General features: G+C 45.0%; 4 protein-coding genes, 1 long non-coding RNA gene, 1 other non-coding gene and 2 pseudogenes across 8 annotated transcripts in view; 6 read left to right on the top strand and 2 right to left on the bottom strand.

The window, feature by feature from the left end:
* Positions 1–13,238: 13,238 nt before the first annotated feature.
* On the top strand, positions 13,239–17,996 carry LOC124685281 (transcription termination factor MTEF1, chloroplastic-like). Of its 2 annotated transcripts, XM_047219617.1 has the most exons (2): positions 13,239–14,351; positions 14,467–17,996. In XM_047219617.1, exons 1-2 carry the CDS (start codon positions 13,339–13,341, stop codon positions 14,618–14,620), a joined length of 1,167 nt encoding a protein of 388 aa, XP_047075573.1. In that variant the 5' UTR covers positions 13,239–13,338; the 3' UTR covers positions 14,621–17,996. The 2 variants fall into 2 exon arrangements, with proteins under 2 accessions (XP_047075573.1, XP_047075572.1); XM_047219616.1 differs by having other exon boundaries at positions 13,239–14,615.
* Positions 17,997–26,116: 8,120 nt separating this feature from the next.
* LOC124672377 lies at positions 26,117–28,781 on the bottom strand. The gene is made up of 2 exons (XR_006992701.1): positions 27,871–28,781; positions 26,117–26,825 (listed from the first exon to the last, which is right to left on the bottom strand). It is a non-coding gene; the product is annotated as an uncharacterized LOC124672377 (long non-coding RNA).
* A 5,319-nt stretch (positions 28,782–34,100) lies between these two features.
* LOC124672366 (transcription termination factor MTERF8, chloroplastic-like) lies at positions 34,101–35,442 on the top strand. The gene has a single exon (XM_047208608.1). It carries the CDS (start codon positions 34,101–34,103, stop codon positions 35,253–35,255), a length of 1,155 nt encoding a protein of 384 aa, XP_047064564.1. The 3' UTR covers positions 35,256–35,442.
* An 11,345-nt stretch (positions 35,443–46,787) lies between these two features.
* On the top strand, positions 46,788–48,023 carry LOC124707479 (annotated as a pseudogene).
* Positions 48,024–49,394: 1,371 nt separating this feature from the next.
* On the top strand, positions 49,395–49,466 carry TRNAW-CCA. The gene has a single exon. It is a non-coding gene; the product is annotated as a tRNA-Trp (tRNA).
* Positions 49,467–51,274: 1,808 nt separating this feature from the next.
* LOC124672355 lies at positions 51,275–58,300 on the top strand (annotated as a pseudogene).
* Positions 58,301–61,021: 2,721 nt separating this feature from the next.
* Positions 61,022–63,239, top strand: LOC124672339 (protein DETOXIFICATION 16-like). Of its 2 annotated transcripts, XM_047208590.1 has the most exons (8): positions 61,022–61,279; positions 61,366–61,916; positions 62,020–62,106; positions 62,202–62,258; positions 62,365–62,603; positions 62,697–62,815; positions 62,897–62,983; positions 63,065–63,239. In XM_047208590.1, exons 1-8 carry the CDS (start codon positions 61,022–61,024, stop codon positions 63,110–63,112), a joined length of 1,446 nt encoding a protein of 481 aa, XP_047064546.1. In that variant the 3' UTR covers positions 63,113–63,239. The 2 variants fall into 2 exon arrangements, with proteins under 2 accessions (XP_047064546.1, XP_047064541.1); XM_047208585.1 differs by having other exon boundaries at positions 62,897–63,239.
* Positions 63,240–70,249: 7,010 nt separating this feature from the next.
* Positions 70,250–71,411, bottom strand: part of LOC124685280 (membrane-anchored ubiquitin-fold protein 3-like) — a 3,901-nt gene continuing 2,739 nt past the window's right edge. Inside the window, exon 3 of the mRNA XM_047219615.1 lies at positions 70,250–71,089. Within this exon, the coding sequence (XP_047075571.1) occupies positions 71,034–71,089 (56 nt within the window). The 3' untranslated portion in view covers positions 70,250–71,033. The remainder of the gene's footprint in view (positions 71,090–71,411) is intronic.

The raw sequence follows: 71,411 nt of genomic DNA, 5'->3' as shown, positions 1-71,411 counted from the left end.
TATAGCAGAAATACAAACACCGCCAACTGCACTCGCGCCCAACACCTAGATAGCTTCTCCTCGCCGGCAACCAGGGGAGAAGGCCAGCTGAGACCACCTCCAGGCTCCTCCTTGCCGACATGCCGCCGCCCGCCTTGCTCATGCTCGCCAAGAGCCTTCACCTGCCGTCATGCTCCTGCTCGTCGAGCCGGTCGCCGGCCTCCGTGCTCCTACTACCCGAGAGCTTGAGAGGCCATAGTGCTCCTGTTTGGCGAGAGCATTCGCTCGTCGTCGCGCTCCTGCTCGCTGAGCAGGTTGCCGGCCACCGTGCTCCTACTCGCCGAGAGCTTTGGAACCTGTTGTGGTCCTGCTCGGCGAGAGCCTTCACCTGCCGTCCTGTTCCTGCTTTCCGAGCACGTTGCCGCCACCCATGCTCCTGCTTACCGAGAGCCTTTTCCGGCCGTCATGCTCCTGGTCGTCGAGAGCATCGCCGGCCGCCATGCTCCTTGCCAAAGCGCGTCGCCCGCCGCCGTGCTTGTACTCGCCGAGAGCCTTCGCCGGCCGTCGTGCTCCTGGTCGCCGGGAGCATCAAGAAAGTAAACATGAACAAGATTGATAAGTATTACTGACCTCACACTTGCAAAGAAAAAGAACATGTGGTCTTATTTGAGTCCCAATAAAAAGTTCATGGTGAAGTGTTAGATACATGGAGTTCAGAGTGTAAAGAATTCAACAATCACCAACAGCTAACTATCCAAGTGCAGGATCATACAGCAATTAGCCGCAACCTTTTATAATATTGTTGCAAACAACCTGCATCGGCATGCTGTAACTTAATGGCTTTCGTTGGCAGGCAGCATCCCATTTTACTGAAACCTAACAATGTGCTTCCGTAGCAGAAGATAATACTAACTAATCCATCACAAAACATACAGTAGGCTTCAGGTTTACTCTAAATTCTAAAACCAAAACCTTTTTTGGAACTAGACAAAACAAAAGGGGCAAAGATCAAGTGCGTTAATATGCAAGTTCTTTCAGTTAACTCGAATTCATTTACTTGTTGCATAAAGGACTTGAATCTAAATGGAACCATGTCACTCAAATCAATGCCCTGAAGATAAGCGACGTGTTCTAAGCACTCAATATTACTAATGCATTTTATGCTCACATCAGATTGAAATTAGCGAGCAATATTTTTCACAAGATCGCCTGATGACACGCCAAAATAGCAGCCTGATTGAATTAATGTCGCACAGACATCTGAACTAATTGTCTATTCATAGTATAATTCCACACATTACAATGAGTCTTATAATCACAAGGTAGTCTAGTATTTGGGTTCAGGCATCACTAAAAAATTCACACTCTCAACCTTCAGCAATGACAACGGCTTTTAACTATGTCACATCTCAACCTTGAGCAATAACACAAAACTAAGCAGGCACAAAATTAGCAAAGTAGCATCCATGTATTATAGATCAGAAGACAAGAACGAATGCTATGGTTGGCAATTAATCACACGGATCAATACTAGCTCCAGAGAAAAGTTGCTACGACTAGAGGTAAGTATTAATTATGTCTAGATAGTAACTCGTCTGCTCAAGTTCTTGAGCTAAAGAAACGAGCGAGATCCGGAAGAACTTTGTGGATTTGTAGCAATCTGGAGCTATACCTGAGAAACGAGCAGATCTGGAGCACAATCGATGAAGGAGATAACCTTTGTAGGATAACTCGGACGGAGATCTTGGAAGAGCTCAGACGGAGGTCTTGGACGAGCTCGGCCGGAGATGACGAAGGCGAGCGGAGGAGAGCCTGGATGAAGGCGAGCGGCGGAGAGCCCGGAAGGAGGAGGAGATCTTGGACGGCAGAGGACGGAGGAGGAGATCTTCTATGACGGGGGACGGCGGAAGTTGGAGACGGCGGAGGGCGGTCGCCGGAGGAAGGAGATCACGAGCGTTGGTGTCGTCGCCTCCCTGTCGCCAGACCAAGTCGCGGATCTCGTTCCCCATGTCTCGACTAGTGGAATTCGCTCCCGGGGACGAACGCGGAAAGAACGCGGAAACAAGGCCTCGCGGACATCCAAATGCACAGGTGGGCCAATCCAGGGAAATTACACCCAGGGAATAATGGGCCGGGGAAAACGCCGGGAACCCCCCGGGAAGGGATGTAACCAAACGAGCCCTAAGAGGTCGTTTGGTATCCATCATTTGGGCCTGGAATCCTGGAATTCATTTTGGAATTCTATAGGTGGGCTGTTTGGTTGCCACAGAATTAGACCATCATTTCATTTATGAATTCCAGCAAAATGACTCCATGGGTAAACACGATTCCAAGCTGAGACCTGTCATTTGGCGATTCTCTATGGAAGCCTCTACAAATTCAATATTGAATTCTGTTGTCATTTGCAATTTCTGTGGCAACCAAACAAGTGTCTATTTCTGAAATTACAATGTAAATGAAATGAATACATGTATTCATTTCAAAATTCTACAAACGAAATGAAAGTTTGGCTTCCAAACGACTTCTAAATTTTATCATTTGCTACTTTCCCTTGTATCTAGTTTTGGTAGGTCTGAGCCTCGTGAGCTCCATCTTCTTCCTCCTCACAGAATTATCGTCAGTAGTCCATCGGGGCTCTGACACGGTGGTATCAGAGCGAGGTCTCAACGCGCTCGATTCCCTCCCTCCCTCCCTTCTACTCTGCCACCAGCCAAAGGCTACCAGATCACCGGATCCGGCGCCCCCCCCCCCCCTCCGCTACCATGCCTTCCAGCACGCGCTCCGTCAAGTCGACGCCGGTCACGACAGAGGATGACGGCGACGAAGAGACCCTGCGCGCTCGCCTGCCGCGTGACGTCCGCAACATCAGTCGCCGCCTCGACCGCCATCAAGCGGAAGCAACGGCCGCGCTCGCTCGCCATCAAGCGGATTCCGCTGCCGCCCTCGCCAAACTCCAAGGTGATATGCTCAACCTCACTGTGATGATGTCTACCATGGCCACTAGTATCTCCCGCATCGCACCTGCAGACACCTCCACTTCCGCTGAACCACCTCCAGCCACCCAAAGTCGCCCCTTTTCCACACCTCCTCCACTCTCAAGCCAACCCCTTTCACCCATCAGTGAGGTCACCACACCAATCCAAACACAACTCACATCACCGCCACCATTCCCACCGCAATTCGGCAATTTGAAGCCGGATCAGTTACCACACCCGCCAAGTACTCGACAGATTGGGCACATCATCACCAACACACCACCCATCGTCACCACACATCACCCTTCTTCCTCCAACCAGAACTTCTCCCAACACACAAATCCGAATACACAACCTCAATACTACACAAACAACAACCACCCATACATACCACCAAATTCTCCACCTTTTCCATACAATCCTTACAGCCCATACCTTCCACCTTACCCACCATATTATCCACCACCATACCAACACCCATGCCCATACCAACCACAACCACACCACACAACCTCACCCTATGAACATTCCAACCACATTCAGCACCACAACACAAACTCTGAACCACAATTGAGAACACCACATGTCGAGCTGCCTACATTCTCGGGCACACACCCTAGAGCTTGGATTCTCGAATGGCCGACTCACTATCAGGAACATTGCCTGACGAGAAGAGCAACAGAAACATCTTCAGTAAACAATGACAGGGTCGTCATCTTCAGTTAGCCTAAGTAGAGTTATTTTTGTTAAGTAATCTGTCTCAGAGTGTAATAATCAAACCTGGATTAGCTTGGCCCGTTCTTGCGTTATAAAAGGACGGGAGTGGGAGGCTGGGAGGCAAGCTAATAAAAATCCCTAAGGCACCGTTTGGATGTTTGTATTGGGGCTTGGTATTGGGCATTGGGGCATTCGGGCCCCGAATACCTCAAGTCAGGCCGTTTGGATGTGCTAGGCATTGACCCAAGGTATTCGGGCTGAATATTGGCTTGGGCTCTTTGGCCTACCGAGACCCCCTCCCGAATCTCCACCCCTTGGCCTCGACATCTGCTTGGCATTGACGCTGAGGCGAGCGGTTCTTCCCCACGCGTCCGCCGACCTAGCCTCAGACGCCTACCCAACCAAATCAAGGGGCGATTCTTTGCCTCTCCTCCCGATCCGCCGTTGTTCGCCGGCGGCTGCACACTCCAACTCGCCCCACCCTTCCCCCCTCCCTTTCTGCCGTCTCACAACTCGTTATTGTGGCTCTAGCCGGGCTAACTCCACCACCGAGCTGGACCAGGGCGAGCTCCAGCCTACCCAGCGCAGGTATGACTCTTCCCGCCCCTCCGTCTGCCAATGGTCGCCGACGTCCGCCCTCCCTCTCCCATGTTCATCCACATCTCTGTCTTAATATTTTTTCTTTTTAATTACTGCAGCACGAGGATCCTGTGAATGTCCGCCCTCCCTCTCCCCATGAGACTTGATGGATTATGCAAGACACTAATTACTATGTTTTTACTCTCATATTTTGAAGAATTGGACTGCTCCTATTAACTTATATTCACTGCATTTTGCATTTTGTTTCAAGTTATAAGATAATGTGAAAATTTATATGATATTTTATTTTCATTTTATTAATTATTATGTCATGTAATCAAATATAATCGAAACTTACACAAGAAATTGTTTACAAACATGTATGGTGATTATAATCTCATACAAATGCAATACATCACTATGACCATCCAAACATGATTTGACATTCAAGTAGGGTAACAATTCTAGGTACCAAATATCTATACATCAAAACAGAAATATTAGTATTGATGTCAATGCAAATATCCCAGCATATTGATATTGCAGCGAATGCAATGCCAAGCCTTCCAATACAAACATCCAAACAGAGCCTAAATTTTATCATTTGCTACTTTCCCTTGTATCTAGTTTTGGTAGGTCTGAGCCTCGTGAGCTCCATCTTCTTCCGTGCTCAGGGGCATTGGACGGCATCTTCCGTGCTCGACACCGGTACCCACTGATTCCAACCACATCTGAGCTTACCCTCTGCCTCCTCCGAAGGCTCCTCTTAATTTCTATCAAGATAGGATAATTAGATCTTAGATCAAACATGTGCGGCTGGTGGTTCTTTCCAAGGAGGCTTGTTAATTCCTGGAATATTTTCATATATAAAGCGGCAAGACTCCATCTGATAAAGCGAGGTGGGACTATCACAAAGAAAATATCAGAGGTGGCTGCCTTTGGACGGAACAGAAGATGGCTTGCGGTCCATTGATATGTTCCAGGCCGTGCAACCCAGCCCAGCGCGGTCGGGGACCGTTCAGAGCGATCTCCTCTTTCCCGATCACACACGAAATAGCAAAGAAGGTGACAAAGATGACACGAACCGGTATAATGGCAAATCTGGTGTATTATGGGATTTGGTGGAAGGGTAAAACGGTCCTAAAAAAAGCATTGACGAAACTTTTTGGCAGAAACCTTAGCTCCTTTATTATTATATATATATATATATATATATATATATATATAGGTATAGATATAGATAGATATAGATATAGATAGGGGGACTAATACGGAACGGCTTCAGCCGCCGCCTCCACAGAAAAAGCCCTAGCCACCTCCACTTCAGCCTCCTCCATAGATCGGTTCCCCCTCCTCCGGCCGGCTTCGCCGGCGTCAGGAGGAGTGGGGAACCCGATCTATGCGTACAGTTTTTAATAAAAGTAGTTTTTTCAGTAGTTTATGTTAGGGTTTTGGTCGTCGTTTTCTTGTTGGTTTCCCCGCAATGGAGATGGCATCGTCTACAATAAGTGATCTTCGGCCTTTCGTTCGACGACGAGATCTCCTTCCCGGCGTCAATGGTGGTGTTGAAAGATTACAATTATCTAGGTATGGGTGTTCAGATCTTGCTTCGCCAGATCGATCTTGGATCTTTTCTCATGGTTGCCGCGAGGAGGATTATCCTCGCAGTTTTTGTCCCGGTTGGTACGTCCTCGACAATGGTGATTCGTACTTTCGGCTCTCCATCAATGTCGACAAGGCATATCGGTTTTTATTCCCTGACATACTGGTGTTGGTACTCTTGCCGATGTTGATTGACTACTTTAATGGTTGCGCGCGTGCACGTAGCCTTGGCATTGCAGCTCAAATTTAAATTATGCGAGAACCTTCGTTGGTATTTACAGGTCTATGGTTTGTTGTCTATCATTGGCTGCCTTCAGGAAAGTACAAGATTATGTCTTGGAAGAAGAAAGAGTTTGAAGACCTCGAAGATTTGCTAGTATCTTTTAGATTTTATTTTGTAATTGCTGGAGACAGCTCGTGTATCTCTACCATGTACTATTTATTATTATGAATATATGTGGTATTGATTGTAAAAAAAAGGTATTATCAGGCTTCAGGCTTTTGTTTTGTTTAATATTGTAGTTGATGTCTAATAGATTTCAGGCTTCTGATTTTTCAAAATGTTGGGGCATCTCAAATGTGTTATCATTGAGTCTAGAGGTGCCGCCGCCTCAGTTGTCCACAAAAGGTCCGCATACTAATACATAACATAATGAAGCTATAGATCGATCTACCAAGTGAAAGTAGGAAAACATATAACATGATCCCTCGACGTGGTTGCACTAACAGTGACAGCCATCGGCCACACAAACCTAAAAACGAGTGTGAGCAGCGTCGCCATGATAGCGATTTCGTGATCTGTGTAGCTACTCTTTGTGCACCTGCCTCCCCGATGACCTTTGGATCTTCATGGTAATCATCTTGTGGCGCTCCAGCGACGATAGAGGTGGCTCTCTTCTCGTGACGATTTCCTAGAGCCAGAGGAGGAGTACGCCTGCTTTCATGTGTAAGGCGGTGGTCCCACGCGGAAGTAGTGGCGGATGTTAGTGTTGCTAGCCATGGTGTCTGTGCACTCGCTCCCCAAAGAAATGGGGAGATGAAATTAATTTTAAAAGATGAGATAAAATAAACCCTCAATTTTGTATGACAGGTATGGTGTAGTGTTTTTTTTTTTTTGCTAGACTGGATCAAGGTTCATGCTAAATGGTCAATCTTATTACTACTATCTCCGTCTAAAAATAGGTGTCTTAACCTTTTTCAGATGCGGATATATCTATAACTAAAAATATTTCTACATACATTCGTATCTAGACAAAACTGAGACATCTATTTTAGATGAAGGAAGTATTATATCATAATTAAATCTTCAAGATCTTTTCACTCCATTAATTTCGGAACTGATGTATGGCTAACAAATGATGCAACTTTTTTCTCATCCACACTCACCAACGCACATGCCACCAAATCATGACACTCGTACAGAATAGAAGAGCTGCACCATTTTTTTTCTGGCACCAAATTCTAGCACCGCTCTAACGGGTGCTCCTTTATATCGCTTTAAGCGGGAGCAAGCCTGGCTCCGCTTAAAGGAATCCGAGCTGGGCCAGGCCCATTTATTCAGCTGGTGTTTTCTCTTTCTATTTTCGTGAGTGACAGCATAAGTTGCACAATTGTTCTGGTTTTTAAAATCTCTACAAATTCAAAACGAAACAAAATTGGAAATCTATACCAATTCAAAACGAAATTCAAAATCGAACAATTTTCAAAATCGAACAACTTTCAAAAACGAACAATTTTTCAAAATTGAACAATTTTTAAAAACGAACAATTTTCAAAATCGAACAATTTTCAAAAACGAACAATTTTAAAAATCGAACAACTTTCAAAAACGAACAATTTTCAAAATTGAACAATTTTCAAAAACGAACAATTTTAAAAATCGAACAATTTTCAACATTAAAAAAGTTCAAATTTAAATATGTTCAAATATAAAAAAGTTCCAAATTGAAACATGTTTTAGATTAAAAAATTATTCAAATTTCAAAAAATATCAAATCTGAAAATAGTTCAAACTCAAAATATGTTCAGATTTAAAAATGTTCAAAATTTAAAACGTTCAAACTTCAAAATTGTTCAAATCTGAAAATTTTCAAATTTTAAAAAGTTCGAACTTAAAAAAGTTTAAATTTGAAAAGTTGAGAAAAAAACGATCGGTAAAACCAAGAAAAACGGGAGGAAAACCCCAGCAGAACCAGAGAAAATAATCAAAAAAACGAGAAAACTGAAGAAAAATACAAGAGGGGACCCTGCCCGCGCTAATGGGCCGGCCCAGGCCGATCCCGCTCTGAGCGGAGCGCGAGATAGCGCCCGCTATGAGCGGGGAATAGGTTTCGCCCGCTCTAACACTGTGTGTCCACGCGGCCGTCGAAATGCTGGACCTACACAACTCGACCAAGCAGGCCCGGGTCCATGGGAGTGCGGCCCGTGCGGCCGCACAGGGCCCATAAAATTTTGGGGTCCTAAAATATTGGAGTTTTTCTTCATATACCATAAATACGGAAGCTGAACACAAAAAAAGATCAGCCTAGTCGGTTCCCACCGTAAGAACCTTTGTTGGTTCACCAAATACAGCTGAGCCTGTACTCTAGTTTAGTTTCTTCAGTTTTTTTTTTTTTTGCTAATTCTGATTGATGCGTATAATCCAAAACTGCACTTCGCAAAAATATCTTAAATTCTCTTATTCACATTAAATAATAATAAATGCCATTTTAATTTATAGAGGGCGAGGTAAATTTGATATATAGTGTTATTCTATTGATTTAATGGGGATAGTTCTTATAATGGATTTAGCTACGTACATGTACTTATTGGAATAACCTTACATGCTATAAGCTTTTGAAATTCTGAGAGTTTCCTTTTCTGTTTTTAAAACCCAAATAGTTCAAATGTATCAAAATCATTAGATGTACTACTTCTATCTATAAATAAATGTATGAGATTTGTCTAAATCTAGATGTATCTAGACACTATTTAGTGTCTAAATCTGGAGTAGGTTATTTTTTATCAGATCGTTGGTCCGAATGGTTTTGAAAACTATATGTTCCTCTTAAAATAGATATTAAGATGATTCTCTACAAGTTTGGAATCTAGACATTAGCTTTTCAATTTAAACGTCTTTAAAAGACATACATACAAACTATATAGTTAGTTCTATTTTTCTAGATATATAGGGGCCTATATTAAAGTTCCGCACAGGATCCCGATTTTTCCCGGCCCGGCCCTGGACCAAGTCAACATCCACGGGAAAACACCCCTTTCTACCCATACCGATGGGCGGAAAAATCCCATTTCTCTCAATACAGATCGGCCTCCTATCTCAAAATTTCTCCCCGATTCGACATTCTCTTCTTCAGATCCATGTCAGCCCGTGACCCGCAATTCCTTCTAATGGTCTTCGTCGGAAGGAGTTCTTGGGAGGAGCGTAGACCCATCTATATGGTGCGCCGACCGGAAGAGGCTTGGGCGGAGCAGAGGTGAGGTGTTGGGCGAGTTATACTAAGCAAGACCGAGATACTGTGTCCAGCTTGGTCCTGTGCGGAGGAGTACATCGTGGAGCTTCGGAGCGGAGCTGGGGAGCGTTCACCGGATCTCGCGTGCATCGTTACACATATTCGTAGTCGCGGATCTCCATTCCAGCATCAGGATTCATTCGCTTGATTCTTTTTTTTTTGAGACGTAACCGCAGTTCATTAAACTATAACAGCAAACTTACATAGGCCACACACGCGGATACACCGAGAACCCTCGAGAAAGGACACGCATCCAAGTACAATTGCAGAAAAAACCTCCAAACAAAGAAAATTTACAAATGAAGATCCGGAGGACCGGATCCTGCAATCACCATCTTCTCCACCTCGCCGGATCTGATCCAGCATCCTCGCCATCATCGGCTTTGTGAGTCGCAAGAGAAGCTCCCCACAGGCAGAGGAGACAAATCCCTTGTGCTGCATCGACCGGGAACCATCCCGATGCTGAAGATCAGATCCCAGGGCCGCTGATCTGGAAACGGCAGACCTGCCACCATCGGACCACCTCCCTGTACCTGAAGCAAAATCCTTGCACGACGATCCGCGCCGCCACCCGAAGCGACGGCCAGCACGTCCAGAAGCAGCCCTCCCTTCTCCCTCTCCCTCGCCGCCACGGCCGTCCAAGAAGAAGAAGACATAACCACAAACGGAGGCGCACACCTCCTTATTATTGAGAAAGCTTCGGCCACCTCCGTCCCTGCAGTTAATCCACCATGGATCGAAGCCACAGAGAAGGAACGGCCTGGTTCCGGCGTAGGAGATCACCGGAAACCAGCTATGGAGGAGAGCAAAACACCGGGCATCCGCCACGAGCGCAGATCTAGCACATAAGTAAACAACAAAGAGAAAACCTAGACTACTAGCTACCCTATACACTCCGGCACCTCGCCTCAGCTCCTCCCCGTCGGCATCGCCGTCGAGGAAGGCCTCGGGTCGGCCCGGTTCACCGGGATGGACTCTCAAGTCTCAACTACTGTAGATGACTGAGAGAGGAGAAGAAAGGGAATCTCGTAATCATCACGATCATTTTCGCTTGATTCTTAGCAAGGACACCGGTGGCGGCGGGGTGCTAGCATCCCTTTGGTGCGGCGGTTGCTCTGCGCGAGGGCGGACCGTGCGGCCATGGAGGCGGTTAGTGGGGAGCCCGAGGGAAAGTTAGCCAGAGTGCGAAAGAGAAGCAAAAAACGTTTCGCGGTGTTGTTCTGACTTGGCGGTGGCAGAACAAATTAATATTTCAGACCGGGTAAAGTCGGAAACAAAATTAGCGGACGACAGAACCCTTTTTACTTTATTATTATATAGGTATAGCCACCTTTTCATAGTCTACTAGAGGATTGGGTTTCACTCTCGAAATTCTTCGCTCTACTCTCCGTAAAATTGCCTTTTGAGAGCCAAATATTAGGACTTCGGTCGAGATAAACTAGAGCGCAACCATTTTATAAGGAAAAATAACTTAGAGCAAATACAATAGAGTGATATAAGCAGGCAATATGGATTAGCAAGTACTTCCTCCATTCACTGATGTAAAACCTTTTTGCAGATTCACTGATTTTGTTTCATATCTGGTCTACTTTCAGTGTGTAAGTTCACTCTTTTTTGTAGTATTTAGTTTAATTTAAAACATCTTATGTTAATCAATAGAGGAATTACAATATCTTTTGCCTAAGGCCGGTGCCACCGCGGGCGGTAGTGGAGGCGGTACCGCCCGCGGCGGGGCGGGAGGCGGGCGGGAGGCAGGCGGGACGGGAGCGGGAGGCGGGGGCGGGCTCGCCCGGCGGTAGCGGGCGCTACCGCCCGGCTACCGCCCGCATTGGCGGCGGCAGGGAGGCGGGAGGGGGGCGGGAGGCGGGGCGTCGCGTTGGCGGGCCGGGGCGGTAGGCGGGCGGGCGAGAGGGCGGGCGGGAGTGGGCGGTAGCGGGCGGTAGTGGGGCGGGAGCGGGCGGTAGCGGGCGGGAGGCGGGCGGGCGGGAGAGGGGCGGTAGTGGCTGAGGTGGCGCGATCTGATTCGTCCACCTCCGCCTAGCCGTTGGGGTAGCCGTTGGTAGTTCAAAAACCCTAAAATTTCAGCCCCCTCTATAAATACCTCCATCCGGTTTCACTCACTCCACACCCATTTCACTCACTCCACACCCATATCATCTCCCCTCTCAACGCCATGTCTTCGTCCGGCAGCTCGAGCGACGGAATGGAGGGTGAGCTGATCGCCGCATTCCGGGCGGAGTACGAGGAGGAGATGCTCGAACGAGGAGGAGGAGGAGGAGCCAAGACGGCCGCGACGCCGCCGAGAGGTCATCGGACGTGATCGTCTTGGTGCCCACGATCGGCTGCTCGAGGACTACTTCGCCGACGACCGCAACTACCCTCCGAGCTTCTTTCGCCGAAGGTATCGGATGAGGCGATCCCTTTTCCGCGCATTGTGGATAGATTGGGTGAATACTCTCCGTATTTCACCCAAAGACATGATGCTCTCGGTCGTCCTGGTCATTCTCCCCTACAAAAGTGTACTGCGGCTTTGTGTCTGTTAGCTTATGGAGCCTCTGCAGATACAATAGATGAGTGGCTTAAGTTAGCTAGGCAAACTACATCAGATTGTCTAGATAGATTCTGTGAAGGCATCATTGCTCGTTACGGGGAGACGTTTTGTCGTCGACCAACCGTCGAGGATACTCGGCGTACGTTAGCGAAAGCCGAGGAGCGTGGCTTTCCGGCATGTTAGGGAGCATCGATTGCATGCATTGGCGATGGAGGAACTGCCCAGTGGCTTATGCTGGTCAATTCACAAGGGGAGACATCAAACACCCTACCATAATCTTAGAAGCCGTTGCGTCGTATGATCGTTGGATCTGGCATGCTTTTTTCGGAGTGGCCGGGTCGAACAACGACCTCAATGTACTCAACCAGTCGCCGTTGTTCACGGATGTGCTTAGGGGAGAAGCACCCGAAGTGAACTTCACGGTGAATGGACACGAGTACAACTATGGTTACTACCTTGCCGACGGCATCTACCCCTCCCGGCCGGTGTTCATGAAAGGTGTTACTCTTCCACAAAGTGAAAAGCGACGAATGTTCACCGTCTGCTCAATCAGCTTGGCGCAAAGATGTGGAGTGTGCCTTTGGAGTGCCGAAGGCTAGGTTCAACATTCTAGCGCTCCGGGCCGCTCCTTCTCGAGGCGTACTCTTGGGTTGATCATGCGTGCATGTGTCATTCTCGCACAACATGATTATCCACGATGAGCGTGGTACAAATTTGGAGCACAACTATGAGACCGTTGAGTCCAATGTCGGCCCCGCAATACACCACCATGCACCACCAAGCCTAGCGAGCGAGGATTCGGATGGACAACGAAATGAGGGACTCACCGGTGTATACACAGCTCCAAGCAAGATTTGATTGAGCATGTGTGGGCTCATAATGCCTAGATTATGTATTTTTTCCAATTTTTTATGTAATTTTTTCAAATTTTTATGTAATTTCTTTTTATGATGTAATCGGTAACAATTGTAGTTCAATAAAATAATTTCCTTGCATTATTTTCTATGTTATAATCTGAAAAAGAATTGGTAATGGTGAGGAGAGAGAAAAGCTGATGTGGAGGAGAGAGAAGTGAGAGGGCTCACTATAGCCCATGCATTGGCAAGGTGGGGTGAGAGTGGTGTGAGAGTGGGGCTAGAGTGGGCAAAAAGCTGACGTGGCGAGGCTAGAGTGGGGCGGTGCATTGGCACCAGCCTAAGTCGAGAGGAGATAGGAGAAGAGAGAAAAAAAAAGCTCTCATACAAAAGGTAGCTACGACAGATCAGGTTTTGGGAGTTGAAGTTTCAGAGATCTCCTCGAGGCCTAGCGATGCTGGAAGAGGACATTTCCCTCCCAAAATCGAAAACGAAGATAAGATTTTTACACGCCCTACATTATCCCCAAGCCGCCGGGAAACCATCCGCCGGCCGGCCGCCGCCGGAACGCCATGATCCATCTCCGAGCGCGCATCATCTCTTTCCTCGTACACTCCCCGTCCCGTCACCCCGCCTCCCGCTTCTCTCCCATCTTCGCCCTTCACCGCAACCTCTCCGCCACCACCACATCCACTACAGCAACCCCTTTCGCCGCCGAGGACTACCTCGTCGCCACCTGCGGCGTCACCCGCGCCCAGGCCCTCAAGGCATCCAAGAAGATCTCCCACCTCAAATCCTCCTCCAAGCCCGACGCCGTCCTCGCCTTCCTCTCCGACCTCGGGGTCCCCCGCTCCGACATCACCACCCTCGTCGCCGTCGACCCGCGCTTCCTCTGCGCCAGCGTGGAGAGGACCCTGGCGCCCCGCGTCACCGAGCTCAGCGAGCTCGGCCTCTCGCGCTCCCAGATCGCGCGCCTCGTCCCGCTCGCCCTCTGCTCCTTCCGCAGCAGCTCCCTCAGCCGCAACCTCGACTTCTGGCTCTCGGTCTTCGGCTCCTACGACAAGCTCCTCAAGGCACTCAGGATGAACTCCGGCCTCCTCGCCGCCGACCTCGACAAGGTGGCCAAGCCAAACCTGGCCCTCCTCCAGCAGTGCGGGCTAAACCCCTCTCTCTTCTCCGAGCCCTTCATTTCCCGGGTGCTCGTCAGGACCCCTCAGCAGGTCCAGGACGCTCTGGCGCACATTGACAAGTTCGGCGTGTCGCAGAACTCGCGGATGTTCCTCTACGCGCTCGTGGCGTTCACCGTGCAGAGTCCCGAGAAGCTCACCGACAAGATCCAGGTCCTCGAGACGCTTGGCTGGTCACATGATGATGTGCTGCTGGCCGTGAAGAAGATGCCGGGTATCCTGACCGTGTCCGAGGATAGGCTGCAGAGGAATATGCATTTCCTGACTAAGGTTGCTGGACTGGAGATATCCTACATCGCTCAAAGACCGGTGCTGCTCAAGTACAGCCTCGAGCGCCGTCTGTTTCCTCGGTACCGCTTGCTTAAGTTACTCAACGAGAAGGGGCTGCTGGATCTCCGGTTCGATTACTATGCTGCCTCGCTATCCGAGAAGAAGTTTCTTGCCAAGTTCGTGCATCCTTACAAGGAGAGTTTACCAGGCCTCGCTGATGTTTATGCTTCTACCTGTGCTCAGAAAATACCCATGGAATTGCTACCAAAGAAGGAGAACTAGACAATGTGCCATGGCTGTCATGGGTGTATTGCTGTGTTGGGCGGGAGAGTTTAAGGTTTGTCATCTCCCCTTGATTCACTGTTATAAATTTGGAGTACAATTTTTCTCTAGATGATCCTCTCTAGTGTTATTATCCGATGAAAAAGCAGCTACCGACTATGATTATCATCTTGCCAGAAATGGACCGTGTAATGAGAATTCTGGGAAATGTGACTTGACATCTGTATATCTGATTGTAAATGGTTGGAGTATTTAAATTTCGGCTTCCTCGAAAACATACATTTGAATGTTTAAAATTTTATAGAGGGTTACCACTTCAGCTATTTGAAGTTTTTTTTTTTTGGAAGTGGCAAAATTGAAAATTCTGTGCTGTGTGCAAACCAAGTTGAACAAGTTGAAATCAGTTAGATCCTACATCACAAAGCATAATATGGAAATCACAGATTTAACATTTTACAATACGACTGGATAATTTTTTAAGATGGTGTGAAGTTGTAATTATCTAGTTTGTAAGCCCAATATAGCTTGCTGTGTGATGCCTTGCATGGATATTCAGTAATGAAATTAACATCAGGTGAATTGCCATATTAGTCAATCTATATTTGTATCACGAAATGTATTTCCAGATTGAATCTACAGTACTGATTGCTAAGAGTTTCTTGTAAAGCGAACAAATATCTGTAAGTTAAGCTAGCAGCTACAAATAATCATGTAGGTGCTCAGTTATTCTGGTGGAATCCAGGACTTCATCAACTCGGTATTAAGGTTTAAAACTTAAACCACACGGTGGCATGGTGTGGATGCTAGATTATCCGTCGTTAAAAGGGATGAGCCTCTTCATTTCCGTGCAATCTCAGTCTCTAATGTATCATGCCTTAATTTGTTTTTTGAGGTAATGTATCATGCCTTTTTATTGCTAGAAAAAACCGATGTAACTGTAGTACATTATCTTGAGTCAGGTTTATAAAAGAACGTCTCAGAAAGGATTTACTCAAAAGGACAGTAGAGCAGAACAGAACTAAAAAGTCTCTGTAATGATTTAGCAACTTCCAAAAAACCAATGTATTACACCCAATCCACATCACCCTTCCCTTACCTCCATAATCCTAGAGTTGCCTCTACCCTAGGGGATGGGAAGAAGATGGAGCTTTGTTGTAGGTAAATATTTGTTTCTTCATGGCAAACTCTGGTCAGTTTTCCTATACCATTCGTTTCATCTTTAACTATTTATTTTCTTGACTTAATGTATGGAGAATTTTGGAACGAACATGTTATTCAAATAGAGCTACAGTGCACTTTTATTTGGTCTAGTGGACCTCAGTCTATCAGTGGATTGTTGATGCCATTTCCACTTCACAAATCATTTGTGCTGCAATATATATTGAGCAAGGAGCTACGATGCACAATGTGCCGTGGTCACACTTATGTGCACACTAAAGGTATCAAATATGGATGTTAACTTTTCCATGTGCAAACATGGATGCATCATTGAACCACGGAATTGACCTTCTGTAGTTGATGTATACTTTGTTGGTATATTCTGTTGTACCCTTTTATGTATTTATAGGATGATATATCTGTATTTGAATAGTTATTGGATATTTAGGTCATATGTGAGTTCTTTATTATTTATGTAACTAGAAGTTTGCTAGCGCATGGCTGCAACTGATGTTACTGATATATTTCACATGTAACCAAATATATGTCATTGCAGCTTTCAGATTCTGTCTCCACAAACAAGTCTTGATATCATTTTGAGGTAACATTTTACAATGCATCTACATGAATGTTAACTTTACACTACTCATATGAAATTTATTCTTTTCAACCAACTTGAATTGCCAATGTCATCTGTTATTAGTTGTTGAGATGGATGTGGCCAAATCTGTTGGTAGCTCATGCATACTTAGGAGCAAATGCATATGCATATGAAATATTCTTTTCAACCAACTTGAATTGCCAATGTCATCTGTTATTAGTTGTTGAGATGGATGTGGCCAAATCTGTTGGTAGCTCATGCATACTTAGGAGCAAATGCATATGCATATGAAAGTTAAATGTATCCATACTCGTTAGTCATTTGCACTTGGGTTGCTAGCGTGGCATGTACCTTGAAACGGAGGTGGTAGAACTTAAGCAACTTGTATGCAAACAATGCAACGCCAGAAAATAAGCATATTAAATCTGTTCTCATATGCTGAGATATTTGGCGGTGCATCTTTGATTAAACTGCCGTTCACTCGTTCGTCTCTTTGTGACATTGAAGTATTGTACTGACAATTTTGATTATGACCAAATAGCAGAAATGATGAGGATGAGCAATGATTATTACCAAAGAGGAAAATAATGAAATTAAACTACTCCCTCCGATCCATAATAATTATGGATCAGCACTTTTATGGATCGGAGAGAGTAGCATTTTTTTATTATTTAGCTTCTTCGTGATTAAATTGACAATTTTCAGGACGATTATATTCAGCCAACAGTCAATTAGTCATATTGATTCACTGTCCATTGTGTTTCTACCTTCATACTGGTTCTCCAAATCTGGGTTACATGGACCTTGGCTGGTTATTGATTTAGTAAACATCCATTTAACTTTTTGAGTCCAAATTCAACTCGTGTTGAACGAACTGCGAAGGTAAAATATTTTGACATGCCTTATTTCAAAGGAATTCAATGCTTGGCCACCTGATTAGATTATGTAGTATTTGTCTTTTGTGTTTCATCAGTATAAAACTTCTTTTTTGTATCCATGGCCACCGACTGATTGCATGTGCAGCGTTGGCCGCACGAATCACAGATGGATCAGCCACGGTCGTGTGTTCCACAACGTCTTCTCAATTTACGTCTATTTTGCGGCTGTGAAACACCTGATCACATGTTGCAACCATTAGCGGCTCTCCTCGTGCGGTTCATTGAAGGGTTGCAGGGAGTGGGCAATCGGCGTTGGTGGCGGGTGATGGTGGCTAAGGGATCTCCTTCTCCATCAGCGACAACGTCTTCTTGTCTCAGCTTCATATCAGGATATACATGGCTATGGTGCCTATCAGGCTCCTCATTACGAGGTCAAACCGTCAAAGTGACACATATGAAGTCCTTGGCTGTAAAACGATTCCTAGCTCCTTACAAGCCTAGCAGCTCATTTATAAAAAACAACATCCCTGCTCTCCAAATATATGGACGTCCGTTCATCATCACCATACTAACCGAGAATAGGAAGCTTACGATGGACCATGTTTATATGCAGGTCATTGTTGCCATGAAGGTGCTTCACTGCATCCCATTCATCGGTTTGTGTTCTTCAATTTCAGCACATGGGTTACTTTTCTAGTCAGTTCAGATCTGCCATCAAACTGACATCACAACTTGCTGCCTGATGCCTCACATGAGCAATGACAGTAACTAGCTTCTTTAGTCATGCAATGTGCAGTCGAGTTCTTTTTTCCTTTTTGGATTCTTCTTTTGTAAAACAGATGATTCACCATGAAGATACCGATGCTCTCAACATTTGTGCACGTGGTTTTTGGCTGGAATGTGCCCTTTTTTGAGGAAAGATCCTCATGCATGGGCTGATGGACACGGCCTATACTGAAGGATGTTCAACATTTGCTACAAAGATAGTACAAAAGGGCTGATCGGGGGACATCAGATTGGCAAAAGGAAATCCCTTGCATCTGTAGACCAGGATACTGACACTTTACTGTCAAGGCCTCGACACAGGCATCATCAGATACAAATTGCGCGCAGGAGAAGGAGGAGCTGCCACTGGAGGTATTCGCCATTGTAACCACTAGGCGGAAGAACGCCCCTCTGGTGGCGGAGGCTCTGCAGGGGGATGCGTGGATAGATGACATACCAGGGGAGATGACGGAGGAGCTCTGGAGGCAATGCCTAGTCCTGTGGGAGGCGGTGGAGAATGTCGAGAGAGACGGCTCCACACCAGACCGCATTCTTTGGAAAGGTGCGGAGTCAGGAACATACTCGGCAAAATGCACGTATGAGATGCTATGCCAAGGAAGTGTGAGATGGAGTATGAGTAGACCGGTTTGGGGCTCCTTTTCACCTATGAAATGCAAGATCTTCGCATGGTTGGCTCTGAGATACCGCTTGTGGACATCGGATAGGAGGGCGAGACATGGGTTGCAAGAGCACCTGGACGCATGTTACATATGCCTGCAGGAGGAGGACAATGTGGACCACATTCTAGCCCTATGCCCCTATGCGAGACAGGTGTGGTGCAGGGTGCTGCACAATGCAGGACTAAAGATGGCAGACCCAGGGTTCACGGGGAACCTACAGAGATGGTGCACGGAGGCCCGCAAGCGAGTGAGGAGGTTTGACAGGAAGCGGTTCGACTCCATGGTCATCAACACGGCATGGACGATCTGGAAGCAGCGAAATGCGAGGGCTTTCGGAAACGACAGGGAGCAGAAGACGGTAGACCAAATGGTCACCCAGATTAGGGATGATTTCCACCTGTGGGAGAGGGCCAGGAAAGGAGGGAGGTTAGATATAGCGAGAGAGTAGGCCTAGGCGGAGGGAGGGTGGCGTGTGTGTGTTCTCAGCACCTCGGTGCTGTTCTTGTAAGTTGTTTTGCTTTCCCTTCTATAAAGATAAGGCACGCTTTGCACGTGCTTTCGAAAAAAAAAACTATAGCATAGATATCTAAAAGCTTCAGATGGCGCGGGGGTTGAGCTTAAGCATGCAGCTAGACGTGACAACTCTGTGTAGCGGGTAAAACCAGCTTCATTCCTGGTGTGGTTAGCCACATAGACCAAGCAACTGTTGTGAAATGTATATGTGGATTGCCTAGCCCTTTCCATTAGTTCGGACTTTTGGTTCAAGTGGCTAGTGCATGAAGCTTAACATGGTATCAGAGCCTCAGGTCTCGAGTTCAAATCCTGGCTTTCACATGGTTTTCGCAATTAAGCCTAAAAATTGTTGTTGTCTCTCTCTTTAGCCACCGCTGATGCCCTGTTTCGGTGTGCTCTTCTTCTTTCACGTGTTGACTTTCTCTTCTCCCGTCACACGCGAGTGGGGGTGTTGTGAAATGTATGTGTGGATGACCTAGCCCTTTCCATTAGTTCGGACTTTTGGTTCAAGTGGCTAGTGCATGAAGCTTAACAAAGAACAACAACCATTACAAACAAATGTTCGATTTATACCCCAAGGCCCGAGGCAGGTGAGGATGTTTTCCAAACAATAGTTCAAGAAATTTACACTCTAAACTTGTCTCAAAGTTCAGATTACAACCCTCAACTTTATTTTGGTTCAATCTTCAACCCTGAATTCTATAAACCGTTCGGAATTGGACCATCTACCCTTTTTTGACGCATGTATTGAACCGGTTTTTCTCGCCAGTTAGCGGGTTTTCTTCCTATATACTGTGCCAACTCATCAACATACAATATACGCAGTACAAGAAAAAAACCAATTTACCTCCCTAAACTTGTCTCAAAGTTCAGCTTACCCTGAACTTTACTTTGGTTCAACTTTCAACCCTGAATTCTAAAAACGGTTCAGAATCACCCCTTGCATTGTCTTAAGCCGGTTTTTCTTCTCACCTAATATATTGTATTGGTAAAATAGTGCGTACATGTATTCTATGTCATTAACTCTTCATCTTTAAATCTATGCTTCATCTTCAACTCTTCACCCGCCGGAATAGAAATGCCCCCCCCCCCCCCCGTGGCTCGATGCGCTGCGTGGTGCTTGCCCCGTGCTGGCGAAAGGCTGGGCACGACATGTGATGTAGAGGGCAGACGCTGGGTGTTATTGTCCGATGGAGGCACCCCTCTGTGGTCGCCATGGCTTCATTCCAGGGAGGAAGACGATCATGATGAGGCATGAGGCGATCGTGCGATATGGAGAGAGAGGAAGTATATGTACCGTGTATGTTGTATGTTGATAAGTTGGCACGGTATATAGGGAGAAAAACCCGGTTCAAAACTTGTCAAAAAGGGTAGAAGGTTCAATTCCGAACGGTTTATAGAATTCAGGGTTGAAGATTAAGTAAAGTTGAGGGTTGTAATCTAAACTATGAGACGAGTTTAGGGGGGTAAATTGGATTTCTCTCTTAATACAATGTAAGGGGTGATTTTGAACCGTTTCTAGAATTTAGGGTTGAAAGTTGAACCAAATTAAAGTTGCGGGTTGTAAGCTGAACTTTGATACAAGTTTAGGAGGGTAAATTGGACTTCTCTCAAGATAAAACCCCATATCGTAGGTGAGGATGTTTTCCAGACAATAGTCAGACTGCTAAAATTTTCATACATTCTTTTTCATCTTCTTTGCCACAAAACTTAAATAGAAGCTATTATTCTTTCATTTGAAATGCGGAATATGTTGGGAAGTATCGCGGTCCTCGGAAATTTGAAACCATTCTAGTTTGACCACTAGTACAAATAAATTTTAAATAGATACAAAACTGTAATTGATATAGTAAATGTTGAGTTAAATTTCAACTTCAGATCCAATTCTTGTGAGTTGGAAAGGTAGAATACTTTGACATGCCTTATTTCAAATAGAATTCATGTTCAGCCGAACGAGATTAGTCACTATGACAGAATCATACCTTTGATTGGCTCTAAAATTTTGTTTTGTTTGTTTTGCTTCAATTTTTGATGGTATAGATGTCTTTTTACAACTCGGTTTTATAGATGGTCATTGAGTTAACTAGAACATGCCTAGAGGGACCTTATTATACTAAAGCAAAAATATGTGAAAGAAAACAACAAAGGAAGAGTACTTTGGTTTTCTTGATTATTGATAGTGATACTAACTCCATTCCAATGAATAAGATTTATATTTTTTCTAAAAAAACAAACTATGCAAGATTTGATCAAGTTTTTAGAATAAATTATGAACATGTAAAATGCAAAACTAATAGCAGTAGATATATCATGAAATATATTTTCATATTCTATCTATATAATTTTAAAGTTATCAATATTTTTTCTAAAACTTTGTCAAATTACTTAGTTTAAACTTTTTTAAAAAATATATGCCTTACATTCATTAAAAGGGAGTACATTTTTAACAAATTCTGGACATGGGTCAGGGCGGGCCTCTTTATATCGGGCCCAAATACCAAATATGGGGCCAGCCAGCAGCCATTGAGTAGCCCTAAAACCAAATTCTGACATTCCGCCGCCGCTCGCCGCTGACCTTCTCCGCCCCGCTCACCGCCGCCGTGGCGCCATGATTCGCCACCTCCGGACGCGCGTCCTTCCTCTCTTCCCCAGCTACAAACCATCCCATGCCCCCGCCGCCCACCTCGTTCCTTTCCACTGCCTCCTCTCCACCACCGCATCCATCTTCCTCAAATCCTTCTCCGTCAAGAAATTCCTCGTCACAGACTGCGGCCTCACCCGAGAGCAAGCCCTGAAGGCCTCCAAAAGGCTATCCTGCCTCACTTCTCTCTCCAGGCCTCGGGCCACCGTGGCTTTCTTCTCGGCCAAGGGCGTCCCCCGCGCCGACATCGCCGCCGCCGTGGCCGCCGACCCGCTCATCCTGTCCGCCACCGTGGAGAGGGTCCTCGGCCCCCGCTTCGCCGAGCTCACCGACATCGGCCTCTCGCCTTCGCAGATCGCGACCGTCCTCTCCATCCGCCGCACGAGGGCTGTCCGCGGCAACATCCAGTTCTGGCTCCAAACCCTGGGCACCTACGACGAGGTGCTCGTTCTCGCCAAGTCAAACCGCCAGCTTCTCAGCGCCAGCCTCGAGAAGGTGATCAAGCCGAACATCAACACCATCCAGGAGTGCGGGGTAAGTGCTTGCGAGATTGCCAGGGTAAGCTTGTACTCCAGTCGGCTGTTCACGGTGAAACCGGAGATTCTCCTGGGCGCCATCGCGCAGGCGGAGGAGTTAGGTGCAGTGCGGGGCTCGAGGATGTTCCGACGCGCACTCGCCACACTCTCCTTCATGAGCAAGAATGTTCTCGATGGGAAAGTGCAGCTATTGCGGGAGCTGGGGTTTTCACAGGATGATATATTGATGATTGCCAAGAAGGCGCCGCCTGTCCTGGCAAAATCTGACGAAAAGATACAGCAAGCTTTGGAGTTCTTGATGAAGAATATTGGTCTGCAGGCACCGTACATTGCCCAAAGGCCAGTGCTGATCATGTATAGCGTTAAGAAGCGGTTGATGCCCCGACAATCCTTGCTCAAGCTTCTCAGGGAGAAGGGATTACTGAATGTGGAGTGGGATTACTATACCACAGCCTCGATGGCTGAAAATAAGTTTGTAAAGAAGTTTGTGGATCCTTATAAGAATAGTGTTCCAGGCCTCGCTGATGATTATGCCTCTCGATGTCTTGGGAAAGCACCAGATGGAGATGCTTTGCCATAAGACTGAAACTGTGGTGTCCAAGAATCTGCTCGTTTTGAGACTGTCCGAGGAGTTCTTTAAGTTGCAAGATTGAGTTCCTCATCAATGAGATCTGTTTGGAGCCCCAGCACACTGGATTTTGGCAGAAAAAAAACTGTGCTATTCATGTAGAGCCTGGAGAGGCATCTGGTTCCCTGGCATCATGTCGTGAAGATCACTCTGGCAGTGGGATTGCTGAACAACTTTCGTTTTTCCGCGTTAGTTGCTCGTTCTGACGAGACTATTAAATCAAAATTCATTAACTCTCAAACGGACAGTGTCCCTGGGCTCGCTGATACACATTAGTATGATGCAGATTGTGCTGCGAAGGTGTCCCCCAAGTTCAATTTTGACATCTTAACATAAGATTTTATATCCTTTGGTGTACTTGATGTTTAGATGGTAACTCTGCAGCTTCTGCCCATTAGCAACTGTCCATGTCACAAACACTCTTAGTTCTTAGTCTCAGCAATTGAAAAACTAGTGATCTGATTTTTCACAATCCATGTTTTTTTGGTTGAGAAAATGCTAAGTCATATGACAATTAATGATAGCCTGGATCTTCCTCAGTTGATCTCCGCTGCAAGATGCAACTTCGGAAGACCTTTCTTCTTCGAAGCGTTTGCCACTGCTTGTTGGGAGATTTGGAAGCATAGGAACTCTCTCATTTTTGATAATGTAACACCTTCCATTAGTGCTTGGTCCTTTTCTTTTAAAAGAGACATCTTCCTTCTTTCTTACAGTATGAAGGACGACCTGAAATCTCCCCTCTTGGCCTGGCTAGACGCTCTGTAGTTTGTTTGGGCTATGCCCTGGGCTAAGTCCTCCTTTTGTACATTCCTTTCTTCTTTCTTGTACATGTTTTCTCTTTTAATAAAATTTTAATGCTCACAGTTTATGTTCAGTTTTTGGGTATGTATGAAGGAACTGGATTCTCTTATTTTGGTTCCTTTTTGCTTGTCTCTCACTAGTCACTATTTATCCCTGCCACTCCGATCTAGGTTACGCTAAAGTTGAAATGTTGCTTTAGAGATTTGTCATTGTTATGATGATTCCTTCAACTGCCCCTTTTCTCTCACTGTATTTCTGTTTGGACTTATGTTTACATAGCTCTAGTCACTGCTGTTTTCGAGGCTTTGCCATCTGTCTTCAGCCAATGGACCACTTCCATCTCAACTGTTGTTTAATTGGTCCATTGCTCCATTGAGGCTTTTGACTAGTTTGATTTTACATAGTGGCCAAAGTCACTAAGCAGAAGGTTTTTTTTAATCAAGCAATTCTGTTAGTTTTACTGTAACCAAAATTTCATGCTTGTTTATGAATATAATTTTGTGGCTCGAGGTATTCTTTGGAGGCTGGAGTCACTTGGGCACCAACTTGAGAGCTCCTGTAACAATTCTGTCTTACGAAGCTTACAGGAGAATGTCTACATAACAAAATTGATTATGTGCATAAGAAGAAATTCTTGCGATCGCGAAGTGACAAAACTTCCTCCATGCTACTAAAGTGATTCACTCCTAGTTTTGGCTTATTTTTCTCCGCTATAATAAGCATAGAAGATATGAAACTTCTATTGAAAATAGTAAAATGTAAGGTTGTTTTTGTTTTTGCAGACTTTGATGCATTATTCATTGATAATAGGTTGTTTGTAAATACGTTGAAGCAACTTGAACCTAAGCAAATAGGGTGTACTCATTTGCTGTTTGGTTAAATGCTTGCCATCAATAAAGTTGCTTCATCCAGCAGAAATAAATGTGGCATATATTTATGTGTTAGGAACTATTGCCATGAAGTTGTTTCATCTCATTGCATTTTATCGGCTTGTGTCGTTTAAATTTTGCCACATGCAGTCCTCTCTGCTAGTCAATTCTGATGGTTCTGATTTGATATACCCGTATCATCAGCTCGCATGCCTTTGGCATGATTGCATGCCAGTTGTCATATGCTTAACTTTGTATACAACTGGAGACCAGAGATATGACACTCACCCCCATCTAGCCGCTGACAGGGTCTAATTTGCCAAACCGTGCATTTTGATTTGTGACATCTCACAAAATATGTGGACTAACTTGTGAAGTTAACTAAAACTTCTGCATTTTGTAAACCACATTTTCTTTATGTACGTGTATATAATTTTTATAAGGCTTGTGTTGTCATAAAATAGTAAATCGTTACTACCCCATTCCAAAAAAAGCAAGGATATAAATTTAGTAAAAGTCAATACTTACTAATTTGGCCATATATATAGAAGAAAATATCAGCATCTATAATATTGGATAAATACAGTATGGAAATATATTTTTATGGTGGATCTATCTATATTGATTTAGTATTGCAGATGTTATATTTATTTCCATAAATTTTGCCGAACTTAGAAAACGTTGACTTTTGAATAGGCCTTACTTTTTTGGAACAGAGCGAGTATATGAAAACCTTTTCATACTAACAAGCTTGTCTGTTTTGGTGTTTCCAAGCAATCATTTATGTATGAAGTTTCATACTCACGCTTTTATGTTCTTATCGGAGTTAGTTCAGATTTCAGCTTTCTACTAGAAAGTGAGGCGCGGCGCACGCCGCGCCCGTGGTGGCGTTGATCGTGTGGTACTCTGTTTCCTTAGAAATAGCGAACGGAGCTTTTTCCCAATTAGTGTGGCTGTGTGGGAGCGGGTAGAAATGGAAGCGCATGGTATTTCGATTGGGGATAAGCTATAGTTGCTGGGGCGAGAGGTAGGCTAGCCTTAGCATATGGCACAGCAGCGGATTCTTTTGCCAATGTCAGAGCGGCTGCGGCAGGTGCGTGGCAGACAGCGCTCCAGCTGTGGTGGCAATGGCGGGAGGGGCGGCAGATGGAGCAATATGTAATATGTGCTTATGAAGTGGCTTGTGACCATCGCCCTTACAGACCTTGCAAATTAGGGTAGTTCCTCTCCTGGGCAAGGCGGAAATGGTGGGAACGAATTTGTGACAACCTGAGTTTAACTTTCAGTTAGTTCAGCTCTTTGTAAGCTACAGTCTGCATTTGTAAGCTACAGTCTACAGTCTGAAAATATCCATGCACAAAGGAATATAAGTTGTATAATTTAGACTGAGCACGATAAGCACAAGAAACAATTAGGTGCGTAGACTAAACCGCTTCGAAGCATATAAGAGGAATCATATACTAAATGTGGTGCTAGCCAAACTTTATCATTTAACATATATACAGCGAGTGATACTACAACTGACAGAAACAGGATGCAGGTTGAACAGAGAGAAAAGATTAAACTGGTATACAACATCGGTTCTAGTGGCAATAGACACTGCCATACTATGTACAGTTCACTGCTACCATGTATAGCAGCGATGAAAGCTTAAGTCTTTTAGAGTAAAATGTTCAGGAGCTGGAGCTATGTCTCCTTGTACCGATACATCCAAAATTGAGCACGTACATTAGAAGGGGTAAACTCACAAACATGCTCCAAGTCAGCCATATAGCAGTGCCCATAATCCTGTAGTCGTGAGTAGCTGACCATAGTTGCCTAACAGATCGCTGCATCCCAAATGCAGGTCAAACTTCTTCATTGTTTTCCCTGAAAACGGAGATTGTTAAGCAGCTTCCAAATAGACCACAGAACTGCAGAAGCACATATATTGATAATTGTGCATTTCAGTTCATCCCTGTTTAGAGCAAATATAATATCTTGGATAGTTTCTCAGGTAACACTCTAAAGTGTCAGAAAAAATAGACCACAGTCTTGGAAATATCACCTTCAGAAAATAGACGATTCACACACTCGAACTCGTAACACAACAAACATGTGTTCAGGGAGAATCATAAGAAGACAGCACTGGTCAAACAACCGACCCAGAGAGAGAGGGAGAGAGGGAGAGAGAGGCTGCTCACGAAACAGAACTGGTTTCATCAACTTAATGCTTTGAAGGAAATCTGGGAGCCACCAAAGTGTGCCATCCTGAAAACAAATTCCAAAATTGAGTTCAGAGGGAGTATATAGTCCCGTAGTCCCCACTCTACGAATTTATATTTTCCCCATTACCAAAAAAAAAAATGAATTAGTGCTAGGAGGAACTAGACACTAAATGATATAGTAGAAGCGGAACCTCGGCGTGAGAATTCCAGAAATTCGCTCCTGACAGGATTTGAACTCTGGTTGTTGGAGTGCACCACTGCGACCCCAACCACTGGGCTATGCCCACGTCCTCATTTTCCCCATTACCTAGAGACTATTTGTACAAAAGAGAGGCCCCATCAGCCCACATATATTCTTTCCAGAAAGGGGATTTTTGGATTGAATTAGAGTAAAAAAGCGGTTGGGCTCATATTACATTTAACTGGATCTAGCCGGTCGAGTCTGTCATGTTCTAACTCACCGATGGCATGCTGCTTTGATGTACTTGTTAAAGTTGATTGAAAGATTAGCTTAGATCAAAAATTTGGGCCAATAAAATGACTTGCTAAAATTGGCTAAAACAGAACCTGAGAGAAAAAATTCCAAGCTTGACATAACCAAAGGCTTATCTTTGTTCACACAAACATTATAACAGAAGGTTTTCCGCACATCCAAATAAATCTCAATAGATGGATGGCTTAGCTCCTATCTTCTTCAATGTTGAATAAGTTAGGATCTGAGGTTAATAAGCAAGTTGTAAAAATACAGAGCTTTTTAGCATATTTCTTCAAATATTACCCGATGTTCTTCAAATTTGATGAAATGTACCATGGGCATGACACTCACACTGTTGGAGAAAACGATGCTACAGTCATATTTACAATACCAAATGGCTTAATCCACTAAATTAAATTGCACTGATATTTTCAATTGGAAAAATAGAAAAGAGCTTGTAAATACCTCTTCAAACATTACCCCAGTTAAAGGATTGTATATGGTTAGCGAAACAGTCTTATCATCCGGATGTGTTATCAGCAAAACAGCCTAATCATACCCCAGGAAGGCAGGAACAATGCCAATCAGATTTTAAGTCTGTGAATGACCCTACCAAATTCAGTAAGAGGCATCGAAGTCACAATAAACCTCTTGTAATTCACATCCCATGCACGCCCCATCGCTGCCTCTCTTGTTTTCTCACGTCACATTGCTGCCTATCTTGTTATATATCTGCATACAGGGAGGAGATAGTGACAACTTTTTTGCATATCCATATCCATCCATATATCCCACTATCAGTACCAATTAGCAGAACTCAGAACACGATGTGTTTAACTTACTTTGAAGGAAGACATTAGCTAACTATACCAGGTAGATATACTGAAATTATATAATTTCAGAAGTAATTATAATTATAAACTTAATGATCAAACAGATTTATTTTAAAAGAAAAGGCAGGCAACCAAAGGAGGTGGCAATGCATGAAACTTACAAACAACCTACAATGACAGACAACAATCTAAGAGGAACTATTTTGTTGACTGCGAGAATAGACCTGGTTGATTTTGAAGAACCACAAGACTCCATTCGGTGACAATTCAATTAATTCATCATGCTGACCGAAATTTTCTTTACTTATACAGCCGCGGTGGAAATGTATCAGTAATCACATATGGTCTGAGGAACACCATGTGAGTATATAAAATCACCAGAGGCATGCTAGCTACAAAGAGCACGGATCCACCACAGCTCCTTTAGCCCCAACAACGGTACTCAAACGAAATGATACAGATCTATCCGGAAGTTGTATGCTTTCATGCTGAGAATATGCGGCATCCATCTGCTCCTCCTCCATCTTCTCTATAGCCACTTGATCCTCTGCCCAGATCGAGTAAAAGACATGATTAATTTGCTGCTGTAAGTGGCTAAAAGAAGGGTTCAAGTCCAGATTTTCCTAATGTTTTAACCAACGTAGTTGGGAGAAATAAGCTACCAATACAATGGAATTGAAGTGAGAGAAAGAAAGCAATACCTGGCCTCATCTATCTAGCCGGCACATCCAATATGCCCATTTCACCAAACAAAAATCTCCAAAATTCACAGGAAGAACATGAACAAAAAAGTAAAAGCATATGGGAAGATTCCAACATCAGAGTTCGAGCTCACATGGTGTCGCAGCGTCTCCACCCTCGCTGTTGTCGAGGCCGTCTCCGCCGCCGCTGCACCTGTTTTTGGGTGAGAGAGAGGAGACCGGAGAGAGAAAACAGATGGAAGGAAGGAGCGGTCAGCAGACGCGGGCTCTCGGCGGCGGGGACTCCCAGCGACACAGCCGGGCATTTGACGGGCTCCTCCAGCCAACGCCGCCCCCTCGGCCCGGCTCCCACCGACGCCCGCTCGAGGCCCCCGATGCCGCTCCTCCAGGTACACCTTCATGGAGCATCAGCCCATGGTCGTGGCGGCGGACGGGCTAGCGAAACCCTATGTCATCCCTGCCGCCAAGATTGGGTAGGGCGGGAGAAACTTACAGGGGAGGGAGGTGGAGGTGGAGGTGAAGATTGGGTAGGGTAGGGAGGAAATCAATGGGAGAGCGAGAGATGATCTGGGGAAGCGTCGAGAGAGTACCACCGATGGACACGATCCTCGATTCCAGACTCCTACCTGTTCCGTGATGGGTCCCACCACCGCTTTGACCATCTGAACGAAGACCCACGTGACGTGATCACCAGGAATTTTGCACAGGAAGAAAAAAGAGAAGAGAAACCCACACGCCATCAATCTACAGTAAAAATCCTATCGTGTCAAATTTTAATTGGATGCAAATGTACCATGAACAGTACCCAAACTGATGAGGTTCCAGCAGATGGGGTTAACTTTTATATATAGTATAATGTATGTGATTTTATCTGATCTCTCATTTATTTATGGTTTCAGCTTTCGATTCAGTCGGGAAAGTCACAATAATGCGTACCTAAAAAGTTTGTGATTTTGTCCGATCTCTCATTTATGTATGAAGTTTCATAATCACGGTGGAATCTTGGACATATAAGGTCAAAATTACATCTGAAGGTATACTGAGCATGTTTGACATGGAATTTTCTTGAACATGGAGCTATAGTTTGTTCTTAGTGCATCAACCCTTGTGATCATTTCGTGAACTTTGTGCAACTCTTCTACATTTACGGTCAAATCAAAATTGATGATCAGAATTAGATGGCAAGTTAGGACATTAGCAACTGCATACTCACACATTCACACCATGATCAACACCCAAAGCCTCTACTCCCATTTAATTTTACCAAGGATGACCAAAGGAGGGGCATGCTTCTACTTGAATACTAAAGCATTTCTTTCATTTCCTAAGAGGCAAGAAGAGTTATGGTGGCCTCATCCTTGAGTTTCGTCATGATGTTCCACCATAAGGTGGATGAAGTGAAGACCAAGCTATTCTTTGATGAGACCCCTAAGCCTTATAGTGTAGGGGCAATTGACAAAAAGGTGATCCACCGACTCCATGGTGCGCTTGCATAGAGGGCAAGCCCCACAATTCGCCAAGCCACGCTTCTCCAAACGGTCATCGGTCCAAAGTCTATTTTGGATGGCAAGCTAAACAAAGAACTTCATCTTAGGGGGCGACCAAATCTTTCAAACCGAAGAGCTAACGGGCGAAGAGGTTGCACAAAAAAAGAAGACTTATAAGCGGATTTAGAGGAGTATTGGCCATCCTCGATGAGATTCCAAGAGATCTCATCCGGCATTCCAACATGAAGGTTGGTGTCCCTAAGAAACATCCAAAGAGTGATGGCGGCAGTCATCACCATGTGACATCAAAGTTGGAAGCACAAGGATAAATCTAAATATGTATTGAGCATATGTATACGCCACTCCACGAAGTGCTCTTTTGAACTTACTTTTGTGCATGCTCTACGGGTGACTTCTTTTTAGCTTCTGGGCTGGCTTCCAGGTGGTGGGCAGCTGAAGCCCAAAAGAAGTCTCCAGCTACTGGCCCGCTTATTTCTACCGAGAAGCAGCTCGCTAGTGCAATTCCAGAAACTGCCTCGCACCAGTTTCCCGAGCTTCTCGTTAGCAAACCGAAAAGGTACATGGATTTGGTCCCGTTTTAAACTCTATTTACAGAGAATGCCACTCCACCAGTTACCGCTTGGGAAAAGTGGAAGATAACGCTTCGTCCTCTTCACGCATCGGGTGATTTTTGCATCTGGCCATGGCTGCCGTGACCGGACCTCCGCTCCTCTCCCAACGTCGCCGGACCTCTGCTCCACCGCGGAACCTGCCACCGGATTCCCCGCCGCGCACCGGCACCCGCCTCTCCACCCGCAGGCCGGCGACCGCCTCCGCAGGCCGGCGTCGACGGCGAGCGCTCCACTCCGCCCCGCCGTGCACCGGCACTCGCCTCTCCACCCGCAGGCCAGCGACCGCTTCTCCATCCGCAGGCCGGCGTCGATGGCGAGCGCTCCACTCCGCCCCCGCCGTGCACCGGCACTCGCCTCTCCACCCGCAGGCCAGGCCGACATCGACGGCAAGTGCTCCACTCTCTTGTGTATATGTATCGCATATTCACATAATAAGAATTATATTGCTTGTTCTGCTGGTAATTTCATTTGGTAATCCTGTGCATATTTCGAAACCACAAAGACATTCTTTTATTTTGGTTTCACTCTGTACTAAAAACTACTGTATATATATTTGTATATATATTGTATCATCAACTCATCACTTATTTAGGGGACATATCAAATTTTAGGGGCATTGCAGTAACTTCACAACTCAACACATCAAAGAAGCTAAATTTTAGAAGCCCAAAAGAATAGGAGGGATGAGTTTCTAGGAGCTTTTTCCCACTACAGTTTCTTCCCACCATTTTCCATAAGCCGGCTTATGTATAAGCAGGAGCCCAAAAGAAGTCACCATCAAATACATAAGATTTCCACGGTTGATGATCAATAATAGATGTGCTAACACAGCTACGCCCGTATGTTAACAACCGTGGGAAACTGCATAATCACACATTCACAACACCGACAACTTGCTTCAGCACTCGCATGGTTAGCAATGTTGATGCGGATCATTGGCGGTCATCGCTCAGAATAGGGATGCATCCCATTGACACCGCTAACACCCCGGAGCCCCATGGTAGATGGTACAATATCGGGATGGCAAGTAAGGACATGTTGCCCATCTGATTCCAGATGTCTACGCTGAAAAGAAGATATCACTTCCATACCGTGAAACACCTTGCTGTATGATGATTCCCAGTGCCTTCCAAGCTTACACAAATCGTGTACTTACAACATGATCTATACTCTATGAAAATATGGGCGATCTTGTCACCATCGCTGGAGCAACTAGAAGGAAGAGATTTGGAATGGACCTAGCTATGCTTATGTGTTGGGCATTGTTGCCGTGGAAATGCTTCACTGCAATGTATTTTATCCGCTTGTGCTGGTGCTCGCTTCTTCATTTTCAGCACCTGTGGTACTATTTCTACTGTGTTTTGATCTGGTATCTTTGATTTTATTGTACAACTATATTTTTTTCATCTACCATATACTATGTAGGCTCACATGCATTTGATAAGTTTGCACGCTGGTTGTCATGTGCTAAATTTGGTAAAGATCTTGAGAGCAGCCGACTAATGATCACGACATTAGCACCCTCGTCTAACTGTTGGTAGGCCTGATCTCTGATTTGATTAGAGACGCTTCGAAGCTTTAGCTTGTGTCTTCTGACTAAAGCACTGCTTAACTATGAACCAATCCATGATATCTCTTTTTATAGACAAGATTTGATTTTACGCCTAAAAGCTACTCCCTAATGTACAAGCTTTAATTGCAAAGGAAATAACTTGGTGGACATGGGTGTGTGGATCCTTTATGAAAAGAAAAATGGGTAAAAATACTAAATAAAAATTGGCATAAGTCATGCATGTAAAGAATATATGCATGTCAAGTTTGAGACTAAAATACAAAATCATGTAACTTGTCTGAAAAATATCCAAGTAATAATAAAGCACTAGATTTTTACAGTTCAAAGAAATACAAAGTTCCATTTTTGTTTTTGTGTAGGCCATCTACAATCGTATTTTAAAAATGTAAAAGTAAGTATCAAGCTAATATTTATGTGCCGTGATTTATTTCAAATTTTCTTAAAAACTTTAAATACCATTATTGAGATTCTTTGAGAAACAAGTCCACCTAGACCCATGTTCTTCGGGCTACCTATTTTTGGCCGTCTCTATCTTTATTTTATTTTTATTTGTACCTCTAGCTTCATATAAATACATTACATTCTTATCTAATCTGATTAGGTAGATCCCCGTGTTACCGTTCTGCATGATGCAGTTCACATTAATACTAATTTCAAACTTGAGCTGGGGTTTTACCAGGTTGTGTCAGCAATAACTTTCAACTTGAACCGGCTGTTGTGCATGGTAACAAAAAGATAGTCTCCAAGCATAGTTTTTGCCCCGTTGATTGGAGCTGGCCTGCACTCCGGTCTGAAAATCCATTACTTCATTGGGCTATGTTGTCGTGAACTTGACGACTTTTTTTGATTTGGAGAAAATTGTACAGGATAACGATGGAATTGGGTTGATTTGATGGCCGTATAGTTCGGGAAAATATGGCTTGTTTTGGCATTTATACAGATAAAATAAGCACCTGCCTATTTTTGTTTTCGATCTTGCGCCAACATCGAATTTGGGCTTCCCGTAGCCACGCAGACATCTTCTTTCCCAGACGAGATCATCGTTTCTCTTTGCCACAAACAATCAACTACTTTGATTTTGACTCTTTGGTCAGTTTGGGTTCGACAATTTGGTCCCGAAGCACATTTTTTACCTATTTAATTTATAATTTAATGGTTTATGCCGTGTGGTGGCAACTTAAGTTTTATCCCCCCCCCTCTCTCTCATCGTTGATTTTGGCGTCAACAGCGGGGGATTGGTCGTGGTGATGGCTGTTTTTTTTTTTTTTTTTTTTGGCTTCCATCCTCTAAATTTTAAGATGAGATATGTTAGGTATCTGCTATAGTAGCTCTAAGATTTTGCAGGGTTCGGCACTCACAGCACCTTCATTGTTCAAGCAGATTTTAAATTTCCAGTTTTTCCACTATAAACTTTAAACCCTAAAGCAGTTTTTCCACCTTCTGTATGAAGAATCAACACTTTTTGTTTGAAGTAAATGACAAAAGTGCCCCTGAATCGGTAGTAAATTAACTAGCCAGTCTCAACCTAAACACACCGAACCGGCTCTACCCGTCATCAACCCTACCACAGATCCCGCCGACAGCCAGCATTCCGCCGCCACCGCCACCGCCGCCGCCATGCTCCGCCTCCAAAATCGGCTGTTCCCTCTCCTCCGCAACGACAGCGCCTCCCCTCTCCTCGCTACCCTCCACCGCCACCTCTCCGCCGCCGCGTCCAGCTCCGACGGCTCCCCTTTCTCCGTCGAGGACTACCTCACCACCACCTGCGGCCTCACCCGCGCGCAAACCCTCAAGGCTTCCAGGTTCCTCTCCCACCTCAAGTCCCCCTCCAACCCCGACGCCGTCCGCGACTTCCTCTCGGACGTCGGCCTCTCCAGCTCCGACATCGCCTCCGTCGTCGCCGCCGACCCGCGGTTCCTCTGCTCCAGCGTGGACGAGACCCTCGCCCCCCGCGTCGCCAAGCTCCTCGACCTCGGGCTATCCCCTTCCAATATCGCGCGCCTCATCTTGATCGCCGCCCCCGCGGTCCGCTCCTGCGACGTCGCCAGCAGGCTCCAGTTCTGGATCCCACTGTTCGGCTCCTTCGACGACTTCATCCAGGCCGTCTCAGGGGGTGCTTTGGGAGGCGGTGCCCTCCTAAGGCGTGACATTGACATGGTGGTTAAGCCCAACGTTGAGCTACTTCTGAAGTGCGGATTAACTGTTCGTGATATCGCCAAGACTGGCCTCAGTGGGACGTGGGCGCTTGTCTGCAAACCAGACAAACTCAAGGAGCTGGTTGCACGCGCAGAGGAGCTCGGAGTGCAACGTGGCTCCGGCCAGTTCATGTATGCGCTCGCCACCGTCTCCTGCGTAAACCGAGAGAAGATTGCTGCAAGAATGGAGTTACTGAAGAAGACACTTGGCTGCTCTGATGGAGTGGTGCAAATTGCGATCGTCAGGCACCCAAGCATCTTAAGAGCATCCGAGGACAACCTGCGCAGCACCGTAGAGTTCCTCGTCACCAAGGTCGGTCTCGAGCCAGAGTACATCGTGCGCAGGCCTGCACTCATCAGTTACAGCCTGACTGCGAGGCTGGTGCCTCGGTATATTGTCATGAAGATACTGCAGGGCAAGGGGCTTCTTACTTCTGACTATTGCTCAATTGTTGTTGCGAAGGAGCCGTATTTCGTTTCAAGATTCATCGACCATTACAAGGAGAGTGTTCCTGAGCTCGCAGATGTGTATGCTGCAGCTCGTGCAGGAAATATACCCTCTCACCTCCAACCTTGACAGGTTTATAGAGATATTGAGGGTTCATATAGTTTTCATGTTCACAGTCATCAGCATAGCACTGCTGTTGTTTCTTGATCCTCTCTTGATTTAGTACTGTGACTGAAACAGGGATGCTGCTGATTTTTTTTGGCCATACCATGACAAGTTACATTTGCTGCACTATATGGAACAGTGGAAATTCTGATTTTGTCGCCCATTTCTTACAGTTTTGTTTATATTGTCATGAAGCAATTGAGTTGGGGAAAATTATGGTATAGCACCACGAAATTAAGCCTTGTATATCTGCTGTGCAACGCCGAAAAGTATAGCCCAGACCATATATTGTGAATCTGTAGGTTGCTCGCTATATAACAGTACATTTGTTCTACTTGATACAAATCTATTTTGAGGTACCAAAGGTGGAGAGGGGGCGAAATAAATGCAATGTCCACTTTATTCTCTGATTTGGTCACACCAAACTGGCTTGATCTGGTCAGGATTCATGTTGATTTAGAGCTTTGAGAGAGGTGTAGGGTTTCACAGGCGCTGCAGGAGTTCTTGTCCATGATCCTCTAGTCTAGCGGCCATTCTTCCCAGCAGCAGTTCCAAGCCTACCTTGGTGGATACTTCTCTGTTTGAAACACATAATAAACCAATTCTGGATGCCTACCAAGCCTACACAACTCGTTTACATATAATGTTACTCTTAATATATGGGTGATCTCCCGTCATCATCACTATATTAACTGGAGCAAAGAGGCTTGGAATGGACATATGTATATATGCTGGGCATTGTTGCCATGCAGTGCTTTAACGTTGCATTTATCATTGCTGTGGATTTGACGTCTTGAATTTGCTATCTTGGCCTTCATTCCAAAATCTTTTTCTTCTTCTATGTCATAGAATCACATGCTTTTCATGCCATTCCGCACCGATTGCCATGTGCTAAACTTGGTAAATATATGGAGACCAGTGATATGCCACCCACTTCTGATTTCTGTTTGCCAGTAAAGCTCATCCTTTACTGTTGGTAACATATCATCAAGAATAAGACAACTAGCTTTAGTACAGTGTAGAATCTCACCTACCATGTATTTTAATTCTTGTTGTATTTTTACCTAGGATAGATGAATGATTCATACTATCCAATTTGCCTCGCCTACAACAGTCGAAAATGCTGTTGCAACAAGAACCATACAACCACACCTCTTGTTCATGAATTTAGTAATTCCTTTTCTGTTTTGCCGAGTTTATTTTAGTCCTGCAATACTGGAATGCGCATTGGCATTGGATTCTTTTTTGGAGTCTTTTGTGTGTTGAATTTAAATTTGCACTAGAAAAACTAAAATGAACTACAAGTGGGATTTAGGTGGGATCCCCACTTGACACCCTAATAATTGGTGATTTGACTTGCTTAAGGAACTAATATTTCACTCCATGTTTTTATTAAGGGGAGGCTCATATATTACTCCAAAACAGTGTTTACAACATCCTTTTGTACTAGATCAACAATAGCAGCGGGGAAAGAGCCAACCCAACAATTACAGGTACCATTGCAGCTAGCTAAACGAGCAAGCTCATGTGCAACAAAATTGAGCTTCTTGGTGTAAGACACAACACAACGACCACAGCCGGCCCACTCTTACAACGCTGATTCAAACCTCTACTTCTGGCACCTCCTTGAGCTTCCCCTTCCCTGGTACAGCTGGACCCATCTTCATCGCCGTAGCTATGACGGTACCGCCTTCTCGAGTTGCAGCTTGTCCCCAAGCTGGAGCGGAAGGAAACTTGGCCTGATCAGCGTCCTAAATCCTAATCCTCCCATGTTGCTGATGCAACTGGCAAACCTGTCCAACGAATCAAGAAGAATGAGAATAGGAAATTATTCCACTTACAAAGTCTTTGACTCTTTGCAGGTATACAAGCTTTGTTATGATTGAGGATGAGAATAGGGAGTTATTCCATTTTGTAGTCCATGAAAATAACATCTTGGTCACTGACTGATAATTTTAAAGCTGAAATAACATAGAGTTATTGAACGACTAGTGAAGCTGACCCCTGGAACTACTTTTTGATCATTGAATAAAACTCCCGTTTTATCCACACATTGTCATATCAAACTCCAGTAATGATCACCAACTGCTGCAATTCATCTTCACCTATTTCATCTTTTCACTGCTTCTTCTTCTTCATCAACTTCTTCTTTCAGTGCTTCATTTTGTCCTATCACTTCTACATTTTCTGCAACTACCATTTCTTCATCGCCAGCATCCATGTACGACTTCTGCCAGTGCCCAAGATTGTAGCCTTTCAGACAAACCTAACAGCAAAGATTAGGACATCTTAAGAATAGACCAGATAACAAGGAGATGTATTTCATAAAATACCCTCTCACGTGCAACCTTAACACATTTCTAGGGATGTTAAAGGTTCATATATTTTTCATGGTCACAGCTATTCACATAACACTACTGTTGTTTTTCATCCTCTCTTGATTTTACCATTGTGTCATTCTGCCGCCCATTTCTTACACTTCTGTCGGTTGATATCTATGAAGCGACTGAATTAAGGTGTGATGTCGCCAAGACTGGCCTCAGCGGGACGTGGGCGCTTGTCTGCAAACCAGACAAGCTCAAGGAGTTGATTGCACGTGCAGAGGAGCTCGGAGTGCAACGTGGCTCGGGCCAGTTCATGTATGCGCTCGTGACCGTCTCCTGCGTAAACCGATAGAAGATTGCTGCAAGAATGGAGTTACTGAAGAAGACACTTGGCTGCTCTGATGGAGTGCTGCAAATTGTGATCGTCGGGCACCCAAGCATCTTAAGAGCATCTGAGGACAACCTGCGCAGCACCGTAGAGTTCCTCGTCAGCAAGGTCGGTCTCGAGCCAGAGTACATCATGCGCAGGCCTGCACTCATCAGTTACAGCCTGAGAGCGAGGCTGGTGCCTCGGTATATTGTCATGAAGATACTGCAGGGCAAGGGACTTCTTAGTTCTGACTAATTCTCAATTGTTGTTGCAAGGGAGTCATATTTCGTTTCAAGATTCATCGACCATTACAAGGAAAGTGTTCCTGAGATCGCAGATGTGTATGCTGCAGCTCGTGCAGGGAAAATACCCTCTCACCTCCAACCTTGACAGGTTTCTACGGATATTGCAGGTTCATATAGTTTTCATGTTCACAATCATCTGCATAGCACTGCTGTTGTTTCTTGATCCTCTCTTGATTTAGTATTGTGACTGAAAGAGGGCTGCTGCTGATTTTTTTGGCCATACCATGACAAGTTACATTTGCTGCACTATATGGAACAGTGGAAATTCTGATTTTGTCGCCCATTTCTTACAGTTTTGTTGCCTGATATCTATGAAGCAATTAAATTGGGGAAAATAGTGGTAAAACACAATGATATTAGGTCTTGTACTTGCTGTGAGACGCTGAGAAGGATAGCCCTGGCTAAATGCTGTGAATCTATATGTTGCTTGCTATATAGCAGTACATTGTTTACTGGATTCTGTTGAGATATATACCTTTTCTCTGATTTGGCCACACCAAACTTAGCTGATCTGCTCAGGATTCATGTTGAATTACAGCTTTGAGAGAGGTGTAGGGTTTCATAGGAGCTTCCAGTCTAGCCGCCTTTCCACAGAGATGCAGTTCTGAGCCTCCTTCGCTAGATATTTCTTTTCTTGAACGCCAACGTAAGCCAATCCCCGGTGCCTTCAAAGCCTACACAACTTGTGGGCAGAGGTGAGGGCCTAACCTAAGGTAGAAGGAGGCTGCAGGGAGGAACTCTCACTACCCAGGGTTACAGAGATAGAAGCACCTTATATAGGTCAGGACTGGGCTGGGCCAAATGGGCCAGAACAGAGAACAAGAAGACAGCCCAACATACACACCAACAGTTGTCCAACACTCCCCCTCAAGATGGGTGATAAATGTCAATCATCCCCATCTTGGCACAGGCTAGATTACACTCCTTTGAGCCCAGTCCCTTTGTTAAACAGATCTGCCACTTGTTGTCCCGATCTCACATAAGCCAATGAGATAATCCCTCGCATCAATCTTTTCTTTAATAAAGAATCTGTCTATCTCCACATGTTTAGTGCGCTCATGCTGGATAGGGTTATTTGCTATGTTTATGGCAGACATATTATCACACCACACTTTCAAGCTTCCTTGCCTTAAAATTTTCAGCTCTCTTAGAAGGTTTCGTACCCACAACATTTCACCTAGGCCCCGTGACATAGCTCCGTACTCAGCTTCGGTCGTTGATTTCGAGACAACAGATTGTTTCTTACTTCTCCATGACACCAAATTTCCTCCAACAAAAACACAATACCCTGAGGTGGATCTTCGATCATCTAAGCAGCTAGCCCAATCCGCATCACAATATCCATCTATATTTAGGTGTCCATTACTTTTAAACAACACTCCTTTTCCCGGAGTGCCCTTCAAGTATCTCAAGATTCTTTGAGCTGCTTCCAAGTGTCCATCCCTCGGATCATGCATATAGCGACTCACTACACTCACTGCAAATGATATATCTGGTCTCGTGTGGCATAAGTATATTAGTCTTCCAACAAGTCTTTGATATTTCTCCTTGTTTATGGGTTCTCCAGACTCTGCTGTGATTTTAGTGTTCGGTCAATAGGTGTTGAAGCCACTCGGCACCCCAGCATGCCCATATCATCTAAGAGATCCAATGTATACTTTCTTTGAGATAGTGATATCCCTTTTGACGATCTTGCAACTTCTATTCCAAGGAAGTATCTAAGTTTTCCCAAATCTTTCACCTCAAAGGCCTGACTCAAGCATCCTTTCAATTTTGCGATTTCCACAACATCATCTCCCGTGATGATAATATCATCAACATACACAAGACAAGGATAGTGATTTTCTGCTCCGAATGTTCGTAAAATAAGGTATGGTCTCCATTGCATTGACCATAACCCATGCCACACACCACTTGTCCGAACCCGTCAAACCAGGCCCGTGGAGATTGTTTGAGACCATATAGAGATTTCTTCAGTCTACATACCTTCCCTTTAGTTTCAGGTCCGACAAATCCTGGTGGCATCTCCATATACACCTCCTCTTGAAGATCACCATGCAGAAATGCATTTTTGACATCAAGTTGATGTAAGGGCCATCCGAAATTTGCTGCACAAGAGATCAAAATTCTGACAGTGCTCATTTTTGCTACTGGTGCAAATGTCTCATCATAGTCAATGCCATAAGTCTGGCTATATCCTCTTGCCACAAGTCTTGCCTTATATCTCTCCACTTTTCCTTCTGCATTTTGTTTTACAGAATAGATCCACTTACAGCCTACTGTATTCTTTCCTTTAGGGAGATCTGTCAACTCCCATGTTTCATTTTTCTTCAAGGCCTCTAACTCTTCCATCATAGCATTGCACCATCTTGGGTCCAACCTCAAGCCGGCAATCTTACCCACGGGTACGTCCGCCCATGGGCACCCGACCCGAATGGGTAGGGTATGGGTCTTAAAATTCGCCCATATGTCTTACCCATGGGCAACCCTATTAATCGTGGGTAGGGTATGGGCACATGCTTGTACCCGCGGGTCACCCGATGGGTCGCCCGATTAATATTATCATCAAATAAAAAATATTCTATATGATTTGCAGTCTCTTTTATGCATCTATTCAATGTATAAATTCATAGCCATCTTTAGAAAGAACAGTCCAGATAAGAGAAAGAATAGTGAATCTCAGGGGAGTGGTGTTTTGGAACATGGGAGCATATGCTCCCTCTATTTTGAAATGCATCTTACATGTATTTTAAATTTCAAAAAAAGTTGAAACAAAAAATTCACATGTACATCTTCTCGTGCTACACGTTTACAAAGTTGTTTCATAAAAAATCGACATGTCATGTGACGTGTGTAAAAAAGACAAAATTCAGTGCTAAAAATAATGCTTTTCACAAGATAAGTTTTCTCTTTTTTACATAGACCACAAAAAATATTAGTTTTTTGTGAAACTTGACGAACGAACATATATTATGAATATGCACATGCAAATTTTTTTGTTAAATTTTTTCGACATTTCGAAATATGATTTTTTAGTAGAGGGAGCATACGCACCCGGGAGCCGAATTGAATTTCCGGAATCTCAGCCTTGTTGTTCAGACGTACATATACACTCATCCTCTAGGCCCATGCTAGAACCGATTTGGGGATATCAACCATATGCAGCCCAAAAATTCGTTCTGGCCCAGGAAGCTAGGCTGCACACAACACCAACGTCTTCAAGTTTAGTACCACCTCGAGAAGTCACAGAGAAAGCATGCTTCGGCTGCCTATAAAGAGAGCAGGTGTTCGCGGGCAATGTTCAAGCTTGCCTGTACAGAGTGCACTGTACGTTGCAGGCTATATGCACTCCCATTAGTTTCTTGCGAAACAAAACATATTACTGAAAAATGCACTTTGTTGCATTGCCCGATGGGTGACCCATCGGGTCGGGTTTCTTGGTCGGGTCGGGCATGGGTCTGCTGTGATGCCCATGGGTAGGGTCGTGGGTCGGAGCTGCACCCGATAGTCAATTCGGGCATGGGTCTGGCAGATGCTTACCCGGTCAAACCCGACCCGATTGCCTTCCAATCCTTAGGAACAGATACAGTTTGCAGTGAAGCAACAAAAGCCCGAAAAGTGGGTGATAATGCCTCGTAAGAAACATAATTTCCTATGCCATAGTCATCATAACTCAGTCGCTTTGGGGGCCCAACTTTCCTTATCCCTTTCCTTATTGCAATTGGCAAGTCTAGGCTATTATTGGACTCGATCCGAGATTGATTCTCCTCTCGCAGAATCTACACTTGTGCTTCCTTGATTTTCCGGTCCGATGGGTTGCTCCCCCGCCCCTGGTCTTGTTGCTCCTCCAAGTGCATCTACTTGTTCCCTTTGTACTTGTCTTCTAGAGTACACAAGTGGATTCTGCAGCCATCTTTGTGGTGGTACGGGTCTAGGTGGTGTAGGTGTACCGGGAATTGCGGGAATCTCCGCAACAATAGGAATTTGTTGATGTTGTTGTTGGTCACCATCTTGCTGCTCTTGATCACCACCTTGCTGTTGCTCCCCCTCTTGTGCATCACCAAGATGGTCAAGCCCCTGGAACAAGCCACTAAGATCACTCTCACCGTCATAAAATGGTTCTGACTCGCGAAACGTAACATCCATGCTTACAAATGTCCTCCTGTCAGTAGGACTCCAACACTTGTAACCCTTCTGTCTGGAGGAATAGCCAATAAAGATACATTTGATAGCCCGATGATCTAGCTTGCCAACTGATGGCCTGTGATCCCTTACAAAACATGTACAGCCAAAGAGTTTGGGTGGTACAACAAATTCATTGTTATTGAGAAGGAGTTGGCAAGGAGACTGCATACCTAGAATCTTTGAAGGCATTCGTTGATCAAATATGTAGCAGATCATAACTCGCCTCACTCCATAAGAATTTGGGAACATTCATGGTAAACATAAGAGATCGAGCCACTTCAAGAATGTGCCTATTCTTCCGCTCGGCAACTCCATTCCGGGGAGGAGTGTCGGGACATGAAGTCCGGTGCGGTATACCTTGCGAAGATAAGAAAGCGAGCAAAAGGTTTGTTGATATATTCGGTACCATTATCGATTCCGATCACTTGCACCTGAACATTGAATTGGTTTTTCACATAGGCACAAAAACTGCGGAAACAAGTGAACACTTCATCTTTGTGACGCATAAGATAAATCCAAGTCATTCCGGAATAGCAGTCAATAAAAGTCACAAAGTACTTCATGCCACTTATCGACACAACAGGACACGTCCATACATCGAGTGCACTAACACAAATGGGGATACACTTCGATCCCTCTACTAACATAAGAGGTTCTCGTATGCTTAGCATATTCGCAGGCATCACAACATAATTTGGTTTTGTCCACTCCATTCATTACATCGGGAAAAACTCGAAACATTTTATCAAACGCCATGTGGCCCATTCGACAATGATGAACTAGTGCCATACTCTCCTTTCCTCCAACAATCGCAGCAAGCACAGAACTAGCATCGTGCCCCATCTTGTCACGATCTATGTGCCAAAGACCTCTATGCCTGGTTGCAGTCCCAATCTTCTTGCTGCTCTCCCTTTCCTGAATTAAACACATATATCTATCAACTATTATACGGTAGTCCTCGCTGATCAATCGGGGCACTTAGAGATAGCAGATTTACTTGGAAAAGCAGGAACATGTAGAACTGATGACAATTTTATGTTGGGTGTACATTGAACCGACCCCTCCCCTTTTATAGATTGTGCTGTGCCATCTGCTGTTTGGATAGTGCCTCTATGTGTGGGAGGATACTGAGTATAAGAGTCAAACTCACTAATATTTCCAGTAACATGTTTGGATGCTCCAGAATCAAGAATCCAATCTGAATTAGCATTATGAGTGGCTATAGAAACTCTATCAATATTACCTTCATCTTTGTAGACATAGTGAGCAAAGTTCCCAAAGGTTGCTTCATTTTGTCCTTCTTCCTTTGATTGTCCCCGAGAAGTACCTGGTAGTTGACTCTGAAGCTGCTGCCATATGTGCCTTGGGTGATATAGCGTGCTGCTGTCCTCCACCCCTGCCATACTGATATCCATATGGCTGTCCACTACCTCTGCCATAGTGTTGTCCACCACCTCTTCCATAGTGCTGTCCATATGGCTGTCCACTACCTCTGCCATCACCTCTTCCTCTGTAGCTTCCTCTGCCATGTGTGAATCCTCCTCTCCCCCTACTGGATGTAGCAAAGGAGGTACACTGATGCTTCAAGTGTCCCTTCTGCCCGCAAGTATAGCAGTCTCTCATCTCTTGTCTCTCGGTAGTGTAGAATGTCGGATGAGGGACAGAATCGCTTCCCTTTGTCATATTCAGGCGCACTTCCTCTCTGGACATAGCTGCAATGGCTTCTTTGAGAGAAGGGGTAGTGATTTGATGCAGTAAAGCAGCCCTTCTCCCCTCAAAAACTTGATTAAGACCCTTCAAGAACTTCATGACTCGCCGACGTTCAATCCAGCTTGCAGCAGCACTCACACATTCCCCATGGGCAAGTTCCAGAGGATCAACATGATCTAAATCTCCCCAAAGATGCTGCAACTCAGCCACATATGCCATCACAGTTTTGTTTCCTTGTTGCAAGTCATGCACTTTATCCTCAATCTCAGCAATCAACATAATGTTCCCCTTTCCGGAATAAAGATTTGATAGGGTGTCCCATACCTCTGAAGCTTTTGTGAGTGCCTCTACAGAAGCAGCAATGTTAGGAACCAAAGAGTTAAGCAACCATGCCACAATCAGAGAATTTATGGCATTCCACTGTTTCCATTCCGGACTGGTCTTGTCTGCTGGTTCTGCAGCTTCACCACTCACACGTTCATCTAGCCCTTTCGAGTTCAAAATCAACAGCGCCCTCCTTGACCACCGGAGATAGTTGGCCACTCCTTCCAACTTGATTTCGTTCGCCGGCAGCTCAAGTTTCTGACCGATGTTGGTATGGGGAACGATTGCTCCCCCTCCAGCAGATCCTCCTCCATCTCCTTTGGTAGTGATAAGTTCTGCCAGCTTCTCCAGAGCCTTGGCCAAATCCCTGTTGTCCCCCATGCTTGACACCAAACTAACCTCTCAGAACCACCAAAGGACTTACCCGCAGGATGCCTCTTCGTCTCCTTACTTGTCACTGCCTTCCCCTCCTTGCCGCCGCAGCAGCCTGCTCCCTTCCTCTTCCTCCCGGCCACCGTAGCAGCCTACTCCCTTCCTCTTCCTCTTCCTCCTAGCTGCCTCAGCAGACTAGGCTTCCAGATCGGCAGTCCTTCCCGTCGTTGCCCTCACTGCCCCTTGCTCTGATACCATGTGGGCAGAGGTGAGGGCCTAACCTGAGGTAGAAGGAGGCTGCAGGGAGGAACTCTCACTACCCAGGGTTACAGAGATAGAAGCACCTTATATAGGTCAGGACTGGGCTGGGCCAAATGGGCCAGAACAGAGAACAAGAAGACAGCCCAACATACACACCAACAGTTGTCCAACACAACTCATTTACATATATAATGCGATCGTTACACTCCGAATATATGTGTGATCTCAGTTTATTGCCACTATAGTAACTGTAGCTGAGAGACTTGGAATGGGCATATGTTTATATGTCGGGCATTGTTGCCATGAAGTGCTATTCGATTCTAGCATATGCAGGCTCTCTTCTTGTCAGTTATAATTTGCTACCTTGGCCTTTATTGTAGAACCTTTTTTCTCATCCTATGTCATAGACTTGCATGCTTTTCATACGATTGCTCACCGACTATCATGTGCTCAACTTGGTAAATGTAAGGGATGTCACTCACTTCTGATTTCCTCTTGTCACAAAAGCTCATCTTAACTCTTGGTAGCACATAATCAAGCATAATACAAGCTCGAAAGTGCATACCTTTCGCGGTGGATTTATTTTTCATGTTCACAATGGAAGATGTTTTGAACCTAATTAAAAAAAATAAACACTCCCGCATATCATACATGACATCAGAATTGCATCAACCAAACTCAACTGTGGATCATAACAAAGTAGTAGTTGGCTGTTCCCAGTGGCTAACAGGATTTGCTAAGGGTAAAGGAGAGTGATCCAAGCAGTAGTATATGCATAGGCATGTCCAAAAGACCAAGACCATGGTTGTCCGATAGAAATTGATAAACGCATTCAACATGGATGTTCTATGTATCTTTGTTTGTTTGTAAAATATTACTACATCCATCTAAAAATAGGTGTACCATTTTTATCTAGATATGGATGTATCTAGATGCATTTTAGTTAGAGATATATCTGTATCTAGATAAAGTTGAGACACCTATTTTTAAACGGATGGAGTACATCTTATGAGTCATTTCCTGTCAATTTTGAGAGAAACGAGCTACTGTTCACTTGCCTCTTTGACAGAAGAGTAAATATTACTTCTCATTTTTAAAAGAAACAGTCAGATCACACTTGCTATCATTGCTCATACAAACAAGTTAGTACAAACAAGTTAGGGATTGCTCTCAATTTTCAGAGAAGCATGCATTCACTAACCAACTCAGCACCCTTACTGCTAACATGGGAAACCTCCAAAAGTATTGCGACCATTGCAAAGTCTTTCCCTAGTTCCTACAGTAACACCAACAAGCCAGTAATTATCACCAATTGGCGCAATTCATCTTCACCTACTTCATCTTTTCACTGCTTCTTCATCGACTTCGTTTTGTCCTATCACTTCTTCATTCTCTGCACCTACCATTTCTTCATCACCATCATCCACATATGACTGTACGATCAGGAGGGTTCAGGATTTCGGAATGAGACAGTCGTGGGCCGGCCGGATCGTATACTACACGTATCTGCGCGGAGACTGGAGTCTAAATACTTAAATAGCCACGCACATCCCACGTACGTGATCAGGCGTAGCCCAGAACAACACTGCGTATACCTTTCTTAGTACAAGAACACTCCATATAGTACTTGTTCACAAGTTTAGGTATGGCGGCTGCCAAACCATGCCATATAGCTGGCTCCACCACTGGTACAAACAATTTTATATATTTGAATCAATATTTAGTCAAATAAGAAGCACGTTAAATGGATGCGTCTTATTCCTTGAATTCAGTTCTGAGTTCTGACGAAGGGCCATAGTTGGCAAGAAAAAAAACACGGAGTACTTGGTGGTGTCGTCCTAGCTACCAATCTTATTCTTCGAGTCGCCGCCGCCGCAATGTTCCGCCTCCAAAACCGGCTGCTCTCACTCCTACGCAACGGCAGCGCTCTCCCTCTCCTCACCTGCACCAACACCTCCCTCCGCCGCCACTTCTCCGCTACCGCATCCACCTCCCCTTTCGCCGCCGAGGACTACCTCGTCACCGCCTGCGGTCTCACCCAAGCGCAGGCACTCAAGGCATCCTAAGGCGTGACATTGACAAAGTGGTCAAGCCCAACATTGCCCTGCTGATCTCGCCAAGACTGGCATCAGTGGGGCTTGGGTGATTGTGTCCAGCCCAGAGAAGCTCATGGTATTAATCGCACGCGCGGAGAAGCTCGGTGTACAACGAGGCTCAGTCCAGTTCAAGTATGCGCTCGGAACCATGTCCAGCTTAAGCGAAGAAAAGATTGCTTCGAAAATGAAGTTGCTCAAGAAGGCCCTTGGCTGCTCTGATGACCTGCTGCAAACTGCCATCGTCAAGCACCCAACCATCTTAAGAGTATCCGAGGACAACCTGCGCAGCACGGTAGAGTTTCTGATCACCGAGGTCGGTCTTGAGCCAGAGTACATCCTGCGCAGGACTTCGCTGATCGGTTTCAGCCTGAACGGGAGGCTGAGGCCCCGGTATACTGTCATGAAGATACTACAGGACAAGGGACTTCTGAATTCTAAATTCACCTCGTTGATTGATGCGAGCGAGGGATACTTCATTTCAAGGTTTATCGACTACTACAAGGAGAGTGTTCCTGGACTTGCAGATGTGTATGCAGCAGCTCGTGCCGGGAAAATACCCTCTCAACTCCAACCTTGACAGGTTTCTGGGGGCATTGAAGGTTCAGTGTACTGTTCATGGTAACAATGATTCGCATAACATTGTTTTTTAACCTCTCTTGAATTTAGCACAACTGTCGCTGAGTTTACTGACCCATACCATGACAAGTTCTATTTACTGAACCATATGGAACATATGAAATTCTTCTCATTTTGTCGCTCGTTTCTTACAGTAGTATGAAGCAATTGAGTTGGGGAAAAAATTGTGGTATAACACCATGAAATTGGGTATTGTATTTGCTGTTGGACGATATGGTCGTGGCCACATGCTGTTAATCCGTACACGTTGCTTGCTTTGTAGCACTACAATTGTTTTATTGGGCAAAATGAAAGGTGGCTAAGGAGGGAAATGAATGCAATGCCCTTGACCATTTCTCTGATTTTGTTTGACACCAAACTTGACTGATCTGATCAGGGTTCATCAGGAATTAGAGCTTTGAGCAAGGTATAGGGGTGTCAACGGAGCTTATGCCGTTCAGGTCTTCTGCCCTCCACTTTAGCGGCAGTGCCACCAAGGCACCAAGAAGGAGTTCGTAATCGTAACCTCCTTTGGCTGGATAACTTTACGTAGTTCCCTCTGGCCTTGAAGATGAATACTTATGTGCTAATCTTTTACATTGAGAAGTCTGTCAAGCCAAACCCTGTGCTGCATCTGACAATGCAGGCAAGTAGTTTTGATATTGTGGACCTGGTGTTATTCAGCCTGCTTCTGCCCGAGTCCAAACCAGAGAGAATCAGAGTGTAGCCACAACACATTAAGAACAGGGAGCACCATCGGGCATTGACATACATTTCCTGCATCTTGGAGGAAAAGATTGCTTAATCTGGAGGATTAAGTTACCTGAAGCTCCTAAGTGCCTCTAAGAAGCTGTGGTGCCCAGTGGATTTTCTTTTCACCTGAGTAAATCTTGAAGTCGAGCTGGAGTATATTGCACACAGGTTCATGGATTGCAGTTGATGTCTCGGTATGTTATCTTGAGTGCTGAATGTTTCAACCAAGGCTGTAACAACTATGGTAGTATATATCCACACATGTCAACATGCTAAAGCATGGTTCCTCTAATTTCTTGCAACCATTTTTTTTATGAAGCAATGTAATGCGTGCGTTCCCCAGTTCGCATGGTTCAGTGCGTGTCATACCATACCATGGTGATGAGCTGATAATCCTTATATTCCAAATTTCGTATGCATCATCTTCTTTTTCCAAGTTGTAGCTAGCGGTAACTTTCATTGCATCGATAGAAGTTCCGTTGGTTTCCCTCTTCTGGTTACTCTGATTGCCATTATATTGGCCCTGCCAGGATTCGGCGGTTCATGCTCAGTTAAAACATTTGCCTCCTGTTGTGAACTTGTGCATACCTGGCGTGCACCAGTGGTTCAAACAGGCAATGCCTCTGTATGACCCAATGCTCGCCCACATGATTTTTTTTCATAGTAATAACTTATCGTCGGGCAGTTTCCATATCCCTGCATATTATCGCAGGTAAAATTTTGTTCTGTAGCTACAGTATTCAGTAGTCAGCAGTCATGAGTGTCTACTCGGTACAGTCTTCAACATCGGATCCGTGGCGCAATGGTAGCGCGTCTGACTCCAGATCAGAAGGTTGCGTGTTCGATTCACGTCGGGTTCAAATCCCCGAACTATATCCGATTCTTTTGCTCTTTTTTTTTCGAAAAGAATTCTGCTGGATCGTGCTGAAAATTATGCGAGGCAGACAACTCTTGCCCAATTCCTGGCGCCCAACGATGCGGAATTGCGGATGGAGACCTGAAACTTGTGTGGTTACGCACCTAAAGTAGGCAGAATCCCAGGCAAACAAAAGTGCTCCTCCATAGCACTATGTGTAAGCAGCGTGCTCCAAATTTAATTCGCAAAACTGATATAGCGTGAGCCAATTAGAATTTAGAAGCATATTGCTGAGCTTGGCAATGATGCTTTTCACCCTCTGTCAATACGGCGAAAAATATCAGGGTCATATACTCTCGGCAAACCTTTTCTCTTTGCCATGAGATATAACCTTTTTTACGGTAGAGTGTAGACACAACTCCCCCTTTCCTCCGCTCCCAAACTCTAACCCAAAAAAAATAAACCCTTCGATCTCCTCTCCCCGCCTCGACCATGCCCGTCGTCTTCGACGTCCGGGCGCGGCCACCACTGATGGTGCCGGGAGAGGAGACGTCACCCGGGCGGCGTAGGTGGCGTGGCGACATGAGGTCGGCGGAGTTCGCCGGTTCATGGTAGGGAAGCGTTGAGGCGTGGAGCTCAGTGGAGATGCGGGCGTGGTTTGAGGTTGCATCCTCGTTCGGAATGAACGTGCGTGCCTTCTCGGTCGTGCGGGGCGTTGGTGGACCACGATATGTTGACTATAATGGCAAGGTGCTGAGGGGGTGGTGGTGGTGTGAACGACAAGCACGATGGCCCCAATCCGGCGGGTAGGGTGGGAAGTGTGCGCCAACACGAATGAAAGTCTCTCTCATCTTTGATCGGTGTGCCGACGGCGGTGCCCATGGGCGTAGTTCCCATCCTTGGAGGCGTCGTTGAGTCCCCACTCCCACTTGTGTTTGGTGAAGCCTAGATTCGGAGTGAACCGGCGCGATGGCGGCGTTCTCGACGTCGTCACACTGTTGAGAGCATCGCATTTGGAGACATGGCTTTGCTGGTTCCTTCGATGCTCGTTGTTGTCCAAGCTTGATCTTCATGGACGCCATGTACGTCGTCTCCGGAGAGTCCAAGACGATGTCATTCTCGGGATCGATCAAGTCCCGCCAATCACCCGCCCCCTCGTTTTCTGCATTAAGGGTGCGTGGTGCGTCCGTCAACAAGGGAAGTTTAGTTGGAGCTGTCGATCTTCGAATGTGACAAGCGATTTGTTGGCTTTTGTTGATAGGCTCCGTTGCGTTTGAGCTGAAATTTAATGGTGGCTGTCTTTGGACTAATTGGTGTGAAGTTTGTTTGTTTTTCGCATCGAGTTGTAGTTGTCTCGAACCTAAAGATATGGTACAATTTGAGGTGCTACAAAAAAAAAACTTCTTAAACAGTATCTCTATAAGAGGAAGGACTCAATTTTAGGTTTGATGCGTTTTCTAGGTGGTGGGGTTGTGTAAATAAATAAAATAACTCTATTTTAGCATGACCGTAAGATTTTGGGCGTGCGTGGGCCGCTACGGTCAATGCCTGGGGACATCCACCGCCCCACGTGATCGGAAACGTCCGCCAGCCCCCTTTTTTCTTCCCCTCGTCTCGGCCAGTTTCCGGTCTTCCCGCTCGCTGACACCCTCCCTCCCCTGGTTTCCATTTCCATTCCCGTTCCTCCACTCGCCTCCAGTCAAAATCCATTCTCCTCTCAGTAAACCCTCGCTCACGCCGCCGCCGCCTCCTCACCCCTCCCCAGATCAATCTCCACCCCTCGCCGTCCTCTTCCCGGTTCTACTCCGCCGTACCCGTCGCCTCGAGATCTCCGGGATTCAGGTTCGAATCCGTTCCCCCGTTTCTCGCCGCCGTGTCCGAACCCAAGTTCGAAGCGCTCGCCGTTCGCTCCGCTAGATAGTTTGAATCGATGAACCTCGCCGCTCGATAGTTTCCCCGGCGGGTTGCTTGCCTGCCTGCCTGCCAGCGCGCGCCGCGCGCGGGGGAGGTTTCACTAGGGTTTATCGCCTAGTGCTATCTGCCTAATCGGCGGGTTGGGATCTCGTAGGTTTTTTTTTTCCTGTTCGTGGGTTGTAAGCGGATTCGTGACTCGATACTGTCGGACGGTTCGCTGTGCTGATCCGGACATGTTTTCGGACAGCAAACGGTTTTGGGGATGAGATGTGTTTTTTTTTTTTTTTTTTTTTAGGAAGGATGAGATGTGGTTTATGTATGCTGGAACCGTGCGTGCATTGCCCGTGCGATTCCTCTGGGGTTTCTCCCGCGCGAGATCTCTACCTGTAATAAAACGCATTTAAACCTCGTGCGCACATGCTTGGCACACTGCGGCATGGAGATTGGCCCAGTACCAGTAGTACTTGGCTGGCTCAACGACACGCCGTGCAATGCAATGACACTCTGCCATGCCAGATTGGTATGTGAGACGAATGGTTCATTCATCCTCCTACGACAAGAATATTTTGGGGAGAAATTGCTAGTCGCTTCTGATTACTGATTTTTGGTTCATACTTTGCAATTGCCATGAAGTACGCGAGCTTTTAACTTCACATTGCTCTGTCCTGTATTCATTTCCTCTGATATCCAGTTTGTTCATGTCACTAAAAGTCTAGAAACAATCACTTGCATTACTCATTTCGAGTTGCTGATTGGTGGTAAGGAGTAACCCTGCCTTGTGAAAATGCGTTGGAGCTAAATAATTCCCCTCTGGGCAGATTTAACTTGCATAGCAGTTCATTTCTGCCAACATTCTACCATTGCATAAGTTTTTGTGATATCGTACTTTGCTCTGACACATGTCCCTGATATTCACCTTCACTTGAATTTTTATCCTAAGAGCATTCAGCAGCATTTTATTTTGCTTTTGTTGTATGCATTCATTCCATTCCGTTCTTTGTTACTTGTTAATTGTTTCTCGTGTGCACATGCTTATTGCTGAAGACTGTTTTTGCAGATTTTCGCCATGGAGGATGGAGACAATGATGCCGTAAAAGTTCCCGTCAGTGAAGAGTCCCCTAATCTTGGAGAAAAGGGTGAAGATGAAGGGGATTTGTTGAGGAAAACAGAAGTATTGGATCTAAAAGAAGCAGTAAATTCTCCAAGTGAGAATTCAAGCAATGATGCAGAAGGGCAGATCCATGGGACAGATGATTCAGAAAAGGACCTTAATGAGCAGGTGGGTAAAAGCAGAAGCCCCGATGCCATGGAACCTACAGATTCAAACCAGACCGTGACAGAGATTCTTGAAGAAGAAAAATCTGAAGATCCAGTTTTTGATGGAACCGAGGTTCCTGAAATGGAAGGTTTGAGGCGTTCTTCCGATCAATCTGTGGAATTTGATTCAGAAGCTCAGCAAGGGTCTGTGATCAATGAAAAAGCTGCTGCAATCAGGGATTTTGTCAAGGAGAAGGGAGCCATTGCGTCAACATTTATACGACGCCTATCTGGCAGAAAGGATGAGAATGATCTTCATGTTGAAGATGACAAGAATGATGGCTCAGAAAGTGGCAATAGTGAGAAGACTGTCTCAGATTCTGAAATGAAACCAAAAGAGGCTCAGAAGAAATCTGAGGAAAGAACATCATGGAATCCACTGAACTTGATTAAAATTGGAGGAGACAATTACACTTCTACAACTGGGGAAGCTGGGCATGGAAATGTGCCTGGTTCGGTAGAGCAACCAACTGCCAAAGGAAGGATTATCCTCTACACAAAACTGGGATGTGAAGATTGCAAAATGGTTCGGTTATTCCTGTATCAGCAAAGGCTCAAGTATGTTGAGATTAACATCGACATATTCCCTAGTAGAAAGTTGGAGTTGGAAAAGAATACTGGGTCAACCACATTACCAAAAGTGTATTTCAATGACCTGCTGATTGGAGGCTTAACTGAATTGAAGAAAATGGAGGAGTCTGGCATACTTGATGAGAGAACCGGTGCCCTTTTCAAAGATGTGCCCTCATCTGCTGCTCCTTTGCCCCCCTTGCCTGGAGAAGATGATGAATCTGGATGCGGGAAGATGGATGAGTTAGCAACCATTGTCAGAAAAATGAGAGAGACAATTACTCCGAAGGATAGGTTTTATAAAATGAGAAGGTTTAGCAACTGCTTTCCTGGTAGTGAAGCTGTAGACTTTATATCAGAAGATCAGTATTTGGAGAGAGATGAGGTAAAATGTTTACTGCTAACTATTTTTTATCCGTGCCATATATAGTACTTCCATATGGACTTTAAACAACATTAGTCTTGGTTTTGTCTGGTGTGTGAGGCTATGTTTAATTTACGAATAGATGACGAATTTTCATTATTTATAACTGATCTGTGGAAAGCATCTCACATTTAGGAAAGTATATATCTATTTTGTATGTTCCCTGCTGTAAATATATGGCACTGCTGTCACCTTCCTTACCATTTGGTGGATACATATTATCCATGTAGGCTGTCGAATTTGGAAGAAAGCTTGCAAGCAAACACTTCTTTCATCATGTTCTACAGTAAGCTTTGAAATAACCTCAATCTATTATTCTCATTTCTATCATCTACTAGTAGAAATATTTGGAGATTATTAATACATTGCTTGTGTTTGCAGTGAAAATGTCCTTGAAGATGGAAATCAGCTGTATCGTTTCCTAGATCATGATCCCATAATTATGACACAGTGCTACAACATCCCTAGGGGCATCATTGATGTTGCACCAAAACCCATAGTGGAAATCGCATCAAGGTTGAGAAAGTTGTCTTGTGCCATTTTTGAGGCTTATGTATCTGAAGATGGTAGACATGTTGACTACAGAAGCATCCAGGGTTGTGAGGAATTTAAAAGGTTAGCACCTGCACAGACTCAGTATAAGCAAGAGCCAAGTTACTGCATAATCTATGTATTAAGTATATACTAAAATAAATGACAATGTATTGCTTGTTCTGACTACTGGTGATGAACTTTTGGTCAATACAGGTCAAATTTATTATATAATTACTAGATTCTGATTTGCTGTCTGCGTATATCTCTGTACATTTCACCTTGTAAATTATAAATTTATAAAAGCATGTTTGGTAATTGAACTTATAAGTGATAACTTGGTTGTTGTGTATTGACTACCCAAGTGTCATAGGTGATGGGTATACTTACAGTAAGCTCATATTTCTTGCACAGGTATATTAGAACAACTGAAGAGCTCCAGAGGGTGGAAATTAGTGACTTGGCACGTGAAGAAAAGCTTGCTTTCTTCATAAATCTGTACAATATGATGGCTGTCCATGCGATAGTGACATGTGGCCATCCTGCTGGGCCATTGGACAGGAAAAAGTTTTTGGAGACTTTAAGTATGTCATTGGGGGATGTGCCTATTCTCTGTCAGCTATTGAAAATGGTATTCTACGTGGCAACCAAAGGCCACCGTATAACCTTGTGAAACCTTTCGGACAGAAAGACCAAAGATCCAAGGTGAATAAAGCCAGTCCTGTCTGAAAAGGGGGAACATATATGTATCTGTTTACTAGAAATATGTGCTATCATGAATTCATGATGACAACTAGACTAGTGCTCTTTTTCTTAGCTTTTGTGATATATATTTGCATGCGACGATGTGTTCAGAAAGAGGTGCTTGAACAATTGAACTGTTAAATTTTCTTAGACTCTAGGGCATACAATCTGTCTGCAGTTTTTCCTAGAAAGGGCAGCCTAAAGGGAACATTCTTGGTATGTGTTAGTGGCTATAAAATCACCGAACGTTAGTGCGGTGGATAGATAATCGCAACAAACTTTCTTGTCGTTTGCATGAAATAAACTCAACTTCATATCTTGTCCTTCTAGTTCAAACAATCTCTTCTCATAAATGCTTATTGATATGATTCAATATCTGGTGCCCAGTGGTGGACGCAAGTTCTTTGATCTGGGTGTACAGAGTTTGAAATTTAATGTTCTACTAGTTAATTATACACAAAGTTTTTATCACCAATATACTCCCTCTGTTTATAAATATAAGATGTTTTAGAAATTTCAAATTGAACTAGATACACACCATAATGAGTGAATCTACACACTAAAAATAGACGAATCTTCAAAACGCTAAAACATCTTATATTAGTGAACGGAGGGAGTATATTCTATTTCCATAAACAATGTCTTCGGCACATATGTACACCCATGTCCTTAGCTGGCTCTGTCCATGCTGGTGCCACATAGTATTGGTTTGGACATAGAAGGCTGCAAGCCAACGAGTTTATCCAGCGTAGTGTCCACTTGTGGATGCTGGAAGTCTTCTACAGCAGATATTATAGAGCACTTATATAGCAGACACAACGAGCCATACATAAACTTTTGTAGGAAGAGATGACTGAAACTTACCTAGTATGTAGGGCCCAAGGCTGTAGGTTGCGAATCTTGCGACCACTATCAGCTTCTGAAAATATGAGGCCCATTATATGTTTACTATATTATGTTTTAGTATTTCTAGAAAGTCAGGTTGTTGAGACATGAAAGTTTGTAGAAAGTTATACACGCAACAAACCGCTGCCAAGGAAAGGTAAGATGTCTATATATATTGTACGCTAAATGCTCTGCACTGTAGTGCTTGTTTTAGCGCACGGGAACCCCGTAACTGTACCTACTTGCCAAATCAGCAACATAATGCACAACATTGTTAGCATGCTATAGCAGCGCTGCAATACTAGTACAACATTGTCTTTTAAACAACTTTTTTAGCTAATTAATTCCCGTGTTCATAACTGTCACCAATTAGATTAAAATGCTAATATTGCAGCCTCACAAATTTTGACTGCCTTTTTTTTCCTTGTTTGTAACGGCAGGTGGCCCTATCATACCCTGAACCTCTTGTTCACTTTGCTTTGGTATGTGGTACCAAATCTGGACCTGCACTTAGGTGTTACTCCCCAGGAAATATTGATAAAGAGTTGATGGAAGCCGCACGTGATTTCCTAAGGAATGGAGGACTGACTGTTGATCCTGAAGCAAAGGTTGCATCTGTAAGCAAGATTTTGCGATGGTAAGATGATAAGATAACTGCTGTTCTTGCTTTATCAAGAGGATCTTGGTTACCTTACTATTCTTGTTTATTTCTTTACATTACCAGAATCTGTAGTATAACTATTACAATATGTTTAATATTGCTATTCTTACTGGCGAAAACACATTGACATGTTCAACAATACTGTTATATTAGAAACTAAAGTTTATTCTAGGTATAAGTCGCAACACTACAGCTGCCGCAAGGCCGCAACATAAGCTAGATAAGTTTTGTGAACAGTAGCCCAATGGTTAGGGCCGTGGTGGCACACCCAGCGACCAAAGTTCGACTCCTGTCGGGACCAAATTTCTGGAACATTAAGGAGCACTTGTATAAAAATATTCCACCAAGTGCTAGTCCTGGTTGGTCTCGTTTTTTTATGTTAGGTGTTCTAACGTTTTTTCTTGTAGTTGAGACATAAAGTAGAATACCTGTCTGATGTGGGACCATATTTGTGCCTCATCATGACATAGTCCTCCATAATGTCTGCTCGGTTTTTGTTACTTAAATCTGCCCTTGGTTAAATTAGATATTAATATATGATGAGTGATGCACTGATGCTCCAAAAAAGTGTGCCACCAGAGCTTGTAGCTCTTTGATGGTGCATTAAAACTCGTACATGTGGCCCCGCAATTCGATTGCGCAGTTTTTAAGACAGTATCTGCACTATGCGATTGCTACAATTTGAACAGGAATATAAAAAAGATGCTGTTAATTTTTATAGATTGATATGGATTTGTGTGCTTTTGGCGTATTATAATTAAGACTATTGAAGAATAACTAAAATATGTACTGTATATGTGTTCAACTGGGAATGTTTTATGCAATTAGCAAGGTTCCTGTGCTTCGCCACAGAACCCACAGGAACAAGAATCTATGTTAGCTTAGATGAGTTTATTCAGTTGGCACGACACCACAATGAAGGTTGGATTTGGGAGTCTGTTGCTACCATGTTTGTCGATTTGCACTTCTCGTATCAATTCCAATCATTATAAGTAGGATAATTTCGAGGCCATTATGGCATGTGCAGCTGGTTATGTTGACCACATTTAGGATGCGATCACAAGAAATACAACTGGAACCGTGGAACACACAAATTAAGGGAATGCAGCTTCGGTGCGACTAAAATACATAACTATGTTACTACATTGGGAGATGATCATAAATTTGATATACAGTTGGACTTGGACAAATAGTAAGCACTGAGCAAGTCATGAAAATTAACTTGATTACTGTTACCTGGTATGCACTGTGATGAAGCTATATCATATCAGTTTATAATGTTAATTCTTATGACAACATGGCCAATACTTTGACAACTTAGCTAAAAAAAACTCACGCTCTAAATGATTTTCAGGTATAACACAGATTTTGGTAAGAACGAGACAGAAGTGCTGAAGCATGCTGCAAATTATCTTGAGCCTGCAGCGTCAGAGGAACTCTTGGAACTGCTTGCAAACACTCAACTGAAGGTCTCGTATCAACCATATGACTGGAGCCTGAACATTTAGCTGCTGCTAGGGTACTATTTATACAGATGTTCTCCTTATAGCTAGAATACCCGTCTTATTTTTTGTTTTTGTGGAAACTACCCGTCCCCCAAAGATTTCTGGAAGGACGTCACTTGTGAATCTCCTTTTGCGTGAAGTCTGGGGCGCATATGGATATTGGCGTATCGTTTTTTTAAAGAATATTATTAGCGTATTGTGGATTTGTGCCAAACTGGATGTGGCCACCAGTGGACCTTGTTCCGTTCATTTGACTGAAATGGGCACCCTTTCGCTTTTGCTGGTTATTGTTTCTTTATTGTTGAGTAGTTCTAGTTATTGCAGATGTGATGTTGCATTTGGAATAGCTTCCTATCATACATCTGTTACTGTAGGTGTATTGTGTGCTGCTGACGCTGCCTCCACCGCTGCAATGAGCTGCTGCTCTGATGGATCAACCTCCTCGCCCTCCCCATGCATGTGAAGAAGATCCGAGGAGTGGCTAGCACGGGAGGAGTGGTCCTAGGAGGATGAACCAGGACCCTGCGGTGCCGGGTGACGACAGCGCGCGGAGGTGGAGCCGATGGTAGAACAACTTGGAGAGGGGGCGCCTCCAACGTAGCCGCTGTACATTCCAACGGCGGGGTGTGGGGTGGAACGAGGTCAATGCTAGGGGTTCAGTGCAATCCATCATCCTTTGCCCGGTTCTTTTATATTCTGCAATTTCTCTCTCTAGAAGGGCTAGACCTTTAGTTTGGATTTTGTTTGCAGTTCAGGGTCCTCTGGCATGTTCGTAACAAGTATATAATCGAATGATGAGATGAAAGGTTCTTCACTTGGGACAGAAAAAACACGCCCGCTCCCGTCCCCGTGGGCGAGCGACCGGCCTCCCCGTCTCCCCTGCCCTCGCCGCCACCGGTGGGCATCGTTGGGCAAAGCCGTGGCAGCGCGGTGTCGGCGGGGCGCCCTCTGGTGCGCAGGATCTGGGCGGCTTGGCTCCAGCGTCCTTCTCTGGTGGTTGTGGCTAGGGGCAGCGCGAATGCTGCGCGTGTTGGCTGTTGTGTGCTGTGCCTCTTTCGGCGGCTTCCTCCATAGAGGGTGGTTGCTGGGGTACGGGCGGCCGCCCGCGGTGGTTTTTGGCGGTGGCGGACGGCGTGGCCGCGCCGGGCGGTGTTGGAGGTCCTACTGCTGCCCTTTATCTTCTCCCAAGCCTGCATGCCTAGGAGGATCCTTGAAGACCAGGCGACGCTCGATCTGGAGCGGCCCGCCTCTCTAGGCTGGCATTTGGAGGGATGTTGTGCGGTACTCCTGCCAGCATGGTGCTGGGCGGAGCTGTCGTCTCTGTTGTGGTTTTCCTCCACATGGTGGTCGATGAGTTCTCCAATTCTAGCGGTCCGGTCGTGGTCGGCGTTCGTATGTTGGCCACTGTTAGTCGGTGTTGTGGCTGCGAGGGTCGCCTCCTCTTTACTCAGCCATCAGCCTCTAGGGGATCACTACTGGGGTTGGCGGGTGTCGTGGTTTCGCAGTGGCGGCCATGGTGGTGACGCGGTCCCCACATGGGGGGTCGTCGTGGCTGGGTGTTGAGCCTAAAGGCAGAGGACGCTGCTCCTGTACTGGTGTGCCCCATGATGATGCAGATGGTAGCCATGGGCGCGGTCTCCTCTCCGATACGAGGTGAGCCGTGGCAGTGGTGGTGGTGGCTTCTTCTTGTCGATTGCTGGGCTCCGGTGTCGAGTCCTTGTCGGAGCTCTTTGGCGCGTCGAGGGTGATCCATGTGCGAGTGCTCAATGGGCGTGTCTCTCTGCTTTGTGATGCCCTTCAACTCCAGCCGGTGGCACACACATGCGTCGTGGCATTGTCTCGGCCACGTGCGGCCTTTCGGATACACCCTCGACACAGGTGGTGTCGATGCGTAGTGTGGTCCCGGATGCGCGTGGCCCTTCGATTACGTCGATGGTGCAGTGTCGTTGCTAGGTCTCGGTGGACCAAAGTCGTTCAATTACTCCGGCAAGGCCTCGAGCTGGGTTGTCCCTCTGGTGTGTCCTCGGGGCTCTTCCTTGTGATCGTTGTGCTTGGGTCACGATGAGTATTCTCATCGGCCAACCGCCCCCCAGTTTTGTGGGGTAGCCGCTTTTTCTCCTCGGTCCTGTGTTTTGTCGATGTGTATTTTTCCTTTTTCTTCTACTCTCTTGTAACCCACGTTTACTCTGATTTATTTGAACCTATTTTATAGAGGCTGAAAAGCTTCATAGGCAACTTAACTGAATATATGTTCAGGCTAGCTCACGCCCGCCATAGTTACAGTTAAAAAAAAAAGTATACAATCGAATCAAAGTTTCCTAACCAGCGAAATGATTGTGTCTTCAAAACTGTCTTATTCCTGCCACAATGGCGACCTCCCATAAGAAGTAAAGACCGCGGCAATTTGGAGCTAGTCTTAGGAGATGGTAAAGAATCCGATTCAAGTGTTAGCTTTGTGTCTTAATCTTGCTTCTTGAAAAGTGTTGCCTCCCACAGTTGTAAGTCTTGGTCTGTAATTGTATTGTTGACGTCTGTTACATCTGTGAACCTTTTGGGCTTTATTAATTTAAAATCGTGCAGACAGATAACATCTTTTATAGTGTAGTGTATGCAGGCCAAAGCGAGACGTGACTGCCAAGTTGCATGCAATATTGTCGGTTGGAGTAGTTTGTTTGGGGTATTGGAAGTCTCCAACTCCTCCATTTTTATCAATCAATCACAACTTGTCACGGTCTGATTTCGTCACACGCAAGGGTAAATAAACAATCTTGACCGACTGGAACAAAGTCCTCGTGCGTCAATGCGATGTTGCTGCGCACCCGCGCGCGTCTAATGCTTGGCCAGCACGGTTAACCCATCAGGCTATGTCACCATCAGACAAGAAGTGACAAAAGTCATGTTGCAATTGCTGCGCAGTTTCCACATACCTACATGTATAGCGGGCAGTTGCCCATATATAAAGGCCCTTCTTCATCTTTACTCCAGTGGATCCTCAGGTGCTGGTGAGAATGCAGAAGCCGAGCGTAGAGGAGCCACTGCTGGTTGTAGCCAGCGGACCCGAACAAGGCAGTGAGAACAATGGCGCGGCGGCGGCAGCGGAGGCGAAGCGCCTACTGCGACTGGCGGGGCCGCTGGTGGCGAGCGGAATCCTCCGGTCCGTGGTACAGTTGGTGTCGGTGATGTTCGTGGGCCATCTCGGCGAGCTTTCCCTCGCCGGCGCCTCACTCGCCACCTCCCTCGCCAACGTCACTGGCTTCAGCTTGCTCGTACGCATCTCTACAATTATATCATCACTAGTAGGAGTACAAGCTCGTAATGTTTGCATGATCGATAAAAATGGAGATACGTGCAGTCTGGCATGGCGAGAGCGCTGGACACGGTGTGCGGGCAGGCGTTCGGCGCGCGGCAGTACCACCTCGTCGGCGTCTACGAGCAGCGGGCGATGCTGGTCCTAGCGCTGGCGTGCGTCCCGATCGCCGCGGTGTGGGCCAACGCCGCCCGGATCCTCGTCTTCCTCGGCCAGGACGCGTCCATCGCCGCCGGCGCCGGCGCCTACGCGCGGTGGCTCATCCCGTCCCTCGTCCCCTACGTGCCTGTCGTGTGCCATATCCGGTTCTTGCAGACGCAGAGCATCGTGGTGCCGGTCATGGCCTGCTCCGCCGTCACGGCGCTGGCCCACGTCCTCGTTTGCTGGGTGCTGGTGCACAAGGCTGGGATGGGGAGCAAGGGCGCGGCTCTCAGCAACGCCGTATCCTGCAGCATCAATCTGGCCATGCTGAGCCTGTACACGAGGTTTTCAGGAGCTTGTAACAGAACGTGGACTGGCTTCTCCATGGAGGCCCTCAAGTTCAAGGAGTTGCGCCAGTTCGCGGAGCTTGCCTTCCAGTCCGCAATGATGGTTTGGTGAGTCAAATCAAACATCTTTCTTGGTCATATATAACGAGGTGCATATAACATGAGTTTTTAACTAATTGATGGAAAGATACGTCTACATACATATTCGCAGCTTGGAGTGGTGGTCGTTTGAACTGCTGGTGCTGCTCTCTGGTCTGCTGCCCAATCCTAGGCTTGAAACCTCAGTACTGTCGATATGGTAAAACCAACTGGCAATCTACACCAATTTGCATGTACTTCAGTTTTTCTAAGTCCTTTCATTCTTTCTATGATTTGTATCATTGAATTGTGCAGTCTTAATACTGGCGCTCTCATGTTCAAGGTGCCAACTGGTCTCTGCACAGCCATAAGGTACTGTTAGATTCACTTCACATCCACAAATCCACAATAATGTGGAATGCTTTTGTCCCTCGATCTATACACTCATTGGTCTCTTTTGTCTTTCTTGCAAATACAGTACACGCGTTTCCAATGAACTTGGTGCCGGTAAACCGGAGGCAGCAAAGCTGGCAACCAGAATAGTCCTTCTTATGGCCTTGTCTGAAGGTTTAGTGATCTCTATTACAATGATTCTGCTACGCAATTTTTGGGGTTACATGTATAGCAATGAGGAGGAAGTTGTCACATACATCGCCTGGATGATACCAGTTCTAGCCATATCCTACTTTATAGATGGAGTCCATACTTCTCTTTCAGGTAAGAGGATAGGTGAAATGCCCCTTGTTTCCAATATTGCCAGAAAGAACAATCTCTAACATGGTCGCAGGATATTTTGTTTATACATTTCAGGCGTGATAACTGGGTGTGGTGAGCAGAAGATTGGAGCACGCGTTAATCTTGCTGCGTTCTACTTGGCAGGCATCCCCTTGGCCGTATTACTAGCATTTGTCATGCATCTGAATGGAATGGTATATATCATCAACTTCTCATCTTTTCAAAAAAAATATGAATAAGTATCGAAAACCAAAATTTTGTCATGCTTTCAATAGGGGCTTTGGCTCGGCATCGTTTGTGGCAGCCTCTTAAAGCTTATGCTGCTCATGTGGATCGTGCTCTCAATAAACTGGGAAAAGGAAGTAAGGACTTGCAGTTCTTATATCACCAGATATTTCCATTGGACAGTGACATCTAATACTTGTTTCTCTATTTTAATTCAGGCAAATAAGGCAAAAGACATGTTAAGATCTTCTCTTCTAGTTGCATGAACATAAAATCATGCGGCAAAATGACATTTTTGTGATGCGGCCAAGCATGCAGCCGACCCAACTGATTGATACTAGATAGACATGCACGCTTCACTGCCTGCGTAGCGTTGTCGCACGCCTTGGCTGGAGCGATACATTTGTTAATACTTTGATTTAGGTGTAGCACATGCTTAGTGCTTCGCCTTAATAGCACAAGTAATCTCAAATACTCGGTGTTGTTATAGTAGGTGGACGGTGGCGTGTTGTTATTTTCGGAGTTAGTTGGAGGAAATAAAGAGAACACCGGCATCTGATGGTATAAGGGTCATTATATCGTGCTTCCTTGCTACGACTTTTCTATTTACTGAACTCAGTACCTGCTATTTAAATAGATAATTTGCATGATGGATTTACTACAAGCAATAACATTCCAAAGATTTTAGACACCAAATGAAAAACAGGAAAATGCAAAGGCTCAAAGGATATGGACATGAAATTCTAGTTTCTTATTGAATATGAAAAAAAACTTTTGAAAAGATGAATTATGATGAAAAAGTGGCATATCCCAAGAAAAAGCATTGCACATAGTTTGTGAATACCAATGAAGCATAACCGATAAATTGTGACACGCTACTTTTTTCGATATTGAAACGACACACTATTAACATTTTTAGAAATAGAAACCAAAAGAAAGAGAACTTCCCTAGTACAAATAGCCACAATATCACCACATGAGCGGCCCAGGCATGTCTGGGTTGCCGCCTCTCTTCTATGCTTTGATCTATCCCGGAACTGACAGCAGATTGGTGTTAAACATTCGAAAACTCTAGAAAAAGGCCGACCTTCGCGAAGGGAAGACAACTCGCTCCGCACGCGACAAATGGCGCGCTGTGGTGCCAGAAAATCTCTAGGAAGTGGTCTCTCTACTCGCCACGTGTCGCAAGGGGAAGCAAGGTGAGGATGGGGGAGGAGAGAGAAGACTGGGTTGTGTCAGTTTTTTTCCTTTTTCTTCTAGATTCGTTTTTTCAAAATGAAATATCTTGAGAACCGTAAGTCCAAATTGCGAACCGTTTTCACTTTTGAGATCCTCGCGTCGAGATCTTCAAAACTAGATCCCATGTTGATAGGTTTGGAGATACTTTTTTTTCGTACTTCCAATAATATTATAATTGTACATGTGGTGTGTACCTAACTGTACTCATGTTTCAACTGATAAGTACTTCTGTTTTTAGTGTATTTGGTGCAATTTTTCCCTTTACTTGCTAACTGTACTCGCCCATGTGCGGGACTGTACTTGTACTTACGCACGACTGTACCTGCTCGTGTGCGCCACTGTACTTCTGTGCATGTACTTGCTCGTGTTTACGACTGTACCTGCTCGTATGCGCGTTTGTACCTGCTCGTGTGCGCGACTGTACCTGCCCGTGTGCGCGACTGTACCTACTAGCATGCGTGACTGTACTTCTATACATGTACTCGCACGTGTACGCGACTGTACTTACTTGTTTGCGCGCCTGTACCTATCTCGTGTGCGCGATTGTACTCGTGTGGTACACGTATATGTACTCGTGTGTTGTATGTAACTGTTTTTGTGTGGTGCATGTAACTGTACTCGCGTGTTGTATGTAACTGTATTTGCGTGGTGCGTACTCGCGTGTCATACCTAATTGTACTTTTACTTGTATCAATGTGCATACTTGCTAAACTAAATGTAGCTGATCGGCTAAAAAGAAAAGCAAGTCAAGCGATGCATGCAGGGGCTACGTACGTACTGCTCATGCATGGGCTAAGTACTTAGAGCATCCCCACTCGTTGGCGCTCCCCACGGCTAAATTCGGCGAAATTTTTGTCCGGATTGGATGAAGATTTGGCGTGGGGAGCGCCGAAGTTCCAGCCGTCCCCCCGGCAGGAAACCCCCAAACTCGACCATTTGACATATTTCAAACAAATTCAACATAAAATTTAACAAGTTCGGCAAACAAGAGTACGAAAATTGCTGAAACAAATTCGGCGATAATCAGTACAATGTTTAACAAGTGCTGAAACAAATGAAGCACACAATTTCACAATTTTTCAAACAAATTAAGACGAGACTAGTTGGCGTCGGCGTTGGCGTTGCCTCGGAGCCTCCATATGTGCTCCACCGGATCATCTTGCAGCGGTCGATGCATTGTAGAGTCTCGAATCTCCTGGCGCATAGCAAAGAAGGCGGCCCATGATGGAGGCACCTGGTGATTAGGCCGTGCAAGAGGACCCTCTCTCTCATATGGTGCTTCTTGCTCAGCCAGAGGAACCGGATGCTTTCGCTCATCTTCAATAATCATATTGTGTAGGCACACACAGCAGTTCATCACCTCCCACATCTGATCTTTGGACCAAGTCATAGCGGGGAACCGGACGACGACAAATCTCTCGCTGGAGGACACCAAATGCTCGCTCGACGTCTTTTCGGCAAGCTTCTTGTTTCTTGACAAACTCGCAAAGTTTGGGGGTGCCGGGGTTGGAGATAGTCTTCACAAATGTTGCCCACTTTGGATAGATACCGTCTGCAAGGTAGTATCCTTTGTTGTAGTGCCGACCATTGATCACATAGTCCACCGGAGGAGCATGACCCTCAACAAGCTTGGAAAAGACCGGGGAGCAGTTTAGGACGTTGATATCATTGTTTGATCCAGGCATACCAAAGAAAGAGTGCCAAATCCAAAGATCATGGGTAGCCACTGCTTCAAGTATCACAGTGCAGCCTTTTTTGTGACCCTTGTACATTCCCTGCCACGCAAACAGACAGTTCTTCCATTGCCAATGCATGCAGTCAATGCTTCCAAGCATCCCTGGAAAACCCCTAGCTTCATTTGTTGCAAGGATCCTCTGAGTGTCTTCGACAGTGGGTGATCTCAAGAAATAGTCCCCGAACATCTTGCTATGACGGCCCTGCAGAACCGGTAGAAACAATCAAGGGCGGTGAACTCCGCCATCCGAAGATAGTCATCTGCGGTATCACCGGGAGCTCCATACGCCGAGCATCCTCATAGCCACTGTGCACTTCTGCAGTGACGAAAATCCAACCAAACCGGTGCAATCCGCCTTGCATCCGAAGTAGGGATCAAAGTGGCGGATGGCATACATAATTTGCGAGAAATAGCTTCTGCTCATCCCGAAACGACGCCGGAAAACACTCTCACCGTGCAATGGATTGTCGGCGAAGTAGTCGGCGTACAACATGCGGTAGCCCTCCATTCGCTGTCTCGGCTTGCACTTCCGGCGACCTCGTGCCGACCCACCACGTCGACGAGTTGCCGGTCCGGCGTACATGCTTGCCAAGCAACCAAGGATCATCATGTGCTCGTCGTCTTGAGCGAGCTGTCGCCATCTCTTCTTGCATAAGCTCGACGAACATCTGCTCCTCCTCTTCGTCCGAGTCCATGGCCGGCGAGGCAAATGGACGAACACCCGACGGGCGTGGTCGAGGCAACCCGAGCCGCGAGCGACGACGAGCAAGCAGGCCGGAAAACGAGCCGGCGGAAGAGCGATCGAGATAGGCCGTCGTCCAAAGACGGCGGTATAGGCAGGTGGGGAAGGAGGGGCGGCGGAATCCGGGCAACAAGCCGGCGGGGTGGTGCCGGCGGCGAGAGAGATACGAGGGGTGGGGGAGATTTTGAGCGACGTGGCGGTGGGGTTCGTGCGTCGAGTCACCGACGGATCGGGCCCTTCCCCGCTTTTCACTCGTCCGGAGTCCCCGAGCGCTCCCCGGGGGGCCGGGGGTGGCGTGGGCTCGCCGGATGGATGAAGGGCCAAATCCGGGCGAAAACGAGGAACCGGGGGCGCGACTGGGCCGAATTACGCCGTCCGGATGGAAAAAACGCTCGCCGGGGGAGCTACGTGCAGGGAAGTACATGCGGGAGCGGGGGTCAGTTACGGTTGCGCATGCGTGCGCGAGAGAAGCACGCGCGCGAGGAACGGTCGCGGCTACGTGCATGGACAGCTGGCCACGCGTCGTGCCGTCAGCGTCGCTCACGGATGGACTGGACCTTTGAGAAGGTCGTTTTTTTTTTAGTGGTACCGTTAAACATTCCTTTCTTCTTAATAAAGATCGGCCTGAGGCCTTTTGACACAACATCCACCACATGGTCCATGCTAGCCCGTGTAGCAACAGACATGCCCATCAGTGAGGAACCAACAATTCATACCCTGACTTTCCTCACAATCTAAAGCTGCATGGCATGACAGGGTGCCTCTACATAACAGGTAGTGAGCGAGCAAGCAGCAAATGCAAAAGCCAAAGTTAGATTTTGCAAACATAAAGTTTCCAACCAGGGCCCTACCTGGGAATACGGAGGCCCTGTGCAGAACAAGAAATTCGGTGCCCTCGACATAAAATAAATACTACAAGAGTATGGTTATATATATTTCCTCATTCTCGAAGAGGATGTATTAGACTTTTTAAAATTTGAATATATCTAGACAATATGTAGTGAATAGATATATCCGAATTTAGAAAAATCTCCGACATCCTTTTCGTGATGGAGGAAGAATTATATATATCATGTTGGTGGTACGATTTTTGGAAGAAGTGCATCTTATCACAGAGCAATCTAAGAATTCAAAAATACTACATTTTTTGGTCCTTCTAGCATTTCTTGAGGCAAAATCTTCAATTAGTTTATCATAAGAAAGCTCTCCAAAATGGATCTATTCTAGGAAAATCGTGACGGAGTTAATCTTTGTTGGAAGACGAATTGAATTGGTTGCACTCTGTGCGGGAAGAGAAAGAAAAGATACTCCCTCCATTTTTATTTACCATGTGTATTAGCTTTAGTTAAAGTCACCCTCAAAAAAATCGTAACGTTTACCAAATTTATAGGAAACAAAATAAGCATTCATAAAACGAAATGCATATAATATGAAAGTGTACTTTGTGACAAATCTAACACAATAAATGCATATTATAAATTTTGATATTTTTTCTAAACTTTAAGTCAAATTTTATAAAGTTTGATCTTGACTAAACCAAAACGCAGGGTAATTATAAATGGAGGGAGTATGTAGACATTAAAGAGGCTGGGTGATTTGAAGGCCTTTGAAGCAACTCCAATAGTATAGCCGGTTGTTGGCTATAAGCAAGATGTCATGTCATTTATAGCTAGCATGTAGCCAACAATTACAATAGTTGACTATAAGAATGTACTACTTTTTCAATGGATGACCCACCTTTTATTCACACAACTTACCTAGGAGCACGTGCTAGAGCTAGCTCTTGTATAAGAGCAAGTACAATAAGATCTAGTCAGCTGGCTACAAGGATTAAAATAATATATTTGTGTCTAGTTGGATGAGAAAGAAGAGGAGAGAGAATGTGAGTGAGCTCTTATGCAAGAGCTAGCTCTAGCACGTGCTCCTAGACAAGGTGTGTGAATGAAAGGTGAGCCATCCATTGAAAAAGTAGTACATTCTTATAGCTAACTATTGTAGTTGTTGGCTACATATTGACTATAGATGACATGACATCTTGCCTATAGCCAACAACCGGCTATATTATTGGAGTTGCTCTAAGAACCCACTTACATTCTCTCTCCTCTTATCTCTCCTCCAACTAGACACAAATATATTATTTTAATCCTTGTAGCCAGCTGATTAGAACTTATTGTACTTGCTCTAAGCAGTAGTAATACCTTTTATAAATCGCTCAATGAATCGATTAAGGGCCAATTATACAAAACCATCCATTAGCAGTAACAAAGTACCTCTGGTAAATTAGGATGCCTATAGTTTTTAGTTAAAGTCAAACTTTTTAAAGTTGAAGCAACTACATACAAAAAAGTTAACATCTAAAATTTTAAATACATATAATATAAAAAATAATTTCATGATGGTTCTAAAAATATTAATTTAAAATATAAATATTGGCACTTTTTTCTATATAGCTGATCAAACTTTGAGAAGTTTGACTTTATCTAAATATTATAGACATATTATTTTGGGATAGAGAGGAGTACTAGTTTAACATGATTTGTGGGCCCTCCAAATTTGGAGGCCCTGTGCAGTCAAACGCTCTGCACATGTACGGGCCTGTTTCCAACCATGCCCTGTTTGAAGAATCACATAAACCTAGAAAGATAACATCCTACTTAGTCCATTTTCCCTAAAGTGACATTGCAGCTAGTAGTTCGTTGAGGCAACAAAAATGAACAGAGAAAGGTATATTCTTTCAGCATGTTTCAAATTCTAAAATCCGTAAGAAGCTGAACATATAACTTCACATTAATTCAATAATGCCCGCAACAAATATACGACCAAAATATTGTTTCTGACCTAACTTGTATATATCATTATCTTAGAGATCATGCATAGATAGAAAGAAACCGTACAACATGTTCCGAATTATCCGTCATGTAACCCTGTCGCCACCACACGATGGCGCCACGCTAGCACGGCTGGTGGCGGCTCCTCTCATCCACCCCTTGAGCACCTCCCCTCCCGCCGCTGCCTCCATAGCCGTAGGCATGCAAGCAGTGGAGACGGATCGGTACTCAGATTGTGTTTTCCTATATTCTTCTAGGGTCCATTGTGTAAAAATTAAGAACTTGTTTGTAACTACTACTTTTCTGGTTGTCCTCCTTACCCCCGTTAAAAAAGTTGAAATGGAGAAATGGAGAAAACGTAGGATCTCATTCCTATATGACACCAAAAACACAGCAGAAAATTTTCATTGAGGTCTCTTTCACAGGGGAGTCGAGGTTTGCCCACTTTTTAAAAGCTCAAACCTGAAAGTATACCCACTTTCAGCCTTTTCCTAATTTAGAACTTCTTAAAACTGGTCACCAAAGTAAACAAGAAAACTGGCTGTCCCTATCATCCCTGGAGTCGAGCAGACATTAGCCAGGCTGTCACAGTTCCTTGTTCATATGGCGGCTGGCCGACGTGACAGCCAAACCACAGCTAGGGTCGACAGCCCAGTCAGCGGTTGCCGCCAGCATGGCCTAGTACATGCTGACACTACAACCACTCTGACGCCACGGCAGCCCACAGCTACAAAGCAAGCAAGAGATCCAACGAGGAGAGCGAACAAATGCAGGTCAAGCCCTAGAGAGTCCTTTATTTTCAAAATTAAAGGAAAATCATATTTACAAGTTTCATAAAATCTAAAAAAACACATTCATCTGAAAATAACACCTTTGTATTCATATGTAGCCAATGATTCATCCTTCAAGTGTGCAAAATCACAATCAAAGTTCTTTGTATTCTAGGTTACACAAAAATGAGAACGTCTAACAAATTCCATAGTTTTTGAAACAAGCACTATCTTCTATACTCAGATCCACACTTATGCCATTCTTGTGTAGCCTATAATACAAAGTATTTCAAACTGAGATGAAGCATACTATATATCATCATTGTTTACATCAGGCTTTAAAAAAAGAACTTTGAAATATGGTTTTCGAATTGTTGAAAATGAAGGGCTTTGTGGAGCTTGTCCTCCATTCAAATTTCTGATCCAAAAGACACACGGACTAATCTTAATCGGTCCAACATATTACCTTTACAATTTTGGACAGAAATCACTTCCCTATTACAAATGACAGATATATATATATATATAGGTAGTACCAACTGGGGGAAATCTCGACAAATACTATACGGCTATTATATGTAGTAGCAGAAAAAAGTGGCACCGTGTTTTTACGTCACTACACATGTCTACAACTTAAAACAACAGCAATCATCCTGCTCTCGACTCCTGCACACTCAGTACCGCTTACATGAATATGGAAGACCCCGCTGTAGAGAAAACTTTACTGTCGAGCAGGGATGACATATATGGAGCGTTAATTACCGTCTCTAGGCTTTCAAGAATGGCTTGCAAGAACCAATTGTTAGCATGAACTTGCAAATCGTTGTGAGCATGGCACCAATATACAGAATACACAATGCGGCTGAATCGGCGTCACAATATCGTGCATCCACATCTGTTCTGCTTGGGAGAATTCGAGAGATGCTTCTCTGAAAAATAGATAAATGAATAAATAAATAAATAAGAGACATGTTGTAAGGATTTCGCAGAGGCCAAATCAGCAATAAAATGAAACAGAAGTATGATGCTACAATGAATTCGACAAATGCATGTATGCACATATTTACCGATGCCACAAAGATTTCAACAAATCTATGTACATCAGCATACTTCGAATTTGCACAATATAAAATGGTTGCACTAACAAGACATCAGATAGCAGCATCAATGCATACAGTATGCAACGACAAGTCATCTTCCGACAACAAGAAAGGAAGTGTCGGAACTACTACCTCCGTTTTCAAGGAATAA

Source organism: Lolium rigidum, chromosome 1 (assembly GCF_022539505.1).
Source record: "Lolium rigidum isolate FL_2022 chromosome 1, APGP_CSIRO_Lrig_0.1, whole genome shotgun sequence".
NCBI classification, from domain to species: Eukaryota; Viridiplantae; Streptophyta; class Magnoliopsida; order Poales; family Poaceae; genus Lolium; species Lolium rigidum.
Note: the sequence above shows the minus strand (reverse complement) of the source record. Positions and strands in the feature narration are given on the sequence as shown.

What these genes read in the sequence shown, in the direction of transcription:
- LOC124685281 (XM_047219617.1), top strand. Translation starts at nt 13,339, where the DNA reads ATGATCCATCTCCGAGCGCGCATCATCTCTTTCCTCGTACACTCCCCG. An exon ending in AAGGGGCTGCTGGATCTCCG is followed by an intron (nt 14,352 to 14,466) that starts GTTCGATTACTA and finishes ACCTGTGCTCAG; the next exon opens with AAAATACCCATGGAATTGCT.
- LOC124672366 (XM_047208608.1), top strand. Translation starts at nt 34,101, where the DNA reads ATGCTCCGCCTCCAAAATCGGCTGTTCCCTCTCCTCCGCAACGACAGC.
- LOC124672339 (XM_047208585.1), top strand. Translation starts at nt 61,022, where the DNA reads ATGCAGAAGCCGAGCGTAGAGGAGCCACTGCTGGTTGTAGCCAGCGGA. An exon ending in AGTCCATACTTCTCTTTCAG is followed by an intron (nt 62,604 to 62,696) that starts GTAAGAGGATAG and finishes TATACATTTCAG; the next exon opens with GCGTGATAACTGGGTGTGGT. An exon ending in TCATGCATCTGAATGGAATG is followed by an intron (nt 62,816 to 62,896) that starts GTATATATCATC and finishes TGCTTTCAATAG; the next exon opens with GGGCTTTGGCTCGGCATCGT.